The sequence below is a fragment of the Gopherus flavomarginatus genome, chromosome 11 (genome assembly GCF_025201925.1).
Source record: "Gopherus flavomarginatus isolate rGopFla2 chromosome 11, rGopFla2.mat.asm, whole genome shotgun sequence".
In the NCBI taxonomy this organism is placed as follows: domain Eukaryota; kingdom Metazoa; phylum Chordata; order Testudines; family Testudinidae; genus Gopherus; species Gopherus flavomarginatus.
Genome location: NC_066627.1, coordinates 18,603,952 through 18,670,284, shown reverse-complemented (window position 1 = coordinate 18,670,284; position 66,333 = coordinate 18,603,952). Strand labels below are relative to the sequence as shown.

General features: G+C 43.3%; 5 protein-coding genes and 2 pseudogenes across 5 annotated transcripts; 1 reads left to right on the top strand and 6 right to left on the bottom strand.

Annotated features, from left to right (window-relative positions):
• Positions 1-7,219: 7,219 nt before the first annotated feature.
• LOC127031337 (olfactory receptor 12D1-like) lies at positions 7,220-8,164 on the bottom strand. The gene has a single exon (XM_050918085.1). It carries the CDS (start codon positions 8,153-8,155, stop codon positions 7,220-7,222), a length of 936 nt encoding a protein of 311 aa, XP_050774042.1. The 5' UTR covers positions 8,156-8,164.
• An 8,496-nt stretch (positions 8,165-16,660) lies between these two features.
• On the bottom strand, positions 16,661-17,602 carry LOC127031208 (olfactory receptor 12D1-like). Its single transcript, XM_050917975.1, has one exon. It carries the CDS (start codon positions 17,600-17,602, stop codon positions 16,661-16,663), a length of 942 nt encoding a protein of 313 aa, XP_050773932.1.
• Positions 17,603-23,703: 6,101 nt separating this feature from the next.
• Positions 23,704-24,731, bottom strand: LOC127031127 (olfactory receptor 12D1-like). The gene has a single exon (XM_050917892.1). The coding sequence runs from the start codon at positions 24,700-24,702 to the stop codon at positions 23,704-23,706; it is 999 nt and encodes a 332-aa protein (XP_050773849.1). The 5' UTR covers positions 24,703-24,731.
• A 7,342-nt stretch (positions 24,732-32,073) lies between these two features.
• On the bottom strand, positions 32,074-32,867 carry LOC127030934 (olfactory receptor 6N1-like; annotated as a pseudogene).
• Positions 32,868-38,648: 5,781 nt separating this feature from the next.
• LOC127031331 (olfactory receptor 12D3-like) lies at positions 38,649-39,596 on the top strand. The gene has a single exon (XM_050918078.1). The coding sequence runs from the start codon at positions 38,655-38,657 to the stop codon at positions 39,594-39,596; it is 942 nt and encodes a 313-aa protein (XP_050774035.1). The 5' UTR covers positions 38,649-38,654.
• A 6,054-nt stretch (positions 39,597-45,650) lies between these two features.
• On the bottom strand, positions 45,651-46,641 carry LOC127030933 (olfactory receptor 6N1-like; annotated as a pseudogene).
• Positions 46,642-50,937: 4,296 nt separating this feature from the next.
• Positions 50,938-51,900, bottom strand: LOC127030932 (olfactory receptor 2AP1-like). The gene has a single exon (XM_050917622.1). The coding sequence runs from the start codon at positions 51,898-51,900 to the stop codon at positions 50,938-50,940; it is 963 nt and encodes a 320-aa protein (XP_050773579.1).
• Between the last annotated feature and the right edge of the window lie 14,433 nt (positions 51,901-66,333).

Here is a 66,333-nt window from a genome sequence, read left to right as displayed (position 1 = left end):
CAGCAGATTTTCAAATTGGTCAATTTCACAATTCATCTGAAATTTCAGAGTGTTCTAACCATGGGATTCCTGACCCAAAATGGGATCATGGGAGGGAGGGGGAGCAGAGAGGGATGGGCAAAATTGTTGTGGGGAGGGGGTTTCAAGATTACCACCCTCATTTCTGTGTTGCCTTCAGGGTTGGGCTAGAGGAGGTTCCCGGAGGTGGAGGTGGGTAGGTGTCAAGGGTTCCTAGCTGCTAGTCCAGGCCAGTGACAGATTAAGGCTGGGGCCCTGGCCAGTTTATGAGTCCCCATGAAAAATTTGTGCCCCAGCCATGGAAGAAGCTCCAGAGGCTGTAGCCCCCTACCTGGTCACCCCAAGTCCTGGCAGGTGCCGTGGGGGAAGAAGTCCTGAGTCTGGGTACATTGAGCCCAGGGGGGAGGAAACTTTGAGCCTGGGCAACCCTAAGCCCCAGCTGGAGACACGGTGGTAGAAGCCCTGAGCTCGGCTTACCCCAGCTGCACCTGCCAGGAGCAGAATCCCCATAGTCAGCTAGGGCCACTGAGGGGAGGAAGCCCTGAGCTCCGCACCCCAAGCCATGGCAGGAGCCTGGGGAAGCAGGGAGCAGAAGCCAGGAGCCCAGCGCCTCGACTGCTCCAGTGCAGAAGTGAGGATGTATCACTGCCTCTCGAGGTGAGTCTGACCTCCCACCAAGAGTGGCCATGCAGGGGAAGGACAACTCCTCTCCCTGCCCAGCCTGGCAAGACTTGCAGCTAGGAGCCCCAGATTTCACAGAGAAGGGCAGATTTCACAGTCCGTGATACATTTTTCACAGCCATGAAATTGGTAGGGCCCACAAATAGCCATTGATGGAACTATTCTCCCTGAAATTATCTAATTCTTCTTTTGAATCCAGTTATGCTATTGGCCTTCCCTTATCAATGAGGTTCACAGATTCACAGTGTATTGTATGAGGAAGTACTTTCTTTTATTTATTATACACCTGCCTCCTATTAATTTCACTAGGCGCACCCTGGTTCTTGTGTTATGTGAAGGGGTAAATAACACTTCCCTATTCATTCTTTCTACACCTTTCATGATTTCATAGACCTCTATCATATCCTCCCTTAGTTGTCTTTTTTCTAACATGAACAGTCCCAGTCTTTATAATATCTCCTCATATGGAAGCTGTTCCATATCCCTAATCATTTTTCTTGCCCTTCTCCAATTCAAATATCTTTTTGGAGAAAGGGCAACCAGAACTGCATGCAGTATTCAAGATGTGGGCAAACCAGGGATTTATATAGTGTCATTATGAAAATTTCTGTCTGATTAGCTATCTGATTGCTAACAGTTCCTAACATTCTGTTCACTTTTTTGACTGCTGCTGCACGTTGAGTGTATGCTTTCAGAGAACAAGCCACAGTAACTCCAAGATCTATTTTTGAAGGGTAACTACTAATTCAGAATCCATCATTTTGTATGTATAGCTAGGATTATGTTTTCCAATGTGCATTATTTGCACTTATCAACACTGAATTTCATCTGCCATTTTGTTGTCAAGTCACCCAGCTTTTGTAACTCTTCCCGGTCACCTTTGGACTTGATATATTCACTGGATCACCCTTGTCCACATATTTGTTGGCCCACTCAAAGAATTGCAATAGATCAGTGAGGCATGGTTTCCCTTTGCCAAAGCTGTGCTGACTCTTTCCCTAAATATCCTGTTTGCTTGGAATGGAAGTTGGATTCACTGACCTGTTAGTAGTTCTGCAATTTCATACTTGAGTTTCTTCAGAACTCTTATGTGAATACCATCTGATGCAGGTGGCTTACTACTGTTTAGTTTATCAATTTGTTCCAAAATCTCCTCTAATGACCCCTCAATCTGGGACAATTCGTCAGATTTTTCAACTACAAAGAATGGCTGAGGAGTGGGAATCTGCCTCATATCCTTTGCAGTGAAGATCAATGCAAAGAATTCGTTTAGCTTTTTTGCAACACTCTTATCTTCCTTGAGTGATCCAATGGCACCTAGATCATATGGTGTCCTCCCTCCCAAATTCTTTAGCAGGCTTCCTGCTTCTGATGTACTTAAAAATACTATTAGGTTTTGTCTCTTTTGCTAGTTGCTTTTCAAATTCCTTTTTGGCCTGTGTATTTATGTTATGCTTGACTTGCCAGAGTTTACGCAATGTTCTATTTTCCTCCGTAGGATTGAATTTCCAGTTATTAAAGGATGCCCTTTTGCCTCTAACCTCCTCTTTTAATCTGTTATTTAGCCATGGTGGCATTTTTTTTTGGTCCTCTTAATATTTATTTTTATTTGAGGGTATCCATTTAATCTGAGCCTGTATTATGGTGTTTTTTAAAAGTTCCCATACAGTTTGCTGGAATTTCACTCTTGTGACTTTTCCTTTTAATTTCCATTTAATTAGTTTCCTCATTTTTGTGCTGTTCCCCTTTTTGAAGTTAAATGAGACTTTGGTGGGTTTCTTTGATATTTTCTACCCATGATGATGTTAAATTTAATGATATTATGGTCACTGCTACTAAGCAGTTCAGCTATATTCATCTCTTGGACCAGATCCTGTGCGCAAATTAGGACTAAATCAAGAATTGCCTCTCCCCTTTGGGTTCTTGGACTAGCTGCTCCAAGAAGCAATCATTAATGGTGTCTAGAAATTTAATTTCTGCATCCTGTCCTGAGATGACATGTACCCTGTAAACATGGGGATAATTGAAATCCCCCATTTTATTGATTTTTTCTGGTTTTGTGTCCTCTCTGACCTCCCTGAGCATTTCACAAGCACCATCAACAACCTGGTCAGGTGGTTTGTATTATATTCCTACTGCTATACTCTCATTATTCAAGCATGGAATTACTATCCATAGAGATTCTCTGTACAGTTTGATTCATTTAAGATTTTTACTATATTTGAGTCTATGCTTTCTTTCACATATAGTGTCTCTCCCCAACCAGTATGACCTACTCATTCCTATATATTTTTTTACACTGGTATTACTGTGTCCCATTGATTATCCTCATTCCACTGAGTTTCAGTGATGCCTATTATATCAATATTCTCCTTTAACACCGGCCATTCAAATTCACCCATCTTAGTACTTCGACTTCTGTCATTTGTATACGAATACTTTAAAATTGGTCAATATTTAGCTGTCTGTTTTCCTGTGATGTAATGGAATAGGATTGTTTTTTATTTGATTATTTCTCTTCAGCTTCTACTAGTACTTTATCAACTTCCATCCTCCCCTCTTTACTAGGGTATAGAGAATCCCTATTAATAAATCCTCTCCTAAGAGAAGTCTCCATCCAAACCATGTACTCCTAAGCACCTGTCAATATTCCCCCAATCCTTAGTTCAAAAATTCCTCTATGACAGTTTTAATTTTAATTTTCCTTTACATAATGTTTAATTCATAGACCTTAAGGCCAGAAGGGACCATTGTGTTCATCTGGTCTGACGTCCTGAACACCATGGGTCGTAGATCCTCACCCATCCACTCTTGTAACAGACCCATAACTTATAGTCTGTTACACAAGTCCTCAAATCGTGGTTTAAAGGCTTAACGTTACAGAGACTCCACCATTTACACTTCTTTAAACAAGCTAGTGACACATGCTCCATGCGAAACAAGGAAGCAAAAAATCCCCAGGATCTCTGTCAATTTGAGCTGGAGGGAAATTCTTTCCCGCACCCAAGTATGGCAACCAGTCTCTTTTTCTTTCTGACCTTTCACCCCCACTGTTCCACCAGCTCTAAGGTATCCCAATACTTTAGGTGTTGCTGCAGCTAGTTCCAAAAATCAGTAGTCAGCTCATATGCTGTGTGCACCAGCCAATTGAAAATAGAATGAAAAAGAGAAAATGGAGAGATTGAGAAAGAAGTGGAAAAAAATGAAGTATAAGAAAGAAATACAGGGAAAAAAGGAAGAATAACAATTTCTTAGTCTGAGAAACCTCCTAGGATTTGCCTCTGCTGATAAAAAGAGTGAATTGTTATAAGCTTTTCCGTTCCATATCATATCTGAGTAAACGGCATTCCTCTTGATGCTGAAATATTATAAAAATGACATGAGATAAAGTCCACTATAGGGGAAATTTCAGAGATAATTGAACACTGAAAATCTTGATGACTGTGCAAGTAAGTCATCCTTTTATTACAGTCACACTCTCTGAAACACCTAGGTTGTTAGCAGTGAAGGGAAATTTCCTTTCATCTGACAGCTCGTCTGGGAGAGAATCCTCGCCTCACTTGAGAATTTCAAGCTGCAAAACAAACAAGACCAACATTTCCTGGAGAGATGGAAGTCAACAATATTGTGAGGAGTAGAGTTGGCTAAAATCAAAAAGAGCAACTGATTTGCAAATATTTTCACTGGCATATATTTCACTCAATTTCTGTAAACAGTATTTGCATAGTGAAGTAGTTCTTTTTGAGAGGCTGGGAAAGCCATGCTGGTGTGGTATGTGGAGGTTGTAGAAACAAGAGACATGAGCTGAGAACATCAAAGCTAATGGAGGGATATTGATGTCCAGGCCTCATTCAAATTAATGAGTATTAGTGGGCATTGGGTGTATAGGCCTCTTTGAAAATCAATGGATACCATAACTCAGGGGTCCCCAATGCGGTGCCCGCGGGTAACATGGCACCCGCGGGGGCATCTTAATGTACCCGCGTCCTGGCCACCAGGAGAGCACCCGCCGAAATGCCACAGCGGCATTTTGGCCGGGACGCCTCTTGATCATGCCGCTTGCCGCCAAGTGACATCATCAAGAGGCATCACCCCCGAATTTTGGCGGGGACGCCTCTCGATGATGCCGCTTGCCATTGACAAGTGACGTCATCGAGAGGCGTTGCTCCCGAATTTCAGCAGGGACGCCTCTCGATGACATCGCTTGTCGACGGCAAGCGACATCATTCAAAGGAGTCGCACCCGCCAGCTGAAAAGGTTTGGGGCCACTGCCATAACTGATGTATAAGCACTTGAATAGAACTAAATAAAGACAGAATCTGGCTTCAAAGCTTGGGGCTTACAGCATTTTTCCAAAGGTATTTAGGTACCTCAAAATGCACCTACTGGTAGTTACACAAGCACTTACATAGGAACATAAGACTAGTCAGACTGGGCCAGACCAAAGATTCATCCAGCCCAGCATCTTGTCTTTTGACAGTGGCCAACACCAGGTGCCCTAAAGGAATGAACAGAACAGGTTATCATCAAATGATCCATCCCCTGATGCCCATTCCCAGCTTCTGGGACACCATCCGGAACATTCTAGTTAATAGCCATTGATAGACCTATCCTCTATGAACTTATCTAGTTTTTTATTGAATCCTATTATAGTTTTGGCCTTCACAACATCCTCTGGCAAGGAGTTCCTAAGTGTGTTAAGCATCTAATGCCTTTTTGGCTTACTTGATGGAGTGCTCTGTCCCCCTCTAGTGGCAACTATGCATGTGGAGTGGTTGATGTGTTGCTATGGCCATGGTTAACAGAACTGTGTCTTTTAGCCCCAGTAGTAGGAATGTTTGCTTTACTATCCCAAGATCCTAAGTTTTGATTACTTATGCTGATGTTTCTCGCAGAAAATTGAGATTTGCTTTTCTGATGAGAAATCAATATGTTTTGAGAAAAGCCAAATCTTTTAATAGAAAACACAGAAAGGTAGGGATGGAAGGGACCTCAAGAGGTCACTTGGGCCAGCCCCCATGCTGAGATAGGACTGAGGAAACCTAGACCATCACTGACAGGTGTTTGTCTAAACTGTTCTTAAAAACTTCCAGTTATGGGCATTCCACAACCTCCCTTGGTAATCTGTTCCAGAGCTAAGCTAGCCATAAACTTAGAAACTTTTTCCTAATATCCTACTTAAATTGCCCTTGCTGCAAATTAAGCCAATTCCTTCTTATCCGGCTCTTGGTGAATGTGGTGAGCATAAACTTTGAAGCTCTGAACAAAGGACTGAATGACCCATCCAAGCTGTGGATGTGTTCTAGAGGGACTTTCAAGCCAGGAAACTCACCAATACTGCTAAGAACCTGATATGTGGATTTTGAATCTTTGTATGTATGTGGGTGCTTTATCATTTAACAGCTCTCTTCTTGTTCTTTCTATTTTTCTTTATAACAAACCTTTAGTTTTAGGCACTAAAGGATTGGCTGGCAGTCTGGTATTCTGGGTAATATCCAAACCTATATTGACCTGGTAACGTGGCTGGCCCTTTGGGGTCAGAAGAACATTTTGTAGATGTGAACAAAGTTTTTTAAATAACTTCTCACTGTACTGGAGCTATGTGCTGACTGGAAACCAGAGAACTGGAATGCAATAAAAAGGTCTATATGATTTCTTTTTTGCTTCTTGATAACTAGATAACTCCCTTATCCTCAGTTTCCCCTCCTGTAAAGCAGGAGCCTCTCCCAGCTGTTGCTCCTGCCTCTCTGTGGTGCACAACTCACAGCTCGCTGGCTCTACCAGCTGCCGTGCAGGGAAGGGACCCAGCTGCACTACATGACGGAGCAGGGCTGGCAAAACCAGGCAGAAAGCAGGGGGGCACGTGACCCTTGTGCGCCCTGTGTGTTGCCTCAGGTTTGACATGATTTGTTCTTAAAAATCCATGCTGGCTGTCACTTATCACCTAGGTTTGATGAGTATTGTAAATTATAGAGAAAATAAAACCGAGAATTTCCTAATTAGTATGTAAGAAATCCAAACATGTTAATTTGTGGAATTACACAAATAGTTCACCCATATAACCTTAAATCTGACCTATCATGGAGTTTTCCAGCTTCCCAGAGAGTGAAACTCAGGGAAATATTATGCACATGCTCTATTTGAATAATTTTATTTATTTTATACCATTAGTGATCATTCCCCTTTGTCTCCCCCACATTATGCCTTTAACTCAAAGTTTATCCAACAGCAGACTATAAAGTGGAGTTAATGTTCAGACCTCGTCAGTAATTTTGGGATAAATATATTATAAGTATGTTGTAATTTTTCACAAAAGGACACAGGATAGTCACCATTATAATTAAACAAAACCCAAACATCTTACAATAAGAAATGACATTTGAGTTCCCACATAACTTTAATTCTGCTCTGCAGTGACACCACTAAGGGGAAATTGGAATAAAAAAGTACTGTTCTTAGAAAAAAAAATCGTGCATCAACAAAGACTAACATTTTTTTTTGGTCTTCTTTTAATTCATGTTCATTTAGGGAAGAGTTTTCTGTTCAGGAATTTCTTTAGGGCTGTTTTCATCTCCTTGTTTCTCAGGGTGTAGATCAGGGGGTTCAGAACTGGGGTGATGATGCAGTACATGAGGGTGGGTATCATATCTCTTTCAGAGGGGAAACCCGGTGAGGAAATCATGTAGTTGCTGAGGACTGGCATATAGAATAGAGACACCACGGTGAAGTGGGATGCGCAGGTGGAGAAGGCCTTTCTCCTACTTTCCCGTGAGTGGACTTTCAGGAGGAGGAAGGAGATGATGTAGATGTAGGAGAAGAGGGTGAAGACAAATGAACTCAGACCAAGGACACCAGCATCGATGTTGAGCAGGGTCAGGTTGAGGTGGGTGCTGCCACAGGCCAGGCTCAGCAGGGGCTTGATATCACAGAAGAAGTGGGGGACAAGGTTGGAGCCGCAGAATTGTAGCCGGGAGGTCATGACTGTGGATGTAAGGGCGTGCAGGAAGCTGGTGGACCAGGTGGCCGCTGCCAAGAGCAGGCAGGTCTGTGGACTCATGACCAGCCTGTAGCGCAACGGGTTGCAAATGGCAACATAGCGGTCATAGGCCATGACAGCCAGCAGCACGGCCTCACTGGTGCCAAGGAGGTGGAAAAAATGGAGCTGGGCCAGGCAGCCGGCAAAGGAGATGGTCTGGTGCTCATACAGGAAACCAGACAGCATCTTGGGCACAGTAACTGTGGAAAAGCAGATGTCCAGGCTGGCGAGGTTGCCGAGGAAGAAGTACATGGGGATGTGGAGCTGGGGCTCGGCCACTACCGTGGTTATGATGGCCCCATTACCCAGCAGGCTGGTTACGTAGAGCAGGAGGAAGAGAGGGAAGAGGAAGTGATTCAGCCCTGGGAGATTGGTCAGGCCCAGGAGGACAAACTCACTCACCTCTGTCTGGTTCTTCATTGCTGAGGATGGGAGGGACACATGCCAGCACAGAAAGAGATGCACAAATTGCTGTAATTTGTATTTCAACAAGCACCTGCCACCCAAGCTCTCAGAGTGCCTAGTGATTATTAATTTAACCTTCCAACTCCTGCTACAGGTTAGCATCTCCATTTCATAGTCGGGGAAATGGCAGTAGAGAGGGGCAATGTATCATCTATATACCTGTATCTATAAAATGCTATTTGGTTGTAAATTTAAGCACTCGATAGTAAGGAAATGCCAGAACATCTACAGTTCCCCACGCAACTGTCATTCAACCCCTTGAATATCCATCCCATGCACTGAACAAGGCACGGCTCTTGGGCAAGAAAACAGTATATGTTAAAGTGATTAAATCCCATAGCATAACACATATGAACAAAGGTGCTGAATTAAGGTTGTAAAGCTGGCATTTTCTAATTACCAAGAGAAGAGTTTGACTTTGAACTTTAAACGATATTCTTGTGCATAGGGGTTGTTTTTTGTTTTTGTTTGTTTGTTTTTCATAATTCTAGTAGTTGGAACTATAATAAAGATCATCAGTTCTGGCTTACCCCTGAGCTGTGCTGCAAACATTTCTGCCACTTAATCAACAGGCCAGAGGGAGGGGCTAATGGGGTAATTTGCCCCGGGCCCTGCAGGAGCCCCCACAAGAATATAGTATTCTATATTATTGCAAATTTTTTTAAGGAAGGGGCCCCCAAAATTGCTTTGCCCCAGGCTCCCTGAATCCTCTGGGCAGCCCTGAGGTTATCTTGTGTCAGAAGAAGGCTCTTATAAATAGAGCCTCACCAAATCCATTATGGTCTATTTTGGTCAATTTTACAGCCATAGAATTTGAAAACTGGTAAATGTCACATTTTCAGCTGTTTAATCTGAAATTTCAAGGTGTTGTAACTGGGGGGGGATCCCAACCCAAAAGGAGATGGGGGGGTCGCAAACCTGTTGTAGGGGGGTCATGAGATTGCCACCCTAGCTCCTGTGCTGCCTTCAGAGCTGGACTGTGAAGGCAGCAACCACAGAGCTTCCTGCAGCCGCAGGAGGTTCCCGGAGGTGGAGTCCTGTCCCTCCTCTGCCCAGCCGCAGTTAGGAGCCCCCCTTCTTTGAGCACTCCTAGCAGCACAGGGAAGATTGGACACAACCCCACAAGTCTCCTCCAGCTTCAGGAATGTCTGGGGCTGCTGCCCAGTCCCAGAGAGCATCCTGCAGCAGGGAGAGGCAACTGAGGTGATTCTGGGCTCCTGCCCCAAAGGCAGCTGTGAAGGAGATGGACAAGTCCTTCCCGCCCCCTGCCCACCTGGAGATAGGAGCCCCCTTTACTGGGGCACTCAGAGGAACAAGGGGACATCGGATTACATGGGGAACATGAGGAATGGTTTATTACATGGTCCATAATGCATTTTTTATGTCCATAAAATTGGTAAGGCCGTACTTATAGAAGAGAGCAGGGGCATAGAGAGATGAGGCCAGGTGGCTGGTCTTAGGAGATGGCCAGGGGAAGCCTATCTTATATCTCTTTCCTTATGCCCTTCCATCCCCACAGTGCTCCAGCAGCAATCAGCTATCCCATTACCTCATGTGTTACTGCTTCCAAAAGTCAGTAGTCATATCCTCTGTGCAGCATCCAACTGAAAATAGAATGAAACAGAGAAAATGGAGAGATTGAGAGAGGAGTGAAAAAAAATGAAAAATATGAACTGTAAGAAAGAAAGATAGAAAAAAGGGAAGAAAGAATAATAATTTCAGAGTCTGAGAATGCTCTGATGTGTTGAATCTGTAGATAAAGAACAGTGCTTTGTTATAAGCTCTTCAATTCCATAACATACCTAAATAGACTGCATTCGCCTTGAAGCTAAAATATTATAACAATGTTGGACAAAATCCACTCAATGAGAAACGTAAAAGAGGATCAAACACTAATTGTTCTGGAAACCTTGATGACTGTGAACGGAGAGACCTTTTAACACAGTCACAGTCTCTGAAATGCCACATTGTGAGCAGGGAAATTGCCTTCTATCTAACAGTTCATTTGGGATGTAATTCTTGTACCACCTGAGAATTTGAAGTTAGAAAACAAACAAGACCAACGCTTCTTGGAAAGATGGAGGTTGACAATATTGCGAGGACCAGAGGTGTTTGAAAAGCATAAAGAAGAACCACTGATCTATAAAAGTTTCCATGAGCAAGTCCGCTCCATTTTTATAATCAGAATTTGTGTAGTGAAGTGGTTCTGTGTGAGAGATTGGGAAACACCTCACCAAAGGATACTATAATTGAGGCATAAGCATCTGAATAGAACTGAACAAGGATCCAGAGCTCAGAGGCTTGAGCATATTTCCAAAGGCATGTAGGCAGCTAAGGATGTAGATACATACTTAATAGGATTTACAAAATCACCTAAGTGAGTTAGGCACCTAACGCCTATTGAGTTAACTTAACTTTGGTACATGGAAAAATAAAGGAGCAATTAATTAAACCATCAAATTGTAAGCACCTAGAAGAAAATAAGATGATAAGTAACAAACAAGATGACATTGTCAAGAACAAACAGTATCAACCCAGCCTAATATCCTTCTTAAACAGACTAACAAGCCTTGTGAATAGGGGGGAAGCAACAGATGCAAGATACCTCAACTTTACAAAGGCTTTTGATACTGTCTCATAATTCAGTCTAGATAAACCTACTGTACCATAGGTGCACAACTGGTTGATAAACCATACTCAGAGCATAGTTATCAATGGTTCATTGTCAAGCTGGAAGGGTATATCAAGTGGGGTCCCGTAGGTATCTCTCCAGGGTCCAGTTCTATTCAATAACCTCACAAATGATTTCGATAATGGCAAAGAGAGTACACTTATAAAGTTTCCAGATGATACCAAGCTAGGATGTGTTGCAAGAGCTTTGGAGGATATGATTAGAATTCAAAATGTTCTTGACAAACTGGAGAAATGGTCTTAAATACACAGAGTGGAATTCAATATGGACAAATGCAAAGTGCTCCACTTATGAAAGAACAATGAAATGCACATGTACCGTTGGGAAATGATTGCTTAGGAAGAAGTCCTGCAGAAAAGCATCTAGGCTTTATAGTCAGTGTTCCCTCTAATTTTTCCCACCCATATGCGGCATGAATTTTGTTATGTGCCCCAATAGGAAGGTGATGTGTTGCACATCACCTCCCTGTTGCGGCACGTAACAAAATTAATCTGGTAGGAGTGAGGCTGAGGGGTTCAGATTGTGTGAGGGGACTCAGGGCTGGGGAAGAGGGTCGGGGTACAGAGGTGTGACGGATCTGGCTTGGGGTGCAGGCCCTAGAGTGGTGCCGAGGATGAGGGGTTTGGGGTGCAAAAGGGTGCTCAGTGGCTATGGCAGGGAGAGAGGACTCCCCTCAGCTCTTTCTCCCCGCAGTAGCTTCCTGGGCTAAGGGGGAGAGGTGCGTCTCCACATCACGACAGCTCAGGGCTGGAAGATAGGTGCCCCTCCCTCAGACCCAGCAGGTCCGGGCTGCCCTTGTTGTGGCTGGGTCCTGGCCGCTCCCTCAATGCCACCTGGGATGTGGCTGGGTCCAGGACTCCCCGCATGCACCACCACAGCAGGTTCAGGTGCCCCATCCGTGGCTGGGTCCAGGATGCTCTAGCCATGCTTGGGACGAGGCTGGGCCATGCCGCAGCAGAGTTGGGGCCGGGGTAGGGGCACCCCTCCCCTAGCAGCCGCAGTTCCCCCAGCGAGTACCTTGAGCACATGTGTGGCAATAAATAGGCTGTGGCACAGCTGTTTGGCCTCACAGCTTACAGGGAACTTAGGTTATAGTGGATCACAAACTAAATCTGAGTCAACAATGTAATATTGTTGCAAAAAAGTATGTATGTATGGGATGTATGTAAGCAAGACAGAAGAAAATTCTTCTATTCTATTCAACGCTGATAAGGCCTGAGCAGGGGTACTGTGTCCAGTTCTGGGTGCCACACTTCAGGAAAGATGGCAGCAAATCAGAGAAAGTCCAGAGGAAAGCAACAAATAAGATTAAATGTCTAGAAAAATATGACCTATGATTGAAATAAATGATTTGTTTAGTCTGGAGAAGAGAAGACTGAGGGGCTACATGATAACAATCTTCACGTACATAAGAGGTTTTTGTAAAGAGGAGATTGATAAATTGTCCTGAACCAGCTGAGGACAAGACAAGGACTAATGGGGCTTCAACTACAGCAAGGATGATTTAGTTTAGATATTAGAAAAAACAAAAACAAAAGCAAAAAAAAACCCGCCCTGACTGTACAGATAACAAAGCACTGGAACAAATTAACTAGGGAAGTTGTGGAATATCCATCACTGGAGGTTTTAAAGAACAGGTTGGACAAACACCTGTCAAGGCTGGTCTAGATAATACTTAGTCCTGCTTCAGAGCAGGGGACTAGATTAGATGACTTCTTAAGGCCTTTTCCAGTCGGTATTTCTGTGCTTCTCTGGTGCGGTGCTATGGCCACTGTTGTAGAGGTTATACTGCATGGCAAAGTTGGTGTGTTCCTTTCACCTTTATTAACAGAGCAGTACATTTTAGCCATGCAACATAATTTTGTGCTTTTCAATCCCAAGGTCCTAGGTTTGATTCTTGAAGCTGACATTTCCAGCTGAAAATTGAGATTTGCTTTTCTGATAAAAGAATCAACATTTTTTTTTAAAGAAAAGCCAATCCTTTCATAGAAAACACTGAAATGTAGGACTGGAAGGTCTCTCAAGAGGTCATGTAGGTCAGCTTCCCACCCTGTGCTGAGGCAGGACCATGTTAATGAATGCAATTCCTGACAGGTGTGTGTCTAGTCCGGGGTGGGCAAACTTTTGGCCTGAGGGCCGGCAGCATTGGGTTTCAGAAATCAGTAGCTCTTGCAACGCCACAGAGAGCAGTGCATTGTGGTAGCTATCCCAATGTGCAAGTGGCTGCAGTGTACTTTGGAAAGGCTTTGCAACACCTAATGGAGCAGGCACAGCATCACATGATGTGGGTTTCCCAATGCCTTTGTTCCTGGGCATCCTACTAGATGGCCAAATGCTTTTCAAATGGTGGGGTGGAGTGTGACAGAGTATGTGGTGTGTATGTGGGGGGAGAGACTGTGTGTTTTGGGGGGCAGAGTGTGTCAGCATGCTGTCTTGTAAGTTCAGACAGCGGCAGGGGGAAGGGGGAAACCCCAACATCAGCCCCACCTCTCTCTCACACACGCACAAAAGCCTGCCTCTGCAGCAGGAGCATTCCACAGTAATGGTTTGCTTTGTGTCCCGGAGCAGATAAGCATGCTGGATGTCAGAAATGGAGCTTTGAAAGCGGATATCTGCACGACTACTCCGGGGTTCAAAACAATGAAGAGAGTGGCCACTTGACTTCAAGGGATTCTAGGACATTTCTGGAGACCAATCACAGTGCAGTAATGCAACACATTGTCCACATCAGGGATAGACAAGCTATGGTATGTGTGCCGAAGGCGGCACATGAGCTGATTTTCAGTGGCACTCACACTGCCTGGGTCCTGGACACTGGTCCGGGGACTCTGCATTTAAATTTAATTTTAAAGGAAGCTTCTTAAACATTTTAAAAACCTTATTTACTTTACATACAACAATAGTTTAGTTATATATTATAGACTTCTAGAAAGAGACCTTCTAAAAACATTAAAATGTATTACTGGCACACAAAACCTTAAATTAGAGTGAATAAATGAAGACTTGGCACATCACTTCTGAAAGGTTGCCAACCCCTGGTCCACACTGACACCCCAGCACGTCAGCCTGGGCACAGAAAGCTCTATGTTTCTCATGGAGATAGATTACCAGGGGTGCTCCAGCTGCAGAGTCCAGGCTAAGTGCCTTGTCAGTGTGATCACCTCAGGAGTTAGGGTGCCCAGAGCTGATTTAATGTGCTCTAACTTGCAAGTGTAGACAAGGCCTTCAATGCATCCAATTTACCAAACTATTATTTAACATACTCTTTTCCTGCTTTGTACTGAGATCCTTCCACCTTGTTATTAATATTAATCATGTCAAGCATCTGACACTAGACCAGTAGTCCCCAACCTTTTTGTGGCCAGTAGCACATTCATGTTTTCAGAAGAGTGTGGCGGGCGACAACAATTTTTCAAGGTTTATTTTGTATTTGTACATTAAACAATACAAAAAACATCATATTTAATATTACAAAATATATGAATCCAGAGAGAAGCCGCGAGGACAGAGAACACCGGCACCCACAGCCCCAGAGTACTCTGTCCCCACCAGTCCTGGGGCCCTGCCTTCTCTCCCCTGCTGGGCACTAGGTGGGCCCCACGCCTGCCTGGGACCGAGAACTCAGTTCTCGGTCCCTGGCAGGTGCGGGGCTGCAGCTTCTCTACGCTGCTGGGCATTAGGCTGGCCCTGTACCTGCCGGGAACAGAGAACACCGTGTCCAGAGCCTGAGTTCTCCGTCCTCGTCAGGCGTGGGGCCATGGCTTCTCTCCCCTGCTGGGCACTAGGCGGGCTCACATAAATGCCCCGGCGGGCACCATGGCGCCTGCAGGCACCACGTTGCGGACCACTGCACTAGACACTCAAAGAGGTTTAAACACCTACCTGACACTTTGGGAACCTAAATCCCAGAAACAGGCCACACTGGGATTCACAAAACCCCCTCCAAACCCTGGAGGTGCCTAAATTTGGTGCCCAAGTTCTGCAGTCAAAGTTCCCTGCACACCTAATGTTTCTTCCTTTGGGCAGGTGAACTGCATCCAGCCATGGTCAGAACTCAGTTCCCTGTAGGCGAGCTCATACAAAACCAGCATGCACGGGAACCTCCCTAATAACTTTTAGCCCAGTGGTTATGAGACTAATCTGGGATGTGGGAGACTCAGGTTCTAGTCCCTCAGCCACCTGAGGGGGAGAAGGGATTTAAACAGGGATGTCCCACATCTTCGGTGCATTGTCTACTATTGGGCTCTGCATTATTCTGAAGTGGGGCTCCCTCAATCTCTCCTGTTGAAACTGTTGCACTTTGGATTAAATAAGTCAGGACAGGGTGTGAGAGAGAAAGGGAAAGACAGCATTAGAATGATTCTATAGAGTGGTGGTTATAGCCCTTTTCTGCAAGGTAGGTAGTTTTTGTAGCTAGAATTTTTTTTTTCCAGTGATGGGAAACCACCCCATTGACCAACCCTTTTCCTTTTTGTTCCAGGCTTGGGACCAGTGCTGAGAACGGAAAAAGAATGCTTACCAAATACCACCCTTGAATGGAAACCAGAAAACACAAGTAGAAAGAGACGAAGACCACAAATAACATGGAAATGAACAGTTCTGAACAACAAAAGAGCACCTCAACATGAAATGCAAGGATGGCAAATGTAGGTAGCCCAATGTGCAGCAAAGCATGGGATGAACTAAGGTCTAAGTGAAAAGTCTGAAAGGTGGGGGAACCAGAATCCAGTCCACCAGCTCCAGTGACTTTTTTTGGTGGAACAGTTTTACACTGAAAGGTTTTTGGAGTTGGGTCAGTCTCTCAATATGTTTTCTTGCAGTCAATGGGGCTCTGCTCTCATTTGATGCCGAAAAGAGCTACTACAATATACCACTAATAAATAACAATTCGTTTAAACATTTGTACCATAGCTAGTAATGATGAAGAGGTTAAGCATTTGACCCACCCACCTACGTTGTCTGTTGTTGATTGTCCCCTACTCTCTAGTTTCCTGTGGTTAACATGATATTATTCTCCTATGCTCTAGTTCCAATTGTTAGCTTTACTTTTTGAGCAAAACACAGGATAGATCTTAAGAACCTGGTCCTCAGTGCTGAATGGCACCTACAGACATATATTCCATTGCCATTTTCTCTTCTTCAATTCCCATACAAAATCGATGTTAAGATGGAGAAAAGGTTGAGAGTGCACATAAAGTAAACAGGAGTGAAAGACATTACAGAGATATTTTAATTATTCAAAGCAAGTTTTAAAATCCAAGAAGTTCAATTAAGGTTTAAGAAATCCTGGTGTGTTAATTTCTGGAAATACACAAATAAGAAACCAAACTAATCTTAATTTTGCTCTGCCACAGAAATTTCCAACTTCCTATACAGTCAAACTCATTGATATACTGTTCACAGGCTATATTTCAATGATCTATTTATTTATATGATTAACAGTCATTCCGTCTTCTCCCTCATTGTGCTTCTAACTGAAAGTTTCTCCATCACAGAAATTAATATGGAGTTAATGTCCAGGATATATGTCAGTAATGTGGAGTAGAATACAATACAAGAATGCTTTAATTTTCCCAAAATACACGATGGATATTCACCATTAAAGAGAATCCAAATATGTTATAAGAAATGACATTAGGGTACTGAAATTCTGCTCTGTAGAGATACCAGAAAGGAGAAAAAAAATGCAATGTGACTTTAAAAATCTGTGGGTCAACAAAGACTAGAGTGTTGTAATTGTAAATGAATAGGGTTTCCCTTCATTTAAGTCAAATCCTTTCAGGGAAAAGTTTTCTGTTTAGGAATTTCTTCAGGGTGGATTTCACCTCCTTATTTTTCAGGGTGTAGATCAGGGGGTTCAGAACTGGGGTGACGATGCAGTACATGAGTGTGGGTATCATGTCTCTTTCAGAGGGGAAACCAGGAAAGGGAATCATGTAATTGCTAATGGATGGCATATAGAAAAGAAACACCACAGTGAGGTGGGATGTGCAGGTGGAGAAGGCCTTTCTCCTATTTTCCTGTGAGTGAACCTTCAGGAGTAGGAAGGAGATGATGTAGATGTAGGAGAAGAGTGTGAGGATGAAGGAACTCAGACCAAGGACCCCGGCATCGATGTTGAGCAGGGTCAAGTTGAGGTGGGTGCTGCCACAGGCCAAGCTCAGCAGGGGCTTGATATCACAGAAGAAGTGGGGGACGAGGTTGGGGCCACAGAAATGCAGCAGAGAGGTCATCACTGTGGACATCAGCGCATGCAGGAAGCCGGAGGACCAGGTGGCCACTGCTAGGAACAGGCAGGCCCGTGAGTTCATGACCAGCCTGTAGTGCAGCTGCTTGCAGATGGCCACGTAGCGGTCATAGGCCATGACGGCCAGAAGCATGGCCTCAGTGCTGCCGATGAGGTGGAAAAAGTGAAGCTGGGCCAGGCAGCCTGCAAAGGAAATGATCTGGTTCTCAGATAGGAAACTGGACAGCATCTTGGGCACAGCAACCGTGGAAAAGCAGATGTCCAGGATGGAGAGGTTGCCCAGGAAAAAGTACATGGGGGTGTGGAGCCGGGGCTCGGCAACTACGATGACTATGATGGTCCCATTACCCAACACATTGGCCATGTAGAGCAGGAGGAAGAAAGAGAAGAGGAAGTTCTTCAGACCCTGGAGGTTGGTCAGGCCTAAGAGGACGAAATCGCTCACCTCTGTCTTGTTGTCCATCCCTGAGGAAAGGAGGGAGATGCTCTAGATGCAACAATCCTTGCACTTTGTATTTCTATGAACACCTTTCCCAAGTGTCTCAGATCACCTGCAAGTTATTAATTAAACCTTCCCAGTGAAATGGGTCAAAAATGAAATTAATAGGCAGCAGGTTTAAAACAAACAAAAGTAAGTATTTCTTCACACAATACAGTTTATCTGTGGAACCCTTTTCCAGAGAATGTTGTGAAGGCCAAGACTAAAAAGGGGTTAAAATGAATTAGATTAGTTCATGGAGGATAGATCTATCAATGGCTATGAGTCAGGGTGGGCAGGGATTGTGTCACTAGCCTCCATTTATTAGAAGCTGGGAATGGGTGACAGGCGATGAATCACTTGATGATTACCTGTTCTGTTCATTCCCTCTGAAGCACCTGGCATTGGCCACTGTTGGAAGAGTGGATACTGGTCTGACTTAGTAGAGCCATTCAAATGTTCTTATGTTCCCAGTGCTGCAGAGGGTTAGCCTCCTCATTTTACAGTTGTGGAAATCAAGGTAGAGTTGTGTTATCTATATATCTATAGTTAGAAAATTGTTTTCACTTGTAAAGTTAAGAACCTTAAAGCAAGGAAATGCCAGAACATGTACTGTTGCCCAGGCTACCATAATTTTGTCCCTTGTGTATCTGTCCTGTGCACTGAGCAAAGCCAGGATATCTTGGAAGAAAGCAATATGGACACATCTGCATGTGGAGCTGGAGGCGCTATTCCCACCTTGTGTTGATGGACCCATGCTAGCTCTGCTTCAGCGAGTGTGCTAAAACTAGTAGCGTAGCTGTGGTAGCCCAGGCAGTGGGAAGCAGTGGCATAGTGGACCTATGGGTCATAATGGACCGCAAGCTAAATATGAGTCAATGGTGTAGAACAGTTGTAAAAAAGGGAACATCATTCAGAGATGTTTGAGCAGTAGTTTTGTGAGCAAGACACGAGAAATAATTCTTCCTCTCTACTCCATGCTGATACGGCCTCAACTGGAGTGTTGCGTTCAGTTCTGTGTGCCAAATTTCAGGAAATATGTGAACAAATTGGAGAAAATTCAGAGAACAACAAAAATGATTAAAGGTCTAGAAAAACGATGACCTGTGAGGGAAGATTGGAAAAAAATGGGTTTATTTAGTCTGGAAAAGAGAAGACGGAGAGGGGACATGTTAACAGTTTTCAAGTATATAAAAGGTTGTTGCAAGGAGGAGGAAGAAGAATTGTTCTTCTTAACCTCTGAGGATAGGACAAGAAACAATCGGCTTAAATAGCAGCAAGGGAGATTTAGTTTGGACATTAAGAAAAACTTTCTAACTGTCAGGGTGGTTAAGCACTGGAATAAGTTGCCTAGGGAGGTTGTGGAATCTCTATCATTGTAGATTTTTTAAGAGCAGGTTAGCCAAACACCTGTCAGAGACAGTCTAGATAATACTTAGTCCTGCCATGAGTGCAGGAGACTGGATTAGAGGACCTCTTGAGGTCCTTTCCAGTCCTATGATTGTATGGTAAACTAGCAACCCCAAGTATCACCCATGGGGTCTGGGTAGGTTTCTACTCATGGCAACTGGCTCATGCTGCTTCTTGCCATGGCCATGCTTCCACAGCTGTACTACTATTTTAGCATGCTACTTCAAGCAGGGTAAGTATGAGTATGTAAGCACTAGCTGGGAATCAAACCCCTTGCTCCAAGTAGACATAGGCTATGTGATCATCCAATTAAAGTCTCTGTCATAATGCATACACACCAAAAGGGCCAGAATTCACGTTCCACAGGCAACTGCTGAGTTAGTGTTTCACTTTGCAACTTAACTAAGGTCCATTCAGATAAGTGTGGGTTTTTTGTTTTGGCATTAATTCTCTTAGATTTAGCTATGTGACAGACCCAGGCCAGTGGGATACAGGAGTCTGGTAGAGGGCAAATATACTGGTCACTGGATGAGAAGTTTTCTGTTCCCTGAGTGACCAGAACAGGGGGTACACTAGAGTAATCAGGAACCTGCTAGAACCAATTCAGGCAGATAGGCTGATGAGAACACCTGCCGCCAATCAAGGCAGGCTAATCAGGGCACCTGGGTTTAAAAAGGAGCTCACTCCAGTCAGGGATGGGGGAGCCAGAGGAGAGGAAGTGCATGTGAGGAACTGGGAGTGAGAGGGTGTGCTGCTGGAGGACTAAGGAGTACAAGCATTATCAGACACTAGGAGGAAGGTCCTGTGGTGAGGATAAAGAAGGTGTTTGGAGGAGGCCATGGGGACGTAGCCCAGGGAGGTGTAACTGTCATGCAGCTGTTACAGGAGGCACTATAGACAGCTGCAATCCACAGGGCCCTGGGCTGGAACCCAGAGTAGAGGGCGGGCCCGGGTTCCCCTCAAACTTCCAACTCCTGATCAGACACAGGAGAAGTTGACCCAGACTGTGGGGAAGATCACTGAGGTGAGCAAATCTGCCAATAAGCACAGGACCCACCAAGGTAGAGGAGGAACTTTGTCACAGCTGTAATAAACTCCCATCATATGTCATCAGAATGGGCTTAACTCTGAGCACTGCTGCACAAGCTCCTACGACTTAAACAACAGGACTAATTATATTAGCTGGTGGCAGGAGAAAGGATTAATCCAAGAGGCCAGGGTCATAGGTTGCAGAGTCCAGATGCTGGTTCTGGGACATGGACAGGCAGAGCCCAGCATAGACTCATAGGTTTTGGATCTATCTACACTACAATTAAAACCCCCTGCTAGCTGACTTGGGCTTGCAGGGCTTGGGTTAAGGCACTGATTTATTGCAATGTAGCTGTCCAGGGTTGGGCTGGAGCTAGGGCTCTAGGACCCTATGAGTTTAAAACTGAAAGCGACCTGTACCCCATGCTCCAGAGGAAGGTGAAAAATGTCCAGGGTCTCTGCCCAACTGACGTGGAGGAAAATTCCTTCCCAATACTAAACATGATGACCAGTCTCTCTTTATTTCCACCCCTCCACCCATGCCGCTCCACCAGCTCGCAAGTATTCCAGTACCTCATGTATAGCTTCTGCTACTTCCAAGAGTCAGTAGTCAGCTCATATCCTATGTAAACCAATCAACTGGAAACAGAATGAAAAAGATTAAATGAAGAGATTGAGAGAGGAGTGATAAAATGAAAAATATGAACTGAAAGAAAGAAAGAAAGAAAGAAAGAAAGAAAGAAAGAAAGAAAGAAAGGAAGAAAGAAAGAAAGAAAGAAAGAAAGAAAAAGAACGTTCATAATCTAGGAACACTCTGAAGTTTTACATCTCTAGATAAAAAGTGTGAATCATTATAAGCTATTCAGTTCCATATCATACCTGGATAAACTGATTTCCTCTTGAATTTGAAATATAACAATGGCATGGGATAAAGTCCACTGTGGGGGAAATTTCAGAGAGGACTGAACACTGGATGCTGAGCAAACCTTGAATAGTGTGCAAATGAGCCACCTTTTATCACAGTCACACTCTCTGAAACAACCAAATTGTCAGCAGGGAAATTTCCTTCCATCTGGGACGTAATTCTTGTACCATCTGAGAATTTGCGGTTAGAAAACAAACAAGACCAATGCTGGAAAGATGGAAATTGACAATATTGTGAGGACTAGAGTTTGTTGGAAAGCATAAAGAAGAGCAACTGTTTTGCAGATGTTTTCACAAGCAGAACCACTCAATTTCAGTGAGCAGTATTTGTGTAGTGAAATAGTTCCTTGTGAGAGGATGAGAAACGCCAAACACTAGTCTTGTGTGTAGAGGTTGTAGAAGCAAAACATGTGAGCTGAGAACATCAAAATTGTTGGAGGGATACTAATGGCCAAGTCTCATTATAATGAATGACTTTCAGTGTGAGTTGGGTGCACAGGCCTCTTCGCAAATCCTAGACAAATATACTAAGATCAACAGATACCACAATTGAGGTATAAGCATCTGAATAGAACTGAGGAAGACATAATCTGACTCCATAGCTCAGGGGCTGGAGCATGTTTCCTTTGTATTTAGTCACCTAAGGATGCAGATAGGCACTTGGTGGAATTTACAAAATCACCTAAGTCAGTTAGGCACCTAACGCCTCCTCAGCTCACTTGATGGGATGCTCTGTCCCCCTCTAGTGGAGGCTAGGTTTTGTGGGGAGGCTGATGTGTTGTGATGGCCTTGCTCAACAGAACTGTGCCTTTTAGCCCAGGTAGTAGAATCTTATGCTTTACTATCTGGACCGCCTAGATTTGATTCCTGATAAAGGTGTATCCAGCTGAAAAAAATCACCATTTTTTGAGAAACTCTAATCCTTTAATAGAAAACATAGAAATGTAGGAATGGAAGGGACCTCGAGAGGTCATGAAGTCTATTTCCTTCCCCTTCCCCCACCATTCTGAGGCAGGATTAAGTCTACCTGGATTATTCCTGATAAGGTGTTTGTCTAACCTGCTTTTAGAAACATCCAAAACTGGGAATTCCAAGCCTCCCTTGGTTCCTGTTCCAGAGCTTAACTAGCCTTAATTTTTCCCCCTAATATATCACCTAAATCTCCTTTCCTCCAAACTAAGCTAATTTCTTCTCATCCAACCTTCGGTGGACATGGCAAACAATTGGACACAGCCCCCATTCAGCCATGTCTTCTCTAAACTAAACATTCCCAGCTCTTTCAATCTTTCCTTGTTGGTCATGTTTTCCAAAGTTCTTGTCATTTTTGTTGCTGTCTTCTAGATTTTCTCAAATTTGATCACATCTTTCTTACAGTTCAGGAATGTGTCTAAAACTCCAGTTGAGGTCTCACCAGTGCTGTGTAGAGTGGAACAAGTCCCTCCTGTGTCTTACACGATTCTATACCATAACATATGCCTTTTTTTTTGCCTCAGCACCACACTGACGACTCTTATTCCATTTGTGATGCGTTATAACTCCGAGATTGTTTTCTGCAATACTGCTGCCTACCCTTCTATTCCCCATTCTGTATTTGTGCTTGTAATTTTTCCTTCCTAAGTGTGGCACCTTGCATTTTTCTTTATTGAATTTAATCTTCCTGATTTCAGACTCATTACCCCATTTATCAACATAATTTTGAAATATAATCCTCTCCTGCCAAGTGTTTTCAGCCTCTTCCAGTTTAGTATCATCTGTAAATTTTATAATCATATCTTCATCCAAGTCGTTAATGGAAATATTGAACAGCACCGGTCCCCAGACAGATGCCAGTGAATATGTCCTCCCAATCTGATGGTTAATCATTGATAACTATTCTTTGAAAAAAGCTTTCAACCACTTATGCACACAGTAATTCCATCTAGACTCTATTTCCGTACAGTAATTTCATCGAGACTCTATTTCTCTAGTTTGATTATGAGACTGTCATGAAAGATTCTTTCAAGAGACTTAATAAAATCATGACATGTCACATTTACTGCTTTCCCCATAACCATTAGGCCAGAAACTCTGTCAAAGAAGGAAATTAGATTGGTTTGAGATGATTTGTTCATGACAAATCTGTGTTCACTGTTACTCATCACCTAGGTTTGATGACTATTTTAGTTATATAGAAAATAAGCATTGGAACCCAAGAATTTACAAATTAATGTTCAAGAAATCTAGATATGCTAATTTCTAAAATTACATAAATAGGGCACCCAACTAACCTTAACTCTATCCTGGCACAGAGTTCTGTAACTGCCCATAGAGTCAAAACACACTGAAATATTATGCCTAGGTAATATTTGAATATTTTTATTTATTTTATGTAAGTAATGGTCAGTCCCCCTTCCTTCCACCCATTATGTTTCTAACTGAAAATGTCTCCATCAGCAGACATTAAGATGGAGTGCATGAGTACATGTCAGTAATTTAGGGATAAATATATTACAAGGATGTTGTAATTTTCCCAAAATACACACAGGATATTCACCATTAAATTTAAAGAAAATCCAAACATCTTATGAGAAATGATGTTAAACTGGCCAAACAACCTTAACTCTGCCCTGTAGTCACACCAGGAAAGAAAATGCAAAGGGTTTTTAAAAATCAGTGGGCTCAACAAAGACTAAAATGCTTTAATTGTAATTGAACAGTGTTTGCCTTCATTTAATTCATATTCTTCAAGGGTAAAATTTTCTGTTCAGGAATTTCTTTAGTGCTGTTTTCACCTCCTCATTTCTCAGGGTGTAGATCAGGGGGTTCAGAACTGGGGTGAGGATGCAGTACATGAGAGTGGATATCATGTCTCTTTCAGAGGGGGAACCCGGAGAGGAAATCATGTAATTACCAAGGACTGGCATATAGAAGAGAGACACCACAGTGAGGTGGGAGGCAAAGGTGGAAAAGGCCTTTCTTCTGCATTCCTGTGAGCGGACCTTCAGGAGAAGGAAGGAGATGATGTAGAGGTAGGAGAGAAATGTGAGGATGGATGAACTCAGCGCAATGCTCCCAGTGACAAAGTTGAGCAGGGCCATGTTGAGGTGGGTGCTGCTGCAGGCCAGGCTCAGCAGGGGCTTGATGTCACAGAAGAAGTGGTAGACAATGTTGGGGCCACAGAAATGCACCTGAGATGACATGACTGTGTGCAGCAGTGCATATAGGAAGCCAATAGCCCAGGTGGCTGCTGCCAGGAACAGGCAGGTCTGTGGGCTCATGACCAGCCTGTAGCGCAGCGGGTTGCAGATGGCCACATAGCGGTCATAGGCCATGACGGCCAGCAGCATGGCCTCACTGCTGCCCAGAAAGTGGAAGAAGTGGAGCTGGGCCAGGCAGCCTGCAAATGAGATGGTCTGCTGCCCTGAGAGGAAGCCGGCCAGCATCTTGGGTACGGTGACTGTGCTGTAGAAGATGTCCAGGCAGGAGAGGTTGCTCAGGAAGAAATACATGGGGGTGTGGAGCCGGGGCTCAGCCAGCACCACAGCTAAGATGGCCCCATTACCCAGCAGACTGGTCACGTAGAGCAGGAGGAAGAGAACAAATAGAGGGTGCTGTAACACCAGGAGATGGGTCAGGCCCAGGAGGATGAACTCTCTCACTGCTGTCTGGTTCTCCATTGCTGTAGAGGGTAGAAGGCAAAGAAGGAGAAAAGCAAACAGGCTGAAGGTGCCATCCAATGCCATGTCAATGGTCTCATTCTGAATGCAACAGGACTGGATGGAATCAAACCCTTAGAGGTGATGTTTTCTGGCTGCATTTTTAAGGGCCTTCTGTACTCAGTCAGAGTAGTACAAAGGAGAATAATTATAGAGCTCTGCATTTCTTCATGATGCTGAGAGAGAGTAGGGTGTATATAAATGCAGAGAGACAACTAGCTCTCCTGATATGATGATCCACAAGAAGAGGCTTCCTCCTGTGGATGGAGGTTGGGATTTTAAAGCAGCCTAAGGGGGTTAGATACCCAAATGCCACTGAAAGTTAATGTGAGTCAGACACTTAGCTCTGATAGGCTGATTTGAAAATCCTGGCTTCACAGGGGAGAAGGCAGGAGCTTCCACTGGATTTTTGACATAGGGATGCTTTATCCATTCCACCACGATGCAGGAGGAAACAGTGTCTATCTCCAGCACAACACTATTGAGTGCTTGGCATCTTTGAAAATCAGTTAGGTGCCTAAATATGAATTTAGGGTTAGGAGTTAGGAGACCACGTCCTAATGACCTTACATATGAGGTTGGCAGCTAACTCCCATTGGTGTTTTTTAAATCTCAGTCTAGACAACTGTCTTTATCTTAGTGCTTGTATGTTACTGCTTGTCACTGGCTCCTGTAATTGAAAATCTTGGCACTGGAACCAACTCCCTGAAGTCAATCAGGTTGTCTGTCCAACAGACTGTATTGCATTAGTCTATATTATTATGGTAACCACTTTTAACAAATTATAATGTCTTGTGTATAAAGTATGGCCTGTGAGGTATCATTGGAAAAGTCACAATCTACTGAACATTACTGTCTTGTTGAAATATATGTATTATTGTATATGAAGTTATGAGATTTAGCTATAGGTTTGTTACCGAAACACGTTGTGAGTCTGGGAAACACCCGCAGACCAGCTCCTTGGAAATAACCATGGAACTGTGGACACAAGCCTTATGTGTCGAGCCTCGTGTACACAAAGGTTGTTGTCAGTTGTTGGCTATATGTGTGCGTTCTCTCTGTTCTCTCTGCATGCTGCACTGGCTCTGGCCAGATAGCCCATATGGCAGGCTCTGATTTAACTGCCCAGTGATACCAAAGGAGCTGGTTTGTAGCAAAGGCACCCAGCCAGTTTTATTGCCAATGAAGCATGGTCATAGCTTCTTGGATCAATGTCTACAGTTACACTAGCACATGTATGCCCATGACAATGGACCAGCTCAGTCAGTAGTGGGACTTTCCACTCCTTCCTGGGCTGGACAGAGACACTCTTTCTGAGACTCCATTTTATACACCAGTCCAAACAGGTTATGTATTGCCCTCTGATGTAGCTAGTTACTACCCTTCTGACATGGTCAATTACCACCCTTTACCTTGTTGGTTTGATCAAAACATCTCTAGCCATCACACTGTCATCCTGACCTCACCTTTAAGAGACGTCAGCATGCTCCTGTTTTCTTTGGGGATAACTGATGTAAGCAAAAATTTACAAATCATATGAAGAATAGGATGCGGGGCACCTAGACAATGGAGCTGCCTAACCTCATGACACAGCAATGATTGTTTCAGCACCTGGAAGAGAGTATAAAAGAAGAGACAGTGACTGTCATAAACAGATGGTTAAGGGTTAATATCTCTTTTACCTGTAAAGGGTTAAGAAGCTCAGTAAACCTGGCTGACACCTGACCAGAGGACCAATAGAGGGACAAGATACTTTCAAATCTTGGTGGAGGGAAGTCTTTGTTTGTGCTTTTTGTTTTGTTCGTTGTTCTCTTGGGACTAAGAGGGACCAGATGTACACCCAGGCTCTCCAAATCTTTCTAAATCAGTTTCTCATGTTTTAAACTTGTAAGTAATTTAGCCAGGCAAGTCATGTTAGTCTTATGTTTGTTCTTCTCAACTTGTAAATGTTTCTTTTTGCTGGAAGGATTTTACCTCTGTTTGCTGTAACTTTGAACCTAAGGCTAGAGGGGGTTTCCTCTGGGCTATATGAATCTGAGCATCTTGTAAAGCATTCTCCATCCTGATTTTACAGAGATAATTTTTACCTTTCTTTCTTTAATTAAAAGCTTTCTTTCTAAGAACCTGATTGATTTTTCCTTGTTTTAAGGTCCAAGGGGATTGGGTCTGGACTCCCCAGGAATTCGTGGGGGGAAAGGAGGGGGAATGGTTAATTTCTCCTTGTTTTAAGATCCAAGGGGTTTGGATCTGTGTTCCCTAGGGAATTGGTGAAGTCCCTCAAGGCAGCCCAGGGAGGGGAATGTTTTAGGGGGACAGGTAGTGCCCCAGACACTGAAATTTCTGGGTAGTGGCAGTGTTACCAGATCTAAGCTAGTAATTAAGCTTAGAAGTGTTCATGCAGGTCCCCACATTTGTACTCTAAAGTTCAAAGTGGGGGAAAAAACCTTCACAGACATCATCAGCCCATTTCTCCTCCCCCACCTATACTGAAGGCAATAAGATTGTTTGGAAGACACAGAACCATTTGAACTGGGGGAAGTGGTGCTAACTGGAAAAGCTTTCCAGTTAGCACAGACTCATGTATGTTTTGGGGTAAGAGAAACCTTATTGCATCAAATTTGACATAACCTGATAAAGTCTAGGAAATAGCTTGCATTTTTTAATCTTTCATTTCCTTTGGTAACCCATTCTGAATTTCTATGCTTATACCACTTACAATCTCTTAAAATCGCTCTCTTTTTAGTTAGCAAACTTATTTTAATGTTTTATCTAAGCTGGAGTGTTTTGATTGAAGTTTGGGGAGTTTACTCAGGTTACAAAGGCTAGTGCATATTCATACCCTTTGATGTTATGACAAACTCATTAATGAGCATACTCTGATCAAGAGGGTCTTGAGCAGCATTAGGCACACATTTCTGGGGAGAAGAAAGAAAGAAAGAAAGAAAAAAGTAATATCATTATTTGTCTTATCTCGGGCCCTATTGTGCTAGGAACTTCACAAACTAAAAAAATAATCTAAATAAACAAGACAGACAAAGGGGCAATGAGCTGTCTGAAGTCCTGTAGCCATCAGTGGCAGAGCTGGAAATAGAAGTGCTGAATATTAACCTAGTAACCTACTCCCTGGATTGTGTTGTCTTGCAAACATGATATACTAGGGCTATTCTGTGGGCTTGCATTTGTGGATTCCGAGGCTGGATTCTGGGTTTTCCATATGCGCTAAGGGAGTTTGAATGTCTTACCTTTTTTGGCTGTCTCATGCTATTCCCTTCCAGCTCAAATGTGGATGTCTTTTGTCCTCATAGTGGAAAGCCTGTGACAATGACTGGAGTGGAAGTGCACTGAGGAGACATATCAGGGCTTTCTGTCATTTCAAACAGAAAGAGAAGAGCAAGTTCTTGTTGGCTTGAAAATCTGGATGGCTGTTCTGAGCCCCTGTAACAAAGGAGCCTTTTTATCACATTAGCACTCTGAATCCTTGGTGGAGACCAATTTCTGTTCTCTTGATGGATCCTTTGGGGGCAGAAGCTGTGAAACACATGAGTGTTTCTAGTTTGTGCACAAACAAGCCAAGTGCTCCCTATGGAGATCAAAGCTTTTCTGAACGTATAAGAGCTGCTGGGAAAAGTAAATAAATAAAACTGGGGACCTAAGGGAGTTAGGTACCAAACACCCATTTAATTTATTTGAAACTCCCAGTTTAAATAAATAAAACCTTGATTAGCAAATATTATATTTTACTAAAGCCACTGAGTTTGGGGCATCATGATTCTGAATTTGGTTCACTATTATTCATGATCCAACAAACCCATGGAGGGTTAAAGTGGACACAACAAATTAGACATTAGTTTGGAATGGGATACAGTATCTATAAACAGAACCAAAGCAATTCAGAGCATTGGTGTTATAAAGAAGGGAGACAATTGTCCCAGGTCATCAGGCTCCAGTGATGACTCACACCTTGGATACTTTATCCACTACAGATGCAACTGAAAATTGGCTGGACATTTTTGACAAAAGAAGTCTCATAGAAAAATTGCCTTTTTAAAAAAATGGAACTGTTCATGAAAAAAACAACATGAAAAAAATTATTATGCAACACAGAAAGGATGATGGAACCTCAACTCTGCCCTTCAAAGATACCACAAAAGAATGGAAAAAAGAAAGAAAGAATTACAGGGCAAGGGAAATGGGGCTGAGCAGGAGGGGATAGTAGGTGAGCAGGAACCAGAGCATGGGCTGGGGTGAGAAGGGCAAAAATGGGGGTCAGGGTGTATGAGCAGGGATGTGGAGGGAGAATAAGGATTTAATGGCAATGTTGGACACACTGGGGAACCTTGATGCCAGGGCCATGCTTGGAACCTGGTGGGAAAGAAGAATATGTAAAGGAAGGTCCTTTCTTTGGGAAAACAGGGAACTCCACACAACAGTGAGAGGTACTCTGGCTTCCCTGTGAAGGGAAACATTCCCTTTCTTCCATGTCTGAGGCTCATGGAGAGACTTTGGGGGCAACTTCTCTATGTTTACTTTGCTTCTGGCTTTTGAGGGATAGGATGGTCACTCATTTATTTGATAACTTTGATTCCCTCACTTATTCCCTTTCTCTTTTTACTTTTCCTCCATTTCCCCCCAGGAATAAACTTCTTTGTCATAGTATTTTAATTAGTTGCCCCTGGATGCCCTACAATTATGATCGGTAATGTCATAGAGGTCACTGGGGTTGTTTATTAAATTATACACCCAACCACTAGATGAAAGCACCAAGCACAATGAACTCAGGGCCCCTTTGGTTCCAAGGTGAGTCACTGAGCCCCTGAGGAAGGAGGAGTAAGGGTCTCTACCACCCCTGAGGCATTCACAGAACAATCCCCAGGGGGGAAAAAAAAGATAAAATAGAGTTTTGGTTGAGAGAACATATCAGAAATTCAAATTCATTACAGGAATACTTTAATTTTCTCCAAACCAGGCATTACAAACCCAGGAAATGCACAGTTCATGTTAAATCTAAAAGAAATCTAAACATATTAAGTTTTGGAAATGCACAGTTAATGCAGCAAGAGCCCCTTAACTGCACTATAGTGACACCATGATGGAGAAAAAAGTACGAAATCAAACATGCCCTTAAAAATCTGGATCCACAGATACTTAAATGCCTTAATAATAATTGTATGGCAGATGTATGATGTAACTAAAGGTCAGATTTAAGGCTTCTAGCGAAGGAGAAGATTTCAATTATAAAGTATAAATGGAAAAGTATTAATATTATTTTGTTTAAAGAAGAGTACATGTAAACCACATACTTAGAGTGCAACTTTTGGTCACTGCATCTCAAAAAAGATATATTGGAATTGGAAAAGGTTCAGAAAAGGGAAATAAAAATGATTAGGGGTATGGAATGGGTTCTGTATGAGGAGAGTTCAATAAGTCTAGGACTTTTCAGCTTGGAAAAGAGATGATTAAGGGGGGATATGATAGACGTATATAAAATCATGACTGGTGTAGAGAAAGTGAATAAGAAAGTGTTATTTACTCCTTCTCATAACAAAAGAACCAGAGGTCACCAAATGAAATTAATAGGCAGCAGATTTAAAACAAACAAAAGGAGAATATTTTTTCACGCAATGCAAAGTCAGTCTGTGGAACTCTTTGTAGGGGATGTTGCGGAGGTTAAGACTATAACAGGGTTCAAAAAAGAACTAGAAAAATTCATGGAGGATAGGTCCATCAATGGGTATTAGCCAGGATGGGCAGCAATGGTGTCTCTAGCCTCTGTTTGCCAGAAGCTGGGAATGAGCAACAGGGATGGATCACTTGGTGATTACCTGTTCTGTTCATTCCCTCTGGTGCACCTGGCATTGGCCACTGTAGGAAGACAGGATACTGGATTAGATGGACCTTTGGTCTAACCCAGTGTGGCCATTCTTATGTTCTTATTTCTTTTAAGTCTGAAGAAAGGGGGAGAATCAATAGAGAGGAAATATGGGTTTTAGTTTGATTCCTCTGTTTCTGCATATATACAGAGAATAGAGATTGACATCTAGAGGAAGGATGTGGCAGTTACTGGACTTGGTCAGTAATTGTTTCTGAAACTTTATAGAAAGTTTTCATTAAGAGCAAGCAATCATGTAGATTCCACACATTCACTACGTGAGCCAGAGCAATCAGAGCTCAGGGAGGAAAGGCTAATAATATGTAAGTTGGAGACAGACAGCACTGTAGATTCAGCAGCTTATTGATGCAGAACCAAGAGATGTGTCTACTGTGATGGCTAAGTTACCTTTTTATCCAGGCTAGAGATTCCCAATCTCACTGGAACCCAAGAAGTCCATTAACTATTAGCTCAAGGACTGGAATTGCTGCCAGCTGGAGGTCCAGAGCAGCTTCAGGTCTAGCAGTATTGGTTTCAACCAGCTCTGTCTATAAAATAATGCAGCAGGCAGGCAGCATTGTTGTAAAGAGATCTTTATTGAACACGCATAAAGGCTAGTGTCACATGCTGAGTAGCCTATGCTGGGTGGACAGTAGCTTTTCCCAGCTTGCACTCCTGCGAGTACACCAAGGTAAGCGCTGCCTGGGACTTGAACCTGCTTCTGTAGTTCTACTCATGCTATACCAGGTGTGGTGGTCTCTTTTGGATGAGTCTCTCAATGCACAGAAGTCAAAGATTTCAGTAACAATAAGATTTGTTTTGGACTAAGGCTGGGATTTTCAAAGAAGTGGTGCTAGGCACCTAACTCTCCTTGACTTTCACTGGGATTTGGGGACCTAGCTTCCTTCATCTCCTTTGAAAATCCCATTTAAGAATATTTTCCCCATTATTCAAGCTTTCCTATGTCCATCTACAGGTTCTAAAGTGCTAGTTAAGAAGACAAAGAGGCAGAACATGTGTGATGTCTTGTTGAACATTTCACAGACTCATAGACTCATAGATTCTAGGGTCAGAAGGGACCAATGTGATCATCTAGTCCGACCCCCTGCACAAAGCAGGCCACAGAACCCTACCCATCCACTTCTATAACAAACCCCTAACCTATGTCTGAGTTATTGAAGTCTTCAAATTGTGGTTTGAAGACCTCAAGCTGCAGAGAATCCACCAGCAAGTGACCCATGCCCCACGCTGCAGAGGAAGGCGAAAAACCTCCAGGGCCTCTGCCAATCTGCCCCGGAGGAAAATTCCTTCCCGACCCCAAATATGGCGATCAGCTAAACCCTGAGAATGTGGGCAAGACTCACCAGCCCCCATGGATGACACACATGGTTTCACAAAGCTGAATAGACTAGCATAGACCAATGGAACATTAAAAAAGAACATACAAATAAGCAGATGAAAACTTAAGATGCAACCTTCAAAGCAGTTGTGACGCTCATTGTTCCCTCATTTCAGCCCATCCCATTGCCTTATTTGACATTCCCTTTCTTTATGAGACTGACAGCTTCCCTTGTAAACCTTCTCAAGGCCTCTTTGACCTCCTTGTTTCTTAGGCTGTAGATGATGGGATTGAACATGGGAGACACCATGGCACAGAGCATGGAGAAGACTTTGTTTATCTCTGGTGACTGACTTCCAATCGGGGCCCCATAGACCATAATGACAGTTCCATAGAAAATGCTAACGACTATAAGGTGTGAGGAGCAGGTGGAGAAAGCTCTTTGTTTTCCTGTGGTGGAAGGGATCTTCCAGATGGTCAGTGTGATTTTGTAATAAGAAGCCAGGGTTAGTAAAAATGGGATGAGGCCCACACAGGCACAGACCACGAAAGACAGAGATTGAATCACATGAGTATCTGTACATGACAGTCTTAGCAGAGGCACAAAATCACAAAAGAAATGGTCAATTTCATTGGAAGCACAGAACGGTAGTCTAGATGTCCAAACTACTGTTATCAGAGGTGCCAGAAGTCCAGCTAACCAACAACCAACTGCTAACTGAAGGCAAACCTTAAAGTTCATAACAGCTGCATAGCGCAGAAGACTGCAGATGGCTAAATACAGGTCGTAGGACATGATAAGAGGCAGCATTCAATAATTACCATTGAACCAAAAATATACAACTGAACCAGACACCCCAAGAAAGGAACCTTTTCCCGGAATGTTAGGAATGTCCTGAGCATCTTGGGGACAATGGTTGAGGTGTAGCAGATCTCCAAGGTGGATATTACCCAAGAAGTACATTGGAGTGTGAAGACAACCATCGCCTAATACTACTGTGATAATGAGGAGATTCCCAATCACTGTTACAAGGTAAATAACTAAACATGCCATGAAAAGGAAGATGTGCAGTTCATGGAGGTTACCAAATCCCAGCAGGATGAATTCTGTGATGACGATAGTAAGATTCTCCTGTGCACTACTGGCCATATTCACATCTAGAGAAAAGACAGAGAAAGGTAGTAAGGTAAAAAATGAATCAATATGCTTATTTTTAAAATCAGATCCAGGTTTAATAGTGGGAGGATTATGAGATTCCACCTCAAGAGAAAACCTGAGTTTGGTGCACTCAGATAAGGGGCAGCAGTGCAGTTAACCCCATGATCATGACAATAATGCAATAATGCAATCACTCCTGTAAACGTTTGCAAATCTGTTGTTATTCTTTTCACTTTCCAGTCACAGCCAGTCTGCACAATCATATTTACCTCCATCTGTCTTGGGAAGGCTGGGGATGTTTGCTGATAGGGAAGGGACTCTCAGGTGGTTCAAAAGGTTCTGGCCCAGAGGAACCATCAGAACAAAGCAAATGGATGCTCTCTGAGGAGAATGGATGTCTGTTCAGAGTGGGATGATGATAAAAAGGCTTCTTGTTGCAGACTCATCAAGCATTTCTGAACAATGTGAGCTCGCTTGCTGTTCCTGTTGAAACAGGCTGAAGTCCCTGATACTTTCGCAGTGGCCTGATTTTTTGTTTGTGTGTTTATTTATTTTTTTTTGTTTTCAGTCATTGTTATAATATGTCAGCTTGAAGGACAATTGCACCCAAACAGGTATGAGCTAAAAGTTCAGTCTTCGGAATTTACAAATGCAAATATGTGAGGTAGTACTGCTTCCTGAAATCAGTGACCGACTGACTGACTAGCTTGCTTGCTTTCTACATGACAGCAAAGATAAAACAAGTTGAGCTAGAGACATAGACGGTGCGGTGCAGAGGATGATAAAATCCCAGTCTAAGGGCTTCAGGGAGGTTAGTGCTGTGTATACAACTAAAAGAGTCTTTATGAAGTATTTTGATATGTGCAGTAGAACTGAGATTTTTTCAAATGAACTTAAAAGCGTTAGACACCTAAACCCCATTGACATTGAATTGGAGTTGGGAGCATAACTCCTTTAGGCTCCTATAATAAATCTATTATTATAATAATACTACCAGGATAAGATTCGGGGTCCTCTAATGCTGTGGAAGGTACAAATAAAAATCAGGGATGCCACAAGGGGCTTACAAATCTAAGTAAGAAAATTATCTGGGCGAATGACAATATTAAAGAGGTGAGCAAACTAAAGCCTGTGGGCCACATCCGGCCCACTGGATCATCCTGCCCAGTCCTTGAGCTCCCAGGTGGGGCGGCTAGCCCCCAGCCCCTCCCCTGTTCTCCCCCTCCCGCTCAGCCTCAGCTCACCACACCCCCAGTGCTCTCGGCATCAGGGCTGCGAGCTCCTGCAGGGGAGTGCGAAGACATGGCTGGCTCTGCCCGGGTGGCATGGTATGGGGGCAGGGAATGGGGGGTTGGATAAGGGGCAGCGGTTCTTGGAGGCAGTCAGGGGACAGGGAGCAGGGGTTGGATGGGGATGGGGGTCCCAGGAGGGAGCAGTCAGGGGACAAGGAGAGGGGGGATTGGATGGGTCAGGAGTTCTGAGAGGGATAGTCAGGAGGCAGGAAGTGGGGGAGACAGATAAGGGGCAGGGGCCAGGCTTTTTGGGAAGGCACAGGCTTCCCTATCCAGCCCTCCATACAGTTTTGCAACACTGATGTGGCCCTCAGGCCAAAAAGTTTTTCCACCCCTGCAGCATTACCTTAATGGTCAACCTAGCCCCCATGGTAATAAGGACAGTATAGGATCTGTAATAGAATGGGATGTTCTATCTAGTTTTGTTATTTATAGTGCCACCCATCAGCCTAGTAATTGAGCACCTTCCATTTAAAATCACTACTCATAGCTAAGTCCCCTCTGGACTTCAAGAGATCTCTGATATGTCTCCTTTTTCAGAGTCAGAGCTGGGCCTGGGCTAAACTGTTTGTTTTGTTTTGTCTGGAGATTTTGAGAGTTTATTAATTTCTTCTTCTCTTGCTCCTCCTCCTCCTCTTCTCTCTCTCTCTCTCTCACACACACTTGTTGGAGGTTTTAAAGGGGGAAGGAGGTTTCAGCATTTTGAAAGCCATTTTGATGTGGAAAGGCTATTTGAAGAGAATGGTATTGCAGCATTTCCTACAGCTGATTTCCTCAGGAGGGCTGTTGAATAATGACTGTCCTGCTCCGTTTTTATATAGCACTTTTCATCAGTAGGTCTCAGGTAGTTCTCAAAGAGTCACAAAGTTTAAGGCCAGAAGGGAACCACCAGGCCATACAATCTGACCTTCTGTAGATCAGACCACCAGCACCGCCCAGCAGCTGCACACTAAACCCAAAAACAAAAATTAGACCAAAATGTCACAGCCCACAGGAGACTAGACTATGTGCCACAGGCAAAAAATAGGAGGGACAGAAGTTTTCCAGTGACTGAGACCCCCACAAAGACAGGCCAATGTACCCTACATTGTTATCCCCATTATACAGACAGGGAAACTGAGGCACAAAGCAGGGATGTGGCTTGCTCAAAGTCAACCAGCAAGCTAATAGCATAGCTGGGAATAGAACACAGGGCTCCTGAGTCCCACTCTCACCACTGGGACTCATTGTTGAAGTTAGCAAAACCCACTGTTCAATGATGGGGTGGGAGGAATCACAATCAGATCCCACAGAAGCCCTGACCTATATCATGGAGAGGCCAGCTCAGCATGTGTGGGTAAAAATACGTTTGTCATGTAACCTGCTGGCCAGCCTGTGTGTTGCATGGAGTTCAGAGAGAATTTGGTGCAGCTTTGAACTCGAGCAGTAGAGGTTTGCAGCTCTGAACTTGTGAGGAATCCAGTTCAACCCTCTTGTCATGCCTGAGATGGGGGTCTGTCATGCTAGCTCTTTGTTATGGATCCAGGAAGGGAGCTTATATCAGGCATTCAGTCACCAATGGGAAATCTGTTCCTGTGAAGCAGGATGTGTGGGACACTCATAACATTCTCAGAACCTCGCCCCTGGGAATTACTCTTTTCTGGGCTGAGGCGATAACAACTGACCAGGGAAGTTTGACCTTCCTCCTGAGGCGCAGGTCCCTAAAGAAACCCTGCCCCTGTTTATGTCATGTGTCCAAACAAAGGAAAGCAGTGTCGTCTCACTCTCTCAGATCCCCCATTTCTGAGCCTCTCACTACTTTGCCACTCAGCAGAGAGGCAGGTGAGCTTTATGTGCGCTCTATGACAGTAGCAGCTGGGGTTGCAACCAAGACCAGGACCTCATTATGGTAGGCAATATACTTACACCTAGCATAAGCCAGCCCTTACATTGAAGAACAGTTTTAAAAGACAAGGGGGGTAGGGGAAACAGAGGCACAGAGTGGGACAGAGACTAGCCCATGATCACATAGCAGGTCAGTGGCAGAGATGAAAAGAGAACTCAAATTTTCTGATTAAAAGTCCAGTAATTGAGAGCAAACAAGACACTTCATGATCTGCATCATATGGATTCCGTGGTCTGGATGAACACTGGAATCCAGACTCTCAGGAGGAGGTGTTTTTTCAGTAGTTATGGATGAGTAACAAGGCACAGCTTTACCACAGGGCCTTCCCCCAGGAATGACACCAGAGAGAGTGAGCGAGAGAGAGAGAGAGAGCGAACCATGCTCAGAAATGTGGGATCTTCAAATGCATCTAGGGGAATTAGCCGAACCACTCTCACTGAATGTCAATAACTGAACATAGGAACATAAGAGCAGCAATACTGGGTCAGACTAAAGGTCCATCTAGCCCAGTATCTTCTGACAGTGGTCAATTCCAGGTGCTTCAGAGGGAATAAACGCAACAGGTAATCATCAAGTCATCCACTTCTGTTGCCCACTCCCAGCTTCTGGCAAAAAAAGGCAAGGGACATCATCCCTTCCCATCCTGACTAATAGCTATTGATGGACTTATCCCCCATGAACTTCTCTAGTTCTTTTTTGAACCCTGTTATAGTCTTGGCCTTCACAACATCCTCTGGCAAGGAGTTCCACAGGTTGACTGTGTGTTGTATGAAGGAATACTTCCTTTTGTTTGTTTTAAACCTCCTGCCCTGTTAATTTCATTTGGTGACTCCTGGTTCTTATGTTATGAAAAAGAGTAAATAACACTTCCTTATTTACTTTTTCCACACCAGTCATGATTTTATAGAACTGTATCATATCACCCCTTAATCGTCTCTTTTCCAAGCTGAAAAGTCCCAGTCTTATTACTCTCTTTATATATAAGCTGTTCGATTCCCCTAATCATTTTTGTTGCCCTTCTCTGAACCTTTCCCAATTCCACTATATCTTTTTTGAGATGGGGTGACCACATCTGCCTGCAGTATTCAAGATGTGGGCATACCCTGGATTTATATGGTGGTAATATGATATTTTCTGTCGTATTATATATCCCTTTTCTTATGATTGCCAACATTCTGGTCACTTTTTTGACTGCCACTGCACACTGAGTGGATGTTTTCAGAGAACTATCCACAATGACTCCGAGATCTCTCTTTTGAGTGGTAACAGCTAATGTAGACCCCATCATTTTATGTGTATAGTTGGGATTCTGTTTTCCAATGTGCATTACTTTGCATTTATCAACACTGAACTGCCCTAGATGTGTTAGAAAATCCCATCCTCAAAAAAACAGGTCACATTAACCTGCTTTGGGGAAGTGAGGACAGAAATTTTTTTGATTTGATATCTATGCCTTTGAATTGTGTCCGGTACATAATCAGCATGGTGATGAAGACATTTTTAAACACCATAGATGGTTGCTTGGTTGAATGAATATGTATGGCAGTACAGTATATGGCTACATGAATAAATAGATGGCTGCATGGAAGTGTATTTATCACGATAAATCGACAGATAAGGAGGGCAAGGTAACATCTTTTATTGGACCTACCTCTCTTTGAGGACGAGGCCAGCTACACACTGATCTATCAATCCTCATTCTCAGAGACAACCTGCACAACACTTTCAAAAGATGAGCCTGGGAGAATAAATTCATAACTCTGCTAGACATTAAAAATCCTGCACTGAACAGAGACAGTGAATATATGGCTTATTGCAACTATCTGTAAGCCACTAATAATCCCCCCATCCCCATCTGTCTTTCTTTTCCCTTTCTGTCCCTGCCTCCAGCAATGACTGGTGGGGTGTTAATTGGCCACTTCACTTTGAAAGGTCCCTTGAAATATTTGTTAATTATTTATTCTAAACAAATGTTTCCACCTCGTATTTAGCTGGGACACTCTGAGTACCTTTCCCAAACTCAAAAAAGATCTGTGTCAGCTCGAAAGCTTGTCTCTCTCGCCAACAGAAATTGGTTCAATAAAAGTTATCATCTCACCCACCTTGTCTCTTTAATATCCTGGGACAACCTGGCCATAGCAACACTGCATACAATAGATAGATAGATAGATCTATCTATCTATCTATCTGCAAAGTGGAGATGATCTGACACAGAGATGCAGGGAGTTTCAGGGCTCATGTTACCCAGGGAGGAAATCTGCTCAAAGGAATGCTAGCAAAACTGCTGAAATGTCCAGAGCTGCAAAGAGGGATAGGATGTTCATTTTTCATTAATGTATCCAAGAAATGGGCATCCAAATATCTAAGGCCCATTGAGAACCTCAGCCTCCAGTTCATATGCCTCTTTTTTTCTTTTTGTTTCTCCCCCCGCAGTGATGGAGAACAGGACGGAGGTGAGCGAATTCATCCTCCTGGGCCTGACCAATCTCCAGGGGTTGGAGCACTTTTTCTTCACACTCTTCCTGCTTCTCTATGTGGCCAGCATGGTGGGAAATGGGGCCATGGTAACCATGGCACTGATAGAGCCCCAGCTTCACACCCCCATGTACTTTTTCCTAGGGAATCTCTCCTGCCTGGATATCTGCTATTCCACAGTCACTGTGCCCAAGATGCTGGCCGGCTTCCTCTTGGAGCAGCAGACAATCTCATTTGCAGGCTGCATGGCCCAGCTCCACTTCTTCCACTTCCTGGGTAGCAGTGAGGCTGTGCTGCTGGCTGTCATGGCCTATGACCGCTACGTAGCCATCTGCAACGCACTGCGCTACAGGCTGGTTATGAGCCCATGGGCCTGCTTGCTTCTGGCAACAGCCAGCTGGGTCACCGGCTTCCTGCACGCCCTGATGCACACAGTCATGACCTCCCAGCTGCACTTCTGTGGCCCCAGATGTGTTCCCCACTTCTTCTGTGACATCAAGCCCCTGCTGAGCCTGGCCTGCGGCAGCACCCACCTCAACCTGACCGTGCTCAACATCGTCACTGGGGGCATTGTAGTCATCCCCTTTATTCTCACGCTCCTCTCTTACCTCTACATCATCTCCTTCCTGCTCCTGAAGGTCCAGTCATGGGAAAGCAGGAGAAAGGCCTTTTCCACATGCGCCTCCCACCTATCTGTGGTGTCTCTATTCTATGGGGCGGCCATCTTGACCTATGTGCCCCCTTCCTCCAGGGAATCTCCTGAATGGGACATGATGATTGTTCTCCTTTACAGTGTGGTCACTCCTGTCCTGAACCCCGTGATCTACACCCTGAGGAACAAGGAGGTGCAGTCTGCCATGAGGAAAAACCTGCACAGAAAACTCTTCCCAGACAGGATATGAATAAAGGGAATGTTTTGTCTCTACCTCTGCTCTTCATGAGGACTGTGGGGGCTGGAATATGGTGAAGGCATCACTTGGGGGTGAGTAATATAAGGAAGGGACCATAAGTCTGTGGGCATTGGGGTGCATAGCGAAGGGACCATTTCATCTTTATACATGAGACACTAGGGATTGTAATGCAGGAACCATTTTGCACTGGCAATGTGAATATCGTGCATTGGTCAATACAGTTCAGGGCCATTGTCCATTGGATGCAGGGAATATAGCATAGGGACTATTGGGAGGAAATAGAGTGTAGGGACAAAGCAATGATCTGTCAAAGACCTGGATGACTCTTTGTTTCTTCCTCTAGCCTGAAGAACAGGTTAGATTAAATTTATCCAGTTCTCTCTAGGACCCTTGTCCATCTCTTCCCTTGTCCTCTCTCCACTCTCGTCTGATGCCCTGCACTGAGTACTTGAGGAAGGAAACATAGAAGATTTCTGTGCTCATGCTATGCTCTTAGGGACTACCACATCCACCATATATGCCAGCATAAGACTTGCAGTAAGTTTTCATTGGTGCTGACTGGAATACAAGAATTTCATTTGGAAAAAAAATCAAAGTTTTGACATTTGCTTTCATATCTCATTAGAACAAAACGGAGACTTCTAAATGTTTTCTCACCATAGAATCATAGAATCATAGAATATCAGGGTTGGAAGGGACCTCAGGAGGTCATCTAGGCCAACTCCCTGCTCAAAGCCGGACCAATTCCCAACTAAATCATCCCAGCCAAGGTTTTGTCAAGCCTGACCTTAAAAACCTCTAAGGAAGGAGATTCCACCACCTCACTAGGTAACCCCTTCCAGTGCTTCACCACTCTCTGAGTGAAAACGTTTTTCCTAATATCCAATCTAAACCTCTCCCACTGCAACTTGAGACCATTACTCCTTGTTCAGTCATCTGATACCACTGAGAACAGTCTAGATCCATCCTCTTTGGAAACCCCTTTCAGGTAGTTGAAAGCAGCTATCAAATGCTTCCTCATTCTTTTCTTCTGCAGACTAAACAATCCCAGTTCCCTCAGCCTCTCCTCATAAGTCATGTGCTTCAGCCCTCCTAACAATTTTGTTGCCCTCCACTGGACTCTTTCCAATTTTTCCACATCCTTCAGGTAGTGGGGGGCCCAAAACTGGACACAGTACTCCAGATGAGGCCTCACCAATGTCGAATAGAGGGCAATGATCACGTCCCTTAATCTGCTAGCAATGCCCCTACTTATACAGCCCAAAATGTCATTAGCCTTCTTGGCAACAAGGGCACACTGTTGACTCATATCCGGCTTCTTGTCTACTGTAACCCCTAGGTCCTTTTCTGCAGAACTGCTTCCTAGCCATTCGGTCCCTAGTCTGTAACAGTGAATGGGATTCTTCCGTCCTAAGTGCAGGACTCTGCACTTGTCCTTGCTGAACCTCATCAGTTTTCTTTTGGTTCAGTCCTCTAATTTGTCTAGGTCCCTCTGTTTCCTATCCTTACCCTCCAGTGTATCTACCACTCCTCCAAGTTTAGTGTCATCTGCAAACTTGCTGAGGGTGTAGTCCACGCCTTCCTCCAGATCATTAATGAAGATATTGAACCAAACCGGGCCCAGGACCGACCCTTGGGGCACTCCACTTGAAACCGGCTGCCAACTAGACATGGTGCCATTGATCACTACCTGTTGAGCCCTACGATCTAGCCAGCTTTCTATCCACCTTATAGTCTAATCATCCAGCCCATACTTCTTTAACTTGCTGGCATGAATACTGTAGGAAATCATATCACTGCTTCCCTTCATCCACAGACCCAGTTATCTCCTCACTGAAGGCAATTAGGTTAGTCAGGCATGACGTGCCCTTGGTGAATCCATGCTGACTGTTCCTGATCACTTTCCTCTCCTCTAAGTACTTCAGAATTGATTCCTTGAGGACCTACTCCAAGATTTTTTCAGGGACTGAGGTGAGGCTGACTGGCCTGTAGTTCCCCGGATCCTCCTTCTTCCCTTTTTTAAATATGGGCACTACAGTAGCCTTTTTCCAGTCATCCAGAACCTTTTTTCCAGTCAACCAGAGAGAGAGAGAGAGATCCTAGACAAAATGATGGAAAAACTAATATTGGATTCAACTGATAAAGAATTGAATGATGGAAATAATTAATGCCCATCATGTGGCTTTATGCACAATAAATCTTGACAAAGAAACTTGATTTAGTTCTTTGAAGAGATTATAAATTTGATTGGTAAAGGTACTGCATAGATGTAACAGACTTTGGTACTGCATTTAACTTAGTATGACACAACATTATGATATAAAATGAGCACTATATAATATAAATAAAGCACACATTGTTTAAAAAAAAACTGGCATGCTGATAGATCTCAAAAATTAGTTGCTGGTGTGAATTATCATGGAATGGAGGTGTTTTAAGTGGGGTACTACATAGATCAGTACTAGCCCCAATGCTGTTCAACATTTGTACCAATGAGCTGGAATTCAATATGAAATCTCTGCTGGTCCATGATCTGTGGATGAAACAAAGTTTGGTGAAGTGGTGTGAGCCAGACCCATTCAAACAAAATATATTTTAACACAGCCAAATGCAAAGTTACACATATAGGAACAAGGAACACAGGTCAGACCTACAGAATGGGAGACTGAATCCTGCAAAGCAGTATGCTACCTACAAGCAAAATGCCGAAAAGGATCTAGGAGTCATAGTGTGCAAGCAACTCAGCATGAGCTCCTAGTGTCATGCTGTGGCAAGAAAGGCTAATGTGATCCTTGGAAGTATAAACAGGAAAGCTGATTTTACCTCTGTATACCACATTGGTCAGACTGATTCTGGAGTATGGTATAGAGTTCTCTTGCCAAAAACTTTTAAAGGATATTGAAAAATTGGGGAAGGTGCACAAAAGTGACTGGATGGCTAGATAATATTCCTATAAAAGCTCATTAGGTTTAGCTTATCCAAAAGAACTTTGAGAGGTGATTTGGGCAACATTTATAGGTACCTTCATGGGGAGAAAATACAGAGTAGTAAAACATGAGAAAGGCAAAACAAGAACCAATGACTGGAAGGTGAAGCCAGACAAATTCACATTATAAATAAGGCACAGATTTTAACAGTGAGGGTGATTAACCATTAGAATAAACTACCAAGGGAAGTGATGGATTCTTCATCTCTTGCTGGCTTCAGATCATTGCTGGATGTGTTGCTGGAAGATATGCTTTGGACAAAAGGAAAAGTTATTCTTAATCAATTAAAAGTTATTAGGCTAAGTAATGCACTTTGCTCCATTTAGCCAAGGTCAGACCCATATTGCTTGTGCATATGGCACAACTGTTACAAACTAGCTGACTAGATCTGGTTTGAAATGGGAGTTTTTGTTCTCCTAGAGACACTGCTGGCCACAGATGATGAGCCCACCAACCTGATAGGGGCACAAAGGCAAACTGACTTGCCCATGGAAGGAACAGGAAGAGAACCCAGCTGTTCTAAGCCACACTCTTGTTTCCTCTCCACTCTACTGTACCACAGCATTCCCCCCCCCAAATGTATGTATTTTATATTCTTTACTCATTTCAGTGGCTATTAACTGGTACCCAGTTATCTTGGTCCAGAACTTCAGCTGCTGGAAGCTAATGTAGCTCCAGGCTGGGATTTTCAAAGGAGCTTAAAGAATCCAATGAAATATTTGCATCTAATTTCCTCTTTTGAAAATTCCAATCCATATAGACTTGTGAAAGATCAAACAGTCATGTACTAGAGCCACAAGATGGAAGTAGAAATCTTTGCCTAGTGCTTTATCCCCTAAAACAGTCTTCTTCCTAGACAGATACATAAGTGGTCTTATCTTTTAAAAATGCAACATATTAGAATAAATGGCAGTTAAGTGTCTGGACATATTTGGAAATCCACCTAGACACTCACCTGCATCTTTAGAACCTTTAATAATTTGGCACTTAGGAATCTAATCAATTTCAAAATCATTGCGACTTAGGAATTCACATCTTTTAAATACTTTAGAAATATCCTGGCACTTTAGAAATGCAGAATTAAGCATATTACAATTATTGAGAGCTAGCCACTGAGGCAAATTTGAAAACACACGTAGACACCTATATTCATCTTTAGAAATTTTTAAAATTCTGGCCTGTGGGAATCTAACTAACTTTGTAAGTTATTAGGATTTATGAAGTCAAGGGTACAACTACACAGCAATACAAATCCTCGCTGGGTCTCAGAGCCAGGACTCCAGCCAGAGTCCTAATATCCAAACTGCAATTTTATACCCTTGTATATTCCACAAACATGAGTGAGCTGACCTGGGCCAGCTACTGGCATTTTATTGCAGCGCAGACATACCCTAACTCATGTGCGTGCTTTTGAAAGATCATGGCTCTTTCCAAATCCAGAATGAAATAGTAATATCTCATCCTATCTTTATTTTTTTTTTCACTTAACATTGAAATGATCTTTAGGATAAAGAGATGTTTCACCAGAAATCATCCATGTCAAGTAATTATTATGTTTCAACATTCAGGAATCAATTTAGGATCATTCACACCACTAATCACTGCATAACACAAATAACATAGAACAATTATGAAGATCTGTTCAATCATGCCAAATATTAAATTATTTAGGAAGCCCTGACACCAAGGTGAGAGACAGCATACTTTAACCACCAGAAGCCACTCAAAGGCATCCCAGACCAGTATGATATGAAATGTAGCATTTTCCCTGCTTAGAAAAGAGATGAAACATGTAGCTAAAATCTTGAATTCCACTGTGTGGAATGTAGCGCACATGAGACTTACGATTCTAGTTGGGGTGGTAAGTGTCAACTCTAATCAACTAAGAATGCAGCTATCCCAAAACTTAGCATCTCTTCATGTTTCCCAAGGAAACTCCCATTAGCATGAGTTAAGGGCAACCTAAATGCTAACTGCCTTGCTAGTTGTGACGGGGGCCCCAGGGGAGACAACTGAGGTCACTCAATTAGGATGAACTGCAAATAATGGAGTAGACAATCCCCAAAGCTGGTGGATATTCCAATGCTTAGATTTACCAAGCCAGCACAAAACAGCTTCTATTATACCTCACTGGTTACCCAGAAGCCAACAACACAGTTCCCTTGAAGTGACCCAGCCTCAGGCCTCCACCCAGACATTCAAGTCAAATATGATGAGGATTACTGAAAATGTTTTTCATCATATAAAAAAGTTCTACCAATCCCATGGGATCAGACACATTACCTCCCAGGTTAATAAACATTCCAGATCTCACTCAAATACATGCTTACAGCCAATTCTTATTAACTAAACTAAAATTTATTAAAAAAAGAAAAATTAGATTGAGAACATTGACAAAAAGATCAGTATACGTACAGATATGAGCATAATTCGTGAGGTTCAGATTCATAGCAGAGATGGTGAGCTTCGTAGTTGCAAAGTGTTATTTCAGAAATAGTTCATAGGTTTACATTCAGGGTGGTCCACTCAGGACTGGGATCTCAGTCCTTATGGCTAAGGCTTTCTCTGCATGAAGTCTCAAGCAGATCTGAGACATAAAAGGATTGGGATCCAAACATTTTTATACAGTTTCAGTCCTTGTGACAGCTCAGAGTCCTTCATGAACAATAGGCACTCATGAGGGCTTTGACGGTGACCTATTTCTTAAACATCACTAGTAATTATCCACACATAAAGCAATTGCCTATTTTCCACCAGTCACAGATGATTTGATATACATTTCAAACAAATATTAATACAGTGATATCCTATGTTTAGAGTTTATTTAAATGTTAAGATGTCCTTTTGATCTGAGAATTAACAGAATACAACATAGACAGGGAGTGTTTGATTACATTGTTGACCTTTAACGATATATATGTAAATACACAAAAACACAGACATTTTCAACCCATATGTCTTTAAGGGTTGGATTTGAGTTATTTATCCTTCAGGATGCTTAACTCTTCCTGGTCATGCATCACACTAGGTATGACAGATTGATTAATTCCCATATCAATCACTCTTCCTGAATTGCTGAGAGCACCATACATTTATTGAAGACTTTTCCCAGGGCCTCCTTGACCTCTTTGTTTCTCAGGCTGTAAATGAGAGGATTGGCCATGGGAGTTAGGACAGTGTAGAAGACAGAGAAGACTTTATTGAGGTCTGTTAGTGTGTCAGTGTCTGGAAACACATAGACAATTATTAGTGTCCCATAGTAGATTGTAACCACAAGCAAGTGAGAGGAGCAGGTGGAAAATGCCTTTCTTCTCCCACTGGTAGATGGGATTCTCAGGATGGTGGAGATGATGGAAACATAGGATGCCAAGGTTAATAGAAATGGGAGCAGGGTGTCTATAGAAGAGAATATAAAGGTTACCAGTGTGATTAGGCTGGTGTCACTACAGGAAAGTTTAATAACTGGAGTGAAATCACAAAGGAAATGGTCAATTTCATTGGGGCCACAAAAATGCAATTGTGACATTAAATATATTACTACGTCAGTTGCCAGAAATGAACTCATCCAGGATACAGCTGCTAACTGAAGGCAGATTCTGCCATTCATAAGAGCTGTGTAATGTAGTGGTTTGCATATTGCTAAATAGCGGTCATAGGACATCATGGACAAGAGAGAACATTCAACTGCCACCAGAAAACCAAAGAAATAAAATTGAGTGATGCAGCCACTAACAGAAATGGTTCTGTCCCCAGTCAGGAGACCGGAGAGCAGTCTGGGCAGGACTATGGTGCTGTAGCAGGTCTCCAAGCAGGACAAGTTCCCCAGAAAGAAGTATGGGGGTGTGAAGGTGCTGATCAACCACAATTAGTACAACAATGAGAATGTTCCCAGCCACAGTAACAGTATAGATCACTAGAAACAGCAGGAAGAGAAGAATCTGCATTTCACGGAGATTCCCAAATCCAAGGAGGATGAACTCTGTGATATATGTTTCATTTTCCCCTTCTCTTTTCTCCAAGAGCTGTCTGCAAATTCCACCTTCCTCCATTTTCCATGAGAATTATCTGGTGATAGATAAAATAATGAGCCTTGAAAGAGCTTGCAGTACAATTGAACTTGGTACATTTCCCACCATTTGATTCTGGAAAAGTTCAAAGTGCAAACGGAGGGCATATTTATAAACTTTCACACTTCCAAGACATTGCTTTAATCTCAGATTTTACACAAGGCTTTGGAATAGATTCCCCACTTGACACATCCAAAGTGCACTACTCTATTAATTTATCACTCTTCTGTTCCCAACTTCTTTCATTCATAGATGCATCATGTGACATTCTCCTGGTCTTATCTGGACAGGTGATCAGCTAGGTCCTTGACTCTGGGAGCCAGTCTTATCCTGCTCTGCTGGGAGAATCCCCACTCCCGGGCTGTTAACGCAGAGAGTCCAGCACGTAAGCTGCTCCCAGCTATGTGAGTGAGCACTTTTAGCCAGCCATTGCTTGGATTGTGTCACTAAATGACACTAGCTAATATCTCTGGTCCCAGATGCAACTCTAGGAACCTCCATCTTGCAGTGTCCCATTATACCCACTGAATGCTGCAAGTTTACATGAGTTCATCAATTTAACAAAGAATTTTATATGGACCAGGCTTGTTGTCCCAAGGGGAATCTCTGACATGCTTCAAACAAAACACAAATTTATTAACTACAAAAGCTAGATTTTAAGTGATTAGAAGTCAAACAGCAAGTCAGATTTGGTCAAATGAAACAAAAGTAAAACACATTCTAAGATGATCTCAACACTTTCAGTGCCTTTACAAACTTAGATGCTTCTCACCCAGGCTGGCTGGTTCCCTTTCAGCCAGGCTCTCCCCTTTGATCAATGCTTCAGTCTCTGGCTGATAGTCTGTAGATGTAGGTGGAAGAGAGAGAGAGCATGGCAAATGTTTCTCCCTTTTATCATGTCCTTTCTTCCCTCTTAGCTTTGCCTCACCCCCCTTCAGAGTCAGGTGAGCATTATCTCATTGTAGTCCCAAACTGACCAGGGCAAGGGGAGTGACTCACTCAAGAATCCAACAGATTCTCTGTTGTTGCCAAGGCCAATGTCCTTTGTTCTGTGAGGCTGGGTTGGGTTTGTCCCATACATTCCCTGATGAGTGCATCCTGAGCTTTCCAAAGACACTCAACATGACGAACTTTGCATTGGATACCAAACAATCATATTATAGGGATGAACATGAGGGTGCAGGCTGTTACCCCAAGGTACAGAGTGTCACAGAAAGGTTTAAAGGCCAGATAGAACAGAATATTGCAAGCCATTGAAATGTCCTTGAAGTAACTCCTGTTTGAACTACAGCACATATCTTAGAAAAGAATAGCCAGAAGGCAGTACTATGATCATCTAGTCTAACTTCCTGTATATAATCAGCCAAAACACTTCCCCAGTTAACCTTGAGCAGAGCCCAATAACTTGTTTTTCTACAAAGCATATGTGACACAGTGGGAAATATATGCATTATATTGTATTGGTATTGGGCATAAACGTGTGTTAGTGTACAAGAAAATGCTTTCTACGAAGGTGAGTTCAAAGGGGTTGTTAGGAGAACTAGATGGAAATGCAAATCAATGACCTCAATAAGGAGCATCCCAGCAAACATAAATACAAGAACCAGATTATTACTCAGCAAAGTAACACAGTTGTTTTACCAAAGCTGGGAGGAGAGACATCAAAAGACACTAGGCAAATCAAGCATTCATCATGAGAGACTGAGAGAGGGTCTGTGCGGATGAAATTATCCCTCAGATTCAGAGGTGGGATCTGGAAGAGCTTAAACTATGGCTAAAGGATTTAAGGTTAAGTGAGAAAAGAAGCATCAGGGACATTTTCTTCTTTTAACACATTTCCTCAATTCTATGTTTCCTTGGGCAAATAAATCCCACTCTGTTCTGAAGACGCTGTTACTGTTTCATTGCAAATTCACTCTATCACAGGCCCTGGGAGGGAAATCTATAGCAGGGCCAAACTCCACTTAGATCTGCTGGGGTAACATTGTTTGCACCAGAGGGGTGGTAACCCTGTGAGTCACAGGATCCCACAGACTTGTCATTTGAAAGGGGTTTGCTCAGGAGACTGGAGAAGGGTCCAAGAAGGCACAGCCTGCTCTGAGACCAGAAGAGCAAGCCCTGCAAAATGGCAGCCAATCTTGATTTTGGAGACATCAGGAGATGGAGAATCCACCACTTCCCTTGGCCCTTTTTTCCAGTTATTAATCACCCTCACTGTTCATAATATCTGTCTTATTTCTGAATTGAATTTTTCTGGCTTCAGCTTGGAAGCTGGTGGGTTTTTTTCTGCCTTTCTTTGCTAGATTAAATAGCCCTTTTCTATGTGGTATTTTCTTCCTTGAAGGTACTTTCTACCTATAATCAAACTATCTCTCAGTCTTCTCTCTGATAAACTAAGCATTTTGAGCTTCTTAACCCTCACTGAAAGGCATTTTCTCCAGCCCTTCAAGCATTTTTGTGGCTCTTTTTTGCAGCCTCTCCAATTTCTCCAATGTCCTTTTAAAAAAGTGGACATACACTAGAACTGGATGTAGTTACAGCTCACCAATGCCTAACAGAGATAAATCACCTCTCTACTCCCCCTCAACACTCCGCTGTTGATAGATCATAGATCACATTAGCACTTTGTGACACAGGATCACAGTAGGAGCTCATGTTAAATTTCTCCTCCCCTATAACCCCTATTATTAGCTCTGATGGTGGTTGGGTCACTAACACTGACCAACAGCAAAGAGAAGATGACTCTGCCTTGTGCACAAAGGGAAAACCCCAAGAGTATGTGCACAGAACCTTCTCATGCTTATCCCCTTGGTGAATCACTTACAAACCCTGGGATACATTCCACCCCCAGCTGTAACTTGTAACCCAGCTGATTTCTGTGAGTCTGCTGGAAGGGAACTGCAGACCAGTTCTTTGTAGTGTCTCAGTTCAGCAATAGTAGGAGCAGCGCTGAGACATATCAAGGGGATAATGGGAGATGATACAGAGCAGTAAAACTTCAAGGGAACTGTGATCTTGATAAGCAGTCCAGCCTACTCTTCTTCCCAATATACCAGGATTTTCTCCCTAAAATCCCCAGGATTTGATGCAGGAATGATCTGCTTTACCTTTAATGCTTAGCATGTAGTGGCAATCTCTCCACTGATGGTGACTGGGGGTAGGGATCGGGATCCAGATTTCACCATTGCTCTGGTCTCTTCTGTATCTCAGACAATCCCATTCACTCTGCAAAGACACCTACATTTTGCTGCTGGGCCACACTGCTCTTGTGTTCTCATTCAATGCATACTCTTGTGTATGATGCATAGAAACTAAGTGTTGCCTCTCCTGCGTGCTTACAGGGCTTAAAGTGGACAGAAGCCTCATCCTGTCCTTGACTGCTGTTGAGGTCTCCCTTGTGGCTGACGTTAATGATCATTACTCAGTTGTTGTCACAGAGGTATTCAATCCTATTTTGCTTGTTAAAACAGCAGAAACATCAAGGCCATAGCAATCCCCATTCAAACCTCCAGGGAATCTCACTTTTCATCATGCCCTGTGTGTGTGTTAGATTTATATATACGCCTAGACACTTATCTGCATCTTAGAACATTTAAAATGCTCACCCTTAGGAATTCAACTAAGTTGCAAAGTTACTGGGACTCAGGTCCATGTACATGTTTTGAAAGATTTTGTCAATTTTCAAATGCAGAATTAAATAGAAGTTTCTCCACATGTATTAATTATTTTTTCACCTGACATTGAAATGATATTGAGGATAAAGAGCAGTTTCACCAGAAATAATTCGTGTTGATTCATTATTTTATTTCAAAATGCAGGAATCCATTTTGGATATTATGAACCTTCTGATCATTGCAAGATAACACAGGTAAAAAGCAAATTCATGAAGGCTGATGAAATCTACCCAACTATAAAATTCAATACGATGCCCCGGTACCAAGGTAAGAGACAAAATATTTTAACAACCTAATACCACCCATTGGAGTCCAAGGGCAGTGCTGTGTACAATGCAGTTTTCTCAACTCAGTCAGAGCAAAGAAACACATGAAACTCATAACCAAAACCTTGAATTCCAGTGCATGGAATTCAGAGTACAGGAGAGCTATGATTCCAGTTGGGGCAGTAGTAAGTGTCAGCTCAAATCAACTAGGAAGGCAGCCATCCCAAAATTCACATGTACCCAGGTTTCCCAAGAAAACTCACATTGCCGTGAGCTATTGGCCACTTAGATGTTAACTGCTTTGCTAGTTCTACCGTATTGATTCATTCTCATATCAGTTACTCCTTCTGATTTTCAGTGAGCAACATACATTTTCTGATGACTTTTCTCAGAGTTTCCTTAACGTCTCTGTTTCTCAGGCTGTAGATGAGAGGATTGGCCAGGGGAGTTAGGACTGTGTAGAAGAGAGAGAAGAATTTGTTGAGGTCTCGATGTGTGTCAGTATCTGGTAACATATAGACAATAAATAGGGTCCCATAGTATATTGTCACCATGATAAGATGAGAGGAGCAGGTGGAAAATGCTTTTCTCCTCCCGGTGGTGGATGGGATTCTCAGAATGGTGGAGATGATAAAAACATAGGATGTCAGGGTTAATAGAAATGGGGGCAGGGTGAATATGGAACAGAGTATAAAGGTCACAAGTATGATCAGGCTGGTGTCATTGCAGGAGAGTTTAATCACTGGGGTGAAATCGCAAAGGAAATGGTTAATTTCATTGGGGCCACAGAAATGTAACTGTGACATTAAACCTACAACTATGGTATTTGCCATAAATCCACTCATCCAGGAGACAGCTGCTAACTGAAGGCAGATTCTACCATTCATAAGAACAGTGTAGTGTAGTGGTTTGCATATCGCTAAATACCGGTCATAGGACATTACTGCTAGGAGGTAACATTCTGAAGCTGCAAGACAACCAAAGAAATAATATTGTAGAATGCAGCCTATAACAGAAATGGTTCTGTTCCCAGTCAGGAGACTGGCCAGAATCCTGGGCAGGATGATGGAGGTGTAGCAGATCTCCAAGCAGGACAAGTTCCCCAGGAAGAAGTACATGGGAGTGTGAAAGTGCTGGTCAGCCACAACTAGAGCAGTAATGAGGATGTTCCCGGCCATGGTTACAATGTAGATCACTAAAAATGGTATGAAGAGAAGAATTTGCAGCTCCAAGAGGTTGCCGAATCCCAGGAGGATGAATTCTGTGATAGATGTTTGATTTCCTCCTTTTCCTGGAGCCATAAGCTGAATGTTGATTCCCTCTTTCTCCATTCTCAATGACATTTTCTAACAAGAGACATAAAATAATGAACATCGGAAGAGTTTGCTGTGCAACTGGACTTGGTAGTTTTCCATCTATTTGATTCTAGGAAAGTTCAAAGTTCAAACAGAGAGTATAATTTACATGATCTCACAGAGCCAAGTAATTGCTTTGGTACGAGACTTTACACAAAGTTTTGGAATAGAGATTACTTAGCTGCCTGCAGAAATGGGCAGGTATACTGTTAATTTGTCAGTCTTCTTCCTCCAACGTTTTTCATTCAGGGGTGGCTAGTTTTTAAGTTGAGACAGGGATATATATTTAGGCTTGGCACATTTTTTTAATAAGCAATTTCCATGGATAATATCAAGGTTTATTTTTTTCAACTTTTATTGATTTAAATTTTCACAGTTGCAGGAAATTGTTCAGGGATCAGACAAAATGTGGGTCAGACAATAATTATTTAATGATAATAGAAGCTGAGATACAAAAAGTTGAAGATTAATAGCCATTAAACACAAATTACCAACATTCTGTCTAAATATACAAATTAATTATCCTTAAATGAAACTCTAAGAATTTCTCAAGGAGATTCTTTTTTTTTAAACCTTGCCTAAGTGTAAATTTTCAATTATTATCTATGGAAACATAGTTTCATCAGGATGTTTGTGTATTGTGAAATTGATGCTCACTGACATTTACCATTAAAAATCTAATCCTTCCAATCCTACATATTGAAAGTCATAGGACTTGCATGAATTAATTCCTATTTGATTCACATCATGTTTTTTAGATAAAATAATTGCGATTATGTAGCTTATTCTCCTGTATGCCACAGCACTTCCGCAGTTACTCCTGCATTGAGCCCAATATCTTTTGGTTGAGCAAAGTATTGACTAAAAGGTGTAGTTGTTGATTGACTATGCTTGTGGTTCATTATTAAAAATGTTCAAGAGAGAAAATAACCAAAGACAAAACAGTACAATATGAAAAGAAGACATACATACTCTCTTTTTAAGAAACAATTCTTACACTGCAGCATCTGTCATGCATCCAACGAAGTGGGTATTCACCCACGAAAGCTCATGCTCCAAAACGTCTGTTAGTCTATAAGGTGCCACAGGACTCTTTGCTGCTTTTACAGATCCAGACTAACATGGCTACCCCTCTGGTACACTGAAGCATGTTCTCCTTACATAGAAGCTGTGCTGCAGAGATACATATTTAAGAGAGTTGTATTTATAGAATGATTTTACATGTGAAAAACTCTTTGTATATCATTAAAATACCAGTTTGTAACAGTTCCTGAACTTGTACATTTGTTTTGTACTTTTCTTGTCTCTATTTTGGAGACTTCATTCCAAACCAATTGGCCATTGAAATACATCCCAGCCTGTATTACGTCACACAATTTACATATCTTGTCTTTGACAGGCTTCTGATTTTCTAACGCCAAAGCTGACTTCAGTTTTGCACAGAATTGTAGGATACTTGACATGGGTGAAGAAAAATGTGTGGAGAAAAAAATATAATTAACAGGCATAACTGACAGATAGTCATATACTGTATATGATATTCATCCAGAGGACTTAATACGTATGAACATGGTGTAAATAATATGTTTAACATATATGTTGGCTAACAAAAGCATATATATCAAATTGGGGAATATCTGCATTACTGTATATTAATATTGTGCATAGCTCTCTGTTAGTTTACAGTGGATTGCTCGTTATGGTATGAGATCAAAAGGAGTTGGAGAAACCAAGATAGGAAAGGCAAAACCACTACCCAGATAAGCATCATCCCAGCAAACAGTTACACACAACAGCCAGGTTACTTGCCAGCAACATTATACAGTTGTTTTACCAAGGCTGGGAAGTGAGAAATCAAAGACACTAGCCGGTAAGGGTTCACTATGAGACGTAGAGACGGTCTATGGGGATGCAAGTGTCCATGAGACTCAGAAGTGGGATCTGGAAGAACTTGAGCTACGGGTATAGGAGTTAAGCTTAGATAAGATAAGAAGTCTGTTCTTTTAACCCATTTTCCTAAAAGCTGTGTCCCCTTGGGCAAATACATACCAGTTTGTATTGAAGATTTTCCTGTGTCACTGCAAACTCATTCTGTCAGAGACTCAGGGAAAAATCTATAGCAGGTTAAACTATAGCAGAATAGCATGGCTGGCACTAAAGAGAATTGGGAAGTGCTTGGACTGCAGGATCCAGCCTATGTTAAGGGGAAGCTTGGGCCTGTCTCTTGAAAGGGTTGCTCTCAGGGGACAGGAGGAGATTTCCAGAAAGGACAGCCTACTCAAGACCGTGAGAGCAAATCCTCCAGATAGGCAGCCAGTCTTGATTTTGAAGACATCAAGAGGTAGAGAATTCACCACTTCCCTTGTTACTTTGTTCTAATATCTCCCTCACTGTCAAACATTTTTGCTTTATTTCTGAATTGAGTTTGTCTAGCTTCAGCTGCCAGACAATAGTTCTTATTATGCCTTTCACAGATAGATTAAATAGCTCTTAATTCCTTGGTATTTTCTTCCATGTCAGTACCTACACATCATAATCAAGTCAACTTTCAATCTTTTTTCTAAGCAATTTAATAATTTTAGCCCTTTAAATAACATTCTAAAGCATTTTCTCCAGCCCTCGCCCTCACATTTCTGTGCCTCTTTTCTGTCCCCTCTCCAATTTTTCAATGTCCTTTTAAAATAGTAGACATCCAACAAGACTGGATGCAGATGGTCTCACCAATGCCCAGTAGAGGTGACATCACCTCCGTACTCATCACTCCCCTGTTTGTACATCTCAGGATCTCATTAGCCTCTAGTGTAATGGCATAACATGGGGAGGTCGGGTAGAATTGCTTGTATAATATGACCCCTAAACTTGCTGTGATGGTGGTGAAGGTCACAGAGCCAAGCTTCCCCAGAGAGGGTCACAAATGTAATGGCATCATGTTAGTGCCTGGGACTAGGCAGTGACACTGACCAACAGCACAGATGGGGAGATGATTCTGCCCTATGCACAAAGAGAACACCCTAACAGACTCCATAGATCCCTCTCATTCTCGTCCCCTCCGTGACTCCCTAGCAAACATTCCACCCCCAGCTGCACCCTGTTACCCAGCTCATGTATTTGAGTCCTTTGGGGCAGCAGGATGGGTGGGTGCAGGGAGAGAATTGCAGGTGGATTCTGTGCTGCAATACTCACAGACACTCTCTGTCATGTCTCAGTTCAGCAATATTAGGAGAAGTGATGAGATATCCAGGGGAGAACGAGGAATGAGAGTGGTAAAATAAATAAAATATATGGAGATATACTTATCTCATACAACTGGAAGGGTCCCTCAAAGGTCATTGAGTCCAGCCCCCTGCCTTCACTAACAGGACCAAGTACTGATTTTGCCCCAGATCCCTCAGTGGCCCTCTCAAGGACTGAACTCACAATGCTGGGTTTAGCAGGCCAATGCTCAAACCACTGAGCGATCCCTTCCCCATTGGAAAATGCACAAACACACTGTGTTCCTGCAAGACACTTCAGGCTGCTCTTCTTTCCAGCATAACAGCTTCTCCTGCCTAAAACCCACATAATTTCACTCAGGAATGACCAGATTTACCTTTAATCCTCAACTGGAAGAGACAACCTCCCCCTTGATGGTGCCTGGTTATGCGGGTCAGGATCTGCGTGCCACTATCTCTTTGCTCTGCTTGGTGTCACATGCACTCTCACTCTTTTCCCCAAGATACCTACACTGTGCTGAAGCCATTCTTGCTTTCTCATCTGATGCACATGCTTGTGTGTGTTACACAGCACCTGGCTGCCAGGGACTCTGGATTTTTCAGGGGTTATATGAGACAGCAGCCTCAGCCTGGCTCCATCTGCCATTAGGATCTCCCTTGAGGCTGCTGATAATGACAGTATGAAACTTACTTTCATGCGGGAAATAAATCCTGTGTTGCTTGTTAAAACAGAGTAAACAATGGAGCCACTGCAATCCCCATTGAAACCTCCAGAGATCCTCCTTTTAGGTCATGCCTTGTGTGGCATGTGTGTGTTAACAGACAACTTGCATACTGGGTCTAGTTCTCACTGGCCCATCTCCAAAAGGATAGAGTGAAACTGGAAAAGGTTCAGACAAGGGCAACAAAGGTGGTCAAGGGTGTGGACTGGCTTCCATCTGAGGAGAGACTAAAGATTAGAACTATTCAGTTTAGAAAAGAGATTACTAAGGGGCGAAGGGAGATCTGATAGAGGTCTAGAAAATTATAAATTGTGTGGAAAAGGTGAATAAAGAAGTGTTATTTGTCCTTTCCCGGTGCACAAAAAGCAGGATCACCTGATGAAATTAATTGGCATCTGGCTTAATACAAAAAAGAGGAAGTACTTTTTCACTCAACACAACTGTGGAACTAAATGTCATGGGATCTTGTAATGGCCAACAGTGAAAGTGAGTTTAAAAAAACTGGGTAAGTTAATGGAGGACACGCCCATAAATGGCTATTGGACAGGATGATCAGGGATGCAACCCCATTCATGAGGCAACCATAAACCTTTGACTATCACAAGCTGGGAGTGGAAGACAAGTGGATCACTGCAACTGCCCTCTTCTGGGCACTCCCCCTGGAGCTCTAATACAGATCACTGTTAAAGATAGGATACTGGGCAAGATGGACCACGGTCTGACCCATGGTCAGAAGCCCAGGACAACAAAGGGGCTTAGGTTCCTAAACCCCAGTTTCAGGCTCCTAATAGATTTAGGCACCACTGTGATCAAGAAAACTCCTGTTTGGTTTCTGCTTAAGCCTGTAGATGCCGAACCCCACTCTGCACCTGTACTTCCACTGTAAAAGATCCTTAAGAACACATGTTTCAGATTCTGGACAGGCACACAGCTTGTTCTAGTTGTTTGGACACCTACCTCCTTCCTAAGCCCCAACCTGCCCCTCAGTAGGGGAAGAGATAGATCACCTTCATGGCCCTAGCCGGTAGGTGGGGTCAGAGCATGACTTCCGCCAAATAATGGAAAATGAAGCATGTAGCCTGGCTTTCAACAACTTTTAGCCCAACGTTGAGGGAAATAACCCAAGATATGGGAGATCCCAATTCAGTTCTGCCCTCTGACTGATTTGGAAAAGGTATATGACTAGAGATTCCCCATGTGTCAGCTGAATGCCTTTGCCACTGAACTAGAGGATATCCTGAAATGGGGGCTCTGTCTCTCTCTCTCTCTCCTATTGAAGTTCCTTCAATTTGATTAAATAGTCAGAAAAAGAAGCTGAGAAGCACTTTGTAGCTCAATGGTTGGTGCACCCCCCTGAGAAGTGGCAAATGTCTGTTCAAATCCTTTCTCTTAGCTTAGCATGGAGGAAAATTGAACCTGGGTCTATCACATTACTGATGAATACCCAAACCACGGGACTAAAGGTCACAAGCCCTACTTATGCTCATGCCCTGCCCCAGCTATTTTTTTCTGGGATGAGGCAGGTGCTAAACTCATTCTCACCTCAAATTACTGAGCTGTCCATACTGCTTGACTCCAGGAGATGGTATCCTGTCTGTGGATCGTAATGAGGGATTGGCACATCCCTGCAGCCAGATTTAGGCACCAAACTCTCTGAGTGGGGTGAGACTTAGGCCACACTTTTATCTTTGCTATCTCTACTTGGCTAGCATAGGCTGCCTGCTGCCTAGCTGTCTGGATTTTGTGGAACCCATTATTAGGAGCCTGTCTCTCCTCATTTATGATACACAAAGCCCGGGTTCCACAATACCCGTGTCCTTTTGGTGGGTCTGTGACACAGACTTGTACGTTCCTTGTTTCAGTCATGGTTCTTACAACACTTATCCTGCATTTTCATTCCAGCATTTTCAAAGTAATTTCCAGAGGCACATAACTACTAATATTGCCACTTTGTAAAGGGGAAGAGACTTGCCCAAGGGCACGCAAGACCTTAGAGCTGGGACTACAACTCAAGTCTCCTCATCTCAGCACATGGAGCATATTCATTGGTCGATGTGGGAGGTTATTTTTTGTTATTAGGTGATATGAATAGAAAAATCAGCAACACATTTTAGATATGAACAGTGTCACAGTTCAGGGCAACTGCACCTGTATCCCCCCCTTTATTGCCAGCCAAAGGTGTTCACCTTCTAGGCATCATCTCTCTTGGGCAGAGACACACAGCTTTCTTTCTCCTGACCAGGGCTTTTGCAGGCTGCGTAGCTCTGAGTTCCCCAGTAAGCTAGGGGACTAGGAGACAATGCAGGCAGAAGCCCAGCAGCAGAGTGGGGGCTATCCAGTTTATTGCACTGAGTGTAGCATGTATGATTACCTGCCCTGTGGGCGGGTGGCGTATGTGTGCAGTTGGTGCAAGGAGCTCCTGGCCCTTGGAGACCACTTACAGACTTTGGAGGCCAGAACTGGAGGAGCTAAGAGAGGGAGAGAGGTATGTTAATGAGGCTTTCCGGGCTACTGTAGAATTGTCCCTCCTCTGGTCAGACAGCCCCTGGGCTGTTGAGGAGGAAGAAAGGCCCAGAGAAGCAGAGCAGTCAATGGGAGCAGAGGGAAACCTTCCCATAGTTGGGACTTTGCTTCCAGATGGTGCTGGAGTTAACTCTTGCACTGAGGTTACCTCCCCGGGGGAGGGAACTCCAGTTTCCAGGAAAAGGCAGGTGTTAGTAATGGGAGATTTGATCATTAGAAATGTAGATAGCTGGGTTTGTGATGATCGGGAGAACCGTATTGTGACTTGCCTGCCTGGTGCGAAGATTGCGGATTTCTCGATGCTTGTAGACAGACTTATGTGTAGTGCTGGGGAGGAGTCGGTGTTCGTAGTGCATGTAGGTACCAATGACATAGGGAAGGGTAGAAGAGATGTCCTGGAAGCCAAATTTAGGCTGCTAGGGAAGAGACTGAAATCCAGGACCTCTATGGTGGCATTCTCAGAAATGCTCTCAGTTCCACGTGCAGGGCCAGGTAGGCAGGCAGAGCTTCAGAGTCTCAATCTATGGATGAGACGATGGTGTAGAGAGGAGGGGTTTACGTTCATTAGGAACTGGGGAAATTTTTGGGTTGGGGGGAAGCCTATACAGGACAGATGGGCTCCACCTAAACCAAAGTGGAACCAGACTGCTGGCACTAAACATTAAAAAGGTTGTAGAGCAGTTTTTAAACTAGGAGATGGGGGAAAGCCGACTACTGCAAAGGAACATGTGGATTGGACACAGACTTCTCTCAGGGGAGAGTCTGAAGATAGAGAATATCCAGGTTATAGTCAGGAGCAGAGGACGGAAGAGGATAATGTAAGGGCCAGATCAGATGATGAACAGTCACATAAAAAAGAATCTGGCACATCAGAAAAGGGCAGACAAATAAACAGGGACAAGTTTTTAAAGTGCTTGTTCTCATAAACAGATAGTTAAAGGTTAATGTCTCTTTTACCTGTAAAGGGTTAACAAACAGGGAACCAAACACATGACCAGGGGACCAATCAGGAGACAAGATACTTTCAAATCTCGGTGGAGTGAAGCCTTTGTTTGTGTTTGTTGGGTTTTGCTTTGTTCTCTTTGGGCTCTGAGAGTGACCAAACGTACCTACAGGCTCTCTAATCTTCTATTCCAATTTAGTAAGTACAAAAGGTAGAAAGGCAATTTAGTCTTTTTGATTGTTTTTGCTTTATTTGCAAATGTGCATCTGGATGGTAGGGGTCTAATGTGTATTTGGCTAAAAATATTTTAAATTGTATTTCTGCTGGAGGAGGCTTTTTTCTCCAGTTTCTATAAGCTGACAGACCCTGTAATATTCTATCTTGAATTTACAGTGATTTTCTTTATTCTTTTTTTTTCTTTTATTAAAAGTTTTGCTGTTAAGACCTGTCTGATTTTTCCCCTTGTTGAGGCTCAAGGGAATTGAGTCTGTACTTAACAGGCAAGGAGAAGGGAGGGGGAGAGAAAGGGCGGGGATCCCACCTGATTTCTCTGTGTTGTGATTCAAGGAGTTTGAATCACGGTGATCTCCTAGTGTACCCAGGGTGGGAAAGATCTGGGAGGAAGAAAGGAGAAGGGAGAATCCCTTTGTTTAAATTCACAGAGCTTGAATCTGTATATCTCTACAGGAGCCCAGGGAGGGAACACCTGGAGGGGAGGAGGGGGAAGGGGGAAATGCTTTATTCCCCTTTATTGTGAGACTCAAGGAATTTGGATCTTAGGGGTCCCCAGGGAAGGTTTTGGGGGAGACCAGAGTTTATCAGGCACTCTACTCTAAGTCCTGATTGGTGGCAGCACTACAGGATCTAAGCTGGTAATTAAGCTTAGGGGAATTCATGCTAGTACCCATATTTTAGACGCTAAGGTTCAGAATTGGGAATTATACTATGACATGGTGGCAGAGGTGGGATAAGAATCCAAAAGCCAGTAAGATTATTATTTTTCTTTTTTCTCTGCTAGCTGCTTCTTAACAGAGAAAAGGGGGGTTTTAAAAGCAAGTCTGCAGGTTTTTTTTCTTTCTCCCTTCCTTCTGAGTACACTGAAGGCAGAGATATTAATGCTTAACAAGAGTCTTTTGTTAAACAAAGCAGGCTTAAGTGGTCAGCAACAGACACCAGCAGAACACCTTTGCATATCAAAGGGTTTTCTTTTGTTTTAATTTAAACGCAAAAGATTAGGTAAAAGAAGTTAAAAAAGGCACTGTTGCTAGGCAAACCCAAGGAGGCAACAAAGAAGCAGCAGTTCAGGCAGTAAACCAGCAGAGGGCGCCCCAACACCAAAAAAGCAGGAAACATGACTTCCAGGGCAAAACTCGATGCAGAGAAACAAATCAAAGACGCAGACCACAGGCAAGACATGAAAAAAAAACTACAAGAGATGGAGCTGAAAAAAAAAAAGAAAGGCTGCCCACAGGAGAGAGCTGAAAATAAAAAAGAAAGAGTTGGAACTCCAGAGGGAGGCCCACCAGCAGGCCCTGGAATTAGCGCAGGCTAGGCAGCATGCTCCAGTCAACCCTAACAACCCTTCTCCAGTTACTGTTCCACATCCCAAGAAATTTCCCACCTACAAGGCAGGTGATGACACTGAGGCCTTCTTGGAAAGTTTTGAAAGAGCCTGCCTTGGGTGCAACATCTCTGAAGACCAGTACATGATAGAACTGAGGTCACAGCTTAGTGAACCTTTAGCAGAGGTGGCAGCTGAAATGCCTAAGGAGAACATGAACGATTATAAACTTTTTCAAACCAAGGCCAGATACAGAATGGGAATAACACCTGAGCATGCCCGTCGGTGGTTCAGAGCCCTAAAATGAGAACCAGATGTGTCATTCCCCCAACACACGCCTACCACATTGCAAAGAATTATGAGGCCTGGATATCAGGAACAAAAGTTAACAATATGGACAAGCTGCATCTACTGATACAAATGGAGCAGTTCTTAGATGGTGTTCCTGAGAAAATAGAGAGGTACATCCTAGATGGAAAACCCAAAACAGTAACCGAGGCCGGGGAGATTGAAGCCAAATGGATGGAAGTGGCAGAAAAAAAAAAGCTACTGTCAAGGGGAGCGAATACCCCAGGGGGCACACCAACAATAAACCCTATAACCAAGGGCAGCCCAAGACCCCACCTACAACCAAAGGAAAGCCCCAGACTACCCATTATCCTACCTCACCAGTCTCCAGTAACCCACCTCGGCCCAGTGACCAGTCAGCTGGACGATGCTTTAAATGTAATGAACTGGGACATATAAAGGCCACCTGCCCAAAGAACCCCAACCGAGTGCAAGTCATTACACCACCATCACACCAAAGATCCCCAGGACCACATGCCTCTCAAATACCCTTGGAGCAAAGGGAAACTTTGAGAGTGGTCGGAAAGAAGGTTACTGCATGGAGAGACACAGGGGCACAAGTGTCAGCTATCCACCAATCCTTGGTGGACCCCAAATTCATCAACCCAAAGGCCCAAGTGACAATTTACCCCTTCATGTCAAAAGCTGTAGACTTGCCTACAGCTAAACTGCTTGTCCAGTACAAAGGCTGGTCAGGAATGTGGACTTTTGCAGTCTATGACAATTATCCCATCCCCATGCTACTGGGGGAAGACTTGGCCAACTAGGTAAAGCGGGCCAAGAGGGTGGGAATGGTTACACGCAGCCAAACCAGGCAAGCTTCCAGACCCATTCCTGTTCCTAAGCCATCCACAGGGGCCCCGTCTGTGTTAGCAGAGACCCAGACAGAGGTAGTGGACCCGGATCCCCTACCAATGACTGAAAGAGCCACAGTGCTTCCAGTCCCAGACCAGGAACTGGAAAAGCAGCCAGCACCAGAACCATTGCCAGCACTGATGCCAGCGCTTGCAAACCCATCTTCAATCCCAACGCCAGAGGGCGCCAGTGAGCCTGAACTGGCAGAAGCAGCTGACAACCACACCCAAGAGGCTCAGCCAGAGCCTGGAATACCACCTGGTGCACCAGCGGAGAGTGGTTCACCAGCAACGAAAACAACCCCATCACCTACATCGGTTCCAGAGGGACCAAGCCCAAGTCCATAGTCTAAGGAAGAACTGGTGTCTCCAGCTTCAAGGAAACAGTTCCAGACTGAGCAGGAAGCAGATGACAGCCTTCAGAAAGCTTAGGCGGTGGCACGGAGCACCCCATCGCCTCTCAGCTCTTCTAATTGATCCCGGTTTGTTGTAGAACAAGGACTTTAATACAAGGAGACTCTTTCTGGTGGACACCAGGAAGACTGGCAGCCGCAAAAACAGCTGGTGGTTCCAGCTAAGTACCGGGAAAAGCTCTTAAGATTAGCTCATGATCATCCCAGTGGCCGTGCTGGGGTGAACAAAAGCAAAGACTGGTTGGGAAAGTCCTTCCACTGGGAGGGGATGGGCAAGGACGTTGCCAAGTATGTCCGGTCTTGTAAGGTGTGCCAAAAAGTGGGAAAGCCCCAAGACCAGGTCAAGACCCCTCTCCAGCCACTCCCCATAATTGAGGTCCCATTTCAGCAAGTAGCTGTGAATATTCTGGGTCCTTTCCCAAAAAAAAAACACCCAAAGAAAAGCAGTACGTGCTGACTTTCGTGATCTTTGCTACCCAATGGCCGGAAGCAGTAGCTCTAGGCACCACCAGGGCTAAAGCTGTGTGCCTGGCCCTAACAGACATTTTTGCCAGGGTAGGTTGGCCCTCCAATATCCTTACAGATTCAGGATCTAATTTCCTGGCAGGGACCATGAAAGAACTGTGGGAAACTCATGGGATGAACCACTTGGTTGTCACCCCGTACCACCATCAAACCAATGGCCTGGTGGAAAGGTTTAATGAAACTTTAGGGGCCATGATACGTAAATTCGTAAATGAACACTCCAATGACTGGGACCTAGTGTTGCAGCAGTTACTTTTTGCCTACAGGGCTGTACCACATCCCAGTTTAGGGTTTTCACCATTTGAACTTGTGTATGGCCACGAAGTTAAGGGGCCATTACAGTTGGTGAAGCAGCAATGGGAGGGGTTTACGGCTTCTCCAGGGACTAACATTCTGGACTTTGTAAGCAACCTACAAAGCACCCTCCGGCACTCTTTAGCCCTTGGTAAAGAAAACCTAAGGGATGCTCAGAAAGAGCAAAAGGCCTGGTATGACAGACATACCAGAGAACGTTCCTTCAAGGTAGAAGACCGTTTATGGTCTTGAAGGCGCAAGAGGCCCATAAGATGGAAGCATCATGGGAAGGGCCATTCACGGTCCAAGAGCGCTTGGGAGCTGTTAACTACTTCATAGCATTTCCCAATTCCTCCCTAAAGCCCAGAGTGTACCATGTTAATTCTCGCAAGCCCTTTTATTCCACAGACTTACAGCCTTTACCCAACTTAAGGCAATGCTCATGTCTGACCCTGTGCTAAGGGCCCCGGACTTTGACAAACCATTCCTAGTAACCACAGATGCATCTGAGCATGGTATAAGAGCAGTTTTCATGCAGGAAGCACCGGATCACAACTTCCATCCTGTCGTGTTTCTCAACAACAAACTGTCTGAGAGGGAAAGTCACTGGTCAGTCAGTGAAAAGCAATGCTACGCCATTGTATACTCCCTGGAAAAGCTACGCCCATACGTTTGGAGACAGTGGTTCCAGCTACAAACAAACCATGCTGCACTAAAGTGGCTTCATACTGCCAAGGGGAACAACAAAAAAGTGCTTCGATGGAGTTTAGCTCTCCAAGATTTTAATTTTGAAATTCAACACATTTCAGGAGCTTCTAACAAAGTGGCTGATGCACTCTCTCGTAAAAGTTTCCCAAGGAATGTACAAAGTCTTGTAGTTTACATACTTAGTAGTATATGTAAAGGTGCATGTATTGTATTAATCTGTTTATTCTAAAGTTCTAGGAAGAAATCACCGCCAGTGAGGTTCCCCACTGTCTGCGATTTGGGGAGGGTCATAAACAGATAGTTAAGGGTTAATGTCTCTTTTACCTGTAAAGGGTTAACAAACAGGGAACCAAACACATGACCAGGGGACCAATCAGGAGACAAGATACTTTCAAATCTCGATGGAGGGAAGCCTTTGTTTGTGTTTTTTGGGTTTTGCTTTGTTCTCTTTGGGCTCTAAGAGTGACCACACGTACCTACAGGCTCTCTAATCTTCTATTCCAATTTAGTAAGTACAAAAGGTAGAAAGGCAATTTAGTCTTTTTGATTGTTTTTGCTTTATTTGCAAATGTGCATCTGGCTGTAGGGGTCTAATGTGTATTTGGCTAAAAATATTTTAAATTGTATATCTGCTGGAGGAGGCTTTTTTCTCCAGTTTCTATAAGCTGACAGACCCTGTAATATTCCATCTTGAATTTACAGTGATTTTCTTTATTCTTTTTTCCTTTATTAAAAGTTTTGCTGTTAAGACCTGTCTGATTTTTCCCCTTGTTGAGGCTCAAGGGAATTGAGTCTGTACTTAACAGGCAAGGAGAAGGGAGGGGGAGAGAAAGGGCAGGGAACACACCTGATTTCTCTGTGTTGTGATTCAAGGAGTTTGAATCACGGTGATCTCCTAGTGTACCCAGGGTGGGAAAGATCTGGGAGGAAGAAAGGAGAAGGGGGAATCCCTTTGTTTAAATTCACGGAGCTTGAGTCTGTATATCTCTCCAGGAGCCCAGGGAGGGAATACCTGGAGGGGAGGAGGGGGAAGAGAAATGGTTTATTCCCCTTTATTGTGAGACTCAAGGAATTTGGGTCTTGGGGGTCCCCAGGGAAGGTTTTGGGGGAGACCAGAGTTTATCAGGAACTCTACTCTAAGTCCTGATTGGTGGCAGCACTACAGGATCTAAGATGGTAATTAAGCTTAGGGGAATTCATGCTAGTACCCATATTTTAGACGCTAAGGTTCAGAATTGGGAATTATACTATGACACTTGTACACAAATGCTAGAAGTCTAAATAATAAGATTGGTGAACTAGAGTGTCCTGTGATAAAGGAGGATATTGCTTTAATAGGCATCACAGAAACCTGGTGGACTGAGAGCAATCAATGGGACATAATCATTCCGGGATACAAAATATATCGGAAGGACAGAACAGTTCATGAAGGGGGAGTAGTGGCACTATATGTGAAAGAAAATGTAGATTCAAATGAAGTAAAAATCTTAAGCAAATCCACATGTGCCATGGAATCTCTATGGATAGAAATGTCATGCTCTAATAAAAATATAACATTAGGGATCTATTATTGACCACCTGACCAGGACAGTAATAGTGATGATGAAATGCTAAGGGAAATTAGAGAGGCTATCAAAATTAAGAACCCAATAATAGTGGGGGATTTCAATTATCCCCATATTGACTGGGAACATTTCACTTCAGGACGAAATGCAAACACAAAATTTCTCGATACTTTAAATGACTGCTTCATGGAGCAGCTGGTACAGGAACCCCAAGGGGTAAGGCAACTCTAGATTTAACCCTGAGTGGAGCGCAGGAGCTGGTCCAAGAGCTAACTATAGCAAGACCACTTGGAAATAGTGACCATAATATAATAACATTTAACATCCCTGTGGTGGGAAGAACACCTCAACAGCCCAACACTGTGGCATTTAATTTCAAAAGGGGGAACTATACAAAAATGAGGGAGTTAGTTAAACAAAAGTTAAAAGGTACAGTGACTAAAGTGAAATCCCTGCAAGCTGCATGGGTGCTTTTTAAAGACACTATAATTGAAGCCCAACTTCAATGTATATCCCAAATTAAGAAACAGAGTAAAAGAAATTTAAAAAACCCATCATGGCTTAACAACCATGTAACAGAAGCAGTGAGGGATAAAAAGACTTCCTTTAAAAAGTTGAAGTCAAATCCTAGTGATGCAAATAGAAAGGAGCATAAACACTGTCAAATGAAGTGCAAGAGTGTAATAAGAAATGCCAAAGAGGAGTTTGAAG

Bases quoted from the DNA above. Each gene is read 5' to 3' on its own strand.
- LOC127031208 (XM_050917975.1), bottom strand. From the start codon at position 17,602: ATGGACAACAAGACAGAGGTGAGCGATTTCGTCCTCTTAGGCCTGACC.
- LOC127031127 (XM_050917892.1), bottom strand. From the start codon at position 24,702: ATGGCATTGGATGGCACCTTCAGCCTGTTTGCTTTTCTCCTTCTTTGC.
- LOC127030932 (XM_050917622.1), bottom strand. From the start codon at position 51,900: ATGGCTCCAGGAAAAGGAGGAAATCAAACATCTATCACAGAATTCATC.
- LOC127031337 (XM_050918085.1), bottom strand. From the start codon at position 8,155: ATGAAGAACCAGACAGAGGTGAGTGAGTTTGTCCTCCTGGGCCTGACC.
- LOC127031331 (XM_050918078.1), top strand. From the start codon at position 38,655: ATGGAGAACAGGACGGAGGTGAGCGAATTCATCCTCCTGGGCCTGACC.